This window comes from Arachis hypogaea, chromosome 8, assembly GCF_003086295.3.
Source record: "Arachis hypogaea cultivar Tifrunner chromosome 8, arahy.Tifrunner.gnm2.J5K5, whole genome shotgun sequence".
In the NCBI taxonomy this organism is placed as follows: Eukaryota; Viridiplantae; Streptophyta; class Magnoliopsida; order Fabales; family Fabaceae; genus Arachis; species Arachis hypogaea.
In genome coordinates, this window is record NC_092043.1 from 13,483,209 (window position 1) to 13,553,701 (window position 70,493).

At 35.8% G+C, this 70,493-nt stretch overlaps 6 protein-coding genes across 10 annotated transcripts; 1 reads left to right on the top strand and 5 right to left on the bottom strand.

Annotated features, from left to right (window-relative positions):
- Positions 1 to 7,897: 7,897 nt before the first annotated feature.
- LOC112706199 (uncharacterized) lies at positions 7,898 to 9,258 on the bottom strand. The gene has a single exon (XM_025757373.3). The coding sequence runs from the start codon at positions 8,736 to 8,738 to the stop codon at positions 8,157 to 8,159; it is 582 nt and encodes a 193-aa protein (XP_025613158.1). The 5' UTR covers positions 8,739 to 9,258; the 3' UTR covers positions 7,898 to 8,156.
- Positions 9,259 to 10,847: 1,589 nt separating this feature from the next.
- Positions 10,848 to 14,668, bottom strand: LOC112706201 (uncharacterized). 2 transcript variants are annotated; one of them, XM_025757375.3, is made up of 6 exons: positions 14,542 to 14,668; positions 14,098 to 14,283; positions 13,558 to 13,604; positions 13,320 to 13,475; positions 12,318 to 12,382; positions 10,848 to 11,128 (listed from the first exon to the last, which is right to left on the bottom strand). In XM_025757375.3, the coding sequence occupies exons 4-6, from the start codon at positions 13,462 to 13,464 to the stop codon at positions 11,060 to 11,062; spliced, it is 279 nt and encodes a 92-aa protein (XP_025613160.1). In that variant the 5' UTR covers positions 13,465 to 13,475; positions 13,558 to 13,604; positions 14,098 to 14,283; positions 14,542 to 14,668; the 3' UTR covers positions 10,848 to 11,059. The 2 variants fall into 2 exon arrangements, with proteins under 2 accessions (XP_025613160.1, XP_025613161.1); XM_025757376.3 differs by lacking the exon at positions 14,542 to 14,668 and having other exon boundaries at positions 13,320 to 13,469.
- Positions 14,669 to 14,723: 55 nt separating this feature from the next.
- Positions 14,724 to 27,421, top strand: LOC112706200 (isoamylase 3, chloroplastic). Of its 2 annotated transcripts, XM_029288336.2 has the most exons (25): positions 14,724 to 14,989; positions 15,080 to 15,143; positions 15,252 to 15,320; positions 16,245 to 16,402; positions 17,070 to 17,163; positions 17,312 to 17,332; positions 17,719 to 17,955; positions 18,168 to 18,272; positions 19,204 to 19,308; positions 19,632 to 19,766; positions 19,893 to 19,979; positions 20,582 to 20,633; positions 20,901 to 20,964; positions 21,714 to 21,813; positions 22,730 to 22,830; positions 23,835 to 23,886; positions 24,136 to 24,198; positions 24,588 to 24,677; positions 24,757 to 24,829; positions 25,473 to 25,552; positions 26,061 to 26,165; positions 26,246 to 26,344; positions 26,441 to 26,502; positions 26,718 to 26,826; positions 26,992 to 27,421. In XM_029288336.2, the coding sequence occupies exons 1-25, from the start codon at positions 14,853 to 14,855 to the stop codon at positions 27,136 to 27,138; spliced, it is 2,409 nt and encodes an 802-aa protein (XP_029144169.1). In that variant the 5' UTR covers positions 14,724 to 14,852; the 3' UTR covers positions 27,139 to 27,421. The 2 variants fall into 2 exon arrangements, with proteins under 2 accessions (XP_029144169.1, XP_025613159.1); XM_025757374.3 differs by lacking the exon at positions 17,312 to 17,332.
- Positions 27,422 to 27,707: 286 nt separating this feature from the next.
- LOC112706203 (blue copper protein) lies at positions 27,708 to 36,662 on the bottom strand. 2 transcript variants are annotated; one of them, XM_072200728.1, is made up of 3 exons: positions 36,324 to 36,593; positions 35,751 to 36,049; positions 27,708 to 27,858 (listed from the first exon to the last, which is right to left on the bottom strand). In XM_072200728.1, the coding sequence occupies exons 1-3, from the start codon at positions 36,487 to 36,489 to the stop codon at positions 27,745 to 27,747; spliced, it is 579 nt and encodes a 192-aa protein (XP_072056829.1). In that variant the 5' UTR covers positions 36,490 to 36,593; the 3' UTR covers positions 27,708 to 27,744. The 2 variants fall into 2 exon arrangements, with proteins under 2 accessions (XP_072056829.1, XP_025613163.1); XM_025757378.3 differs by lacking the exon at positions 27,708 to 27,858 and having other exon boundaries at positions 35,418 to 36,049; positions 36,324 to 36,662.
- Positions 36,663 to 38,481: 1,819 nt separating this feature from the next.
- LOC112706204 (28 kDa ribonucleoprotein, chloroplastic) lies at positions 38,482 to 41,099 on the bottom strand. Of its 2 annotated transcripts, none has more exons than XM_025757380.3 (5): positions 40,639 to 41,099; positions 40,462 to 40,560; positions 39,391 to 39,675; positions 39,078 to 39,237; positions 38,482 to 38,978 (listed from the first exon to the last, which is right to left on the bottom strand). In XM_025757380.3, exons 1-4 carry the CDS (start codon positions 41,083 to 41,085, stop codon positions 39,109 to 39,111), a joined length of 960 nt encoding a protein of 319 aa, XP_025613165.2. In that variant the 5' UTR covers positions 41,086 to 41,099; the 3' UTR covers positions 38,482 to 38,978; positions 39,078 to 39,108. The 2 variants fall into 2 exon arrangements, with proteins under 2 accessions (XP_025613165.2, XP_025613166.1); XM_025757381.3 differs by having other exon boundaries at positions 39,068 to 39,237; positions 40,639 to 41,073.
- A 12,827-nt stretch (positions 41,100 to 53,926) lies between these two features.
- On the bottom strand, positions 53,927 to 56,431 carry LOC140174663 (uncharacterized). Its single transcript, XM_072200151.1, has one exon. The coding sequence runs from the start codon at positions 56,429 to 56,431 to the stop codon at positions 53,927 to 53,929; it is 2,505 nt and encodes an 834-aa protein (XP_072056252.1).
- Positions 56,432 to 70,493: the final 14,062 nt, after the last annotated feature.

Sequence of the window (70,493 nt, forward strand, 5' to 3'; positions counted from 1 at the left end):
TGAAATTTGTCATTTTTTATAAATAATTTTGTTAGCATTTTAGACATTCATAGATAAAAATGATAATTTTTTTTCTTTTAAACAGATTTGAAAAGACAATCTTATCATTTGGCGCATTCTTTTATATTCATATTTTATAATTATTTGGTTGTATCCCTCTTTTGATTGTTTTTTTATGATTTAAATTTTATTATGGTTTGATTCTGGTTAAATTAGAAACTATTTGCCTTAGAGTTTGTCTTGTGGTAAAATTATTTTATTTATCTTTTGAATTTTTAAATTTTTTTAATCGGATATATCTTATATCCGATTCGGATCTGAACCTAGTACAAATATTATATTTATTATATTTGAATATCATAATTATTTTTTATATTAAAAATATTAATTTAGACTAATTTAAAATTTGGTTTATTGTAATTAAATTAATTTATCCGATCTAAATATGACAAAAATAATACGATTGAATCGATTATATATATAATTTTAATTATTAAAAAATATCTTAAAAAATATTTTAAACATCTCTATCTCTGAGTGCTTCCTATATTTTTTTTCCCTTTTTCTTAATTCTTATGTTTGTAGTCTTAACACCCAATAGCATCAAGGCTTAACATGAGGCCAGCTATGCTTCCAAGTGCAAAGCTCGGGTGATGCATTCACAAAGTGAGTTGGTAGTAGGTAAGAAACGGTGTCGTTTTCTCCTGATTTTGGGCCTAACCTATAATCATTGCCTGGGCAATTTTAGTGGCTGAAACATTTTGGTCTTGAACGAATGGAAAGGCCCTAATAAGCGATCAATACGTCTATGGTGAAGGAATTATAATGCGCACCGTAACTATAAGCAACCACTAATTAAAGGGTAAAATATTATTTAAATCTCCAATATTTGTATCCAATCTTAATTTATGTTTTAATATTTTAAACGTTTCATTTAATTTTAAAAAATTTTAAATTAATTTACAATTGACACAAATAATTAATATATTTAAGAGTTAATATAATATTTAATTTTAATATATAAATATATTCGATCTATCAATAATTATTAATATATAATTTTTTTATTAATTATTTTAGTCAAATTTAAATATAAAACGATATTAATTATATTTAAAACATTTTAAAATTTAAATAAAATATGTAAAACATTAAAAATTAAATTAAAATTTAATTTAAATATTAAAAATTAAAATAATATTGGACATATTTTATTGTAATTAGATAAGCCATCTAATGTATCATGGTACCCGTAGAAGTGACCTTAAAATGCGTGACATGGGCACATGGATCTTTTCTATTTTTTTTTTTAACATTTGAAAGAGTAAATTGTGATCTCTCACTTTTAATTCTATAAGTAGAATCACAATTAAATAGGAGAGAAAAAATAATAAAAGATAAGATCTTATATTAAACATTATCTAATTTTTTTTCATTGAAAAAGATCTACTCCTATAAACACATCAACCAATGTATTTGAATTTTGGTGCATTTTAATGCTCTTGCATGAAGAAACATAGTTACCAATTAATTAAAATATAAAATATATATTAAATATATAAAATAATAAATTAGTTAATATATACTCTAAAAACATAAATTAATATTACTAATAAAAAAAGTAATTATAAAAAATATATAAAGTTTAATTTCTAATATAAATATTGTGTATCTATTAAAATAAAATTTTAAAATCTTTTACAAATAATAATTTTAATTTATATTTTAAAGACACATGATAAATAAATCCTTTATTATATGCATAGAATATTTTTGTTAATACTCCCTGTAATCATCATGGAATTTAGCATTTGGAAATGGAAAATTAAGGATACATTATTAGGTTTTCTATTGAAATAAATAAAGAAAAAAATTATTTTTTTAAATACACATGACTGTAAATAATCTCCAAAATATGCAGTTTCATTTTAGGTTTATCATTCATGAAATAAATATACACTCCAATTTAATTTTGGTGTCCATAAAATGAGTTAAATTTTTATTTTCTGAATAGTGCCTACGAAATGGACGTTTCATGACTAGCGTCTATGAATTGGCCAGGACAATGATAGTACACACGAAATGAAAATAGAAAAATATTGGCACCTAATTTTTATTTTATAACAATAAAGATGTGTCTGCGCATTAATTTCAATGATAATACAAAATTAAATAATATAATATAGAACAATACAGTAATAATTAATTAAGGTTAATAATTAATTTAATTGATTAAGTTGTTTGAGCAGTAATTTTGACCAATTGATTAAGGTTAATAATAAACATAAGATTATTAAAAATATTTAAAAAAATACTAAAAATAAAAATATCAAGAGTACATAAAAAGATGTTATTTTATATATTATTTTTAATTTAATAAATAAATATTAAATTTTACTAAAAAAATACTTAAAAATTGTTAATTTTTATGTTATTTTAATTTTATAAATAAATATTAATTTTTATTATAATAGTAAAAAATTATAATATATTAAAAAAATACAAAAAAATAAATATACTTTAAAAGATAATATTATATTTTTTAATAATTAATTAATTATTTATTTATAAATAATTTTAACTGATATTATTCAAGTAATATTTATTTTATCAAAATTAATTTTAATAAAAATTACCAAAATTGTCTTGTCCTTTTTATTTTTGTTCTTACGATGTTATAATTTATTTATCTTCTGCAAGCACAAAAACACAAACTTTGACCTTAAACATTGACTGTATGAATATATAGAATTATAGAAATTTTATAATATAGTTTTTCTCATTGTTAAAATAAATAAATAAAATGCATTCATCTAGTTTTATTTCGTGTGCACTACTATTATTATGGTCCAATTTGTGGACGCCGGCCTTAAAACATCCATTTTGTGGATGCTGGCCTTGAAATGGAAACCTGAACCATTTCGTGACACTAAAGTTGAGTTGGAGTGTATATCATTTTGTGAATGATGGACCTAAAATGGAGCTGCGCATTTTGAAAATTATTTATAGTCGTGCGTATTTAAAGAAATAATCTTTTTTTTATTTATTTGAATAAAAAAACCTATATTATTAACGGCCGTGGACAAGTGTGTTGTGAAGTGTGAACCATGTGGTGATATTGGAGAATAAATTCTCTCAATTGTTGAAAAAAAATTGAGAGTGTAAAGTGTGATTTTTAACCTTTTATTATTCTCTCTTTTATATTTATTTTTTGTCCCACTTATAAAATTAATGGTGAGAGATCACACTTTACTTTCTCAATTGTAGAAAAAAAATCGAGAGAATCCATTCCCGTGATACTATATGGTTTGTGTCTTGTGAAACCGATTTGAACTTTTTTTGGGGTTTTTTTTATTGTCGCTGACTAATGGGTTGCTGTATGGCGGGATTCGAATTTCCATACTTGCTTAACGGACTAAATTTCCATACTTGCTTAACGGACTAACGAGCTAACTACTGGACCAATTCAACTTGATTTTTTTTTAACTTTTTTTTGTTGTTTATTGTATCTCCCAGCTCGACAGGCTAATGACTAATTCGTCGCAGATCGGAGCTCCATTTAATGGTTTAGCTAATAGATTGATACATGCACACGATAAAATTCGAATTCCTAATATTTATTTAAGTGAATGAGTAAGCTGACCACTCAAACAATCTAAGTTGGTTTTTTAATTTTTTATTTGAACCTTTCATCATTCTGAAGAAGGGCGAAGGCAAAGGGCGTTCCATTTTTTGTTTTGGTATGTGAGGAGCCCAATTAAACTAAAGTGGGCTTAAGTGTAGGACGAAAGGCGTTAGTTCTCTGGATTGTTTTGACTAAGTGGCCTTCCAACTGAGTTTTATATTGGTGCCCATGACAAAAAAAATATTGGTGCAAAAAATTTGGTTTGCACCGTAGCCATTCACGTTTCACGATTACTGTAAAAGGTGGCAAATCCAACACTAGTATTAGTATTATGCATTAATGTGTAATGCTTTCAAAATTTTGGCAAAGGAAAGATAATAATATAATATGTTAATATGTACATTGAAAATGATAAGATATTAAAAAAATAGGCGACTCTTGTTTTTAGGGATGACAATGGTGTTTTTACTTTATCTGATCCCATTCTGTCGTGCAACAACTCTTATAGAATTTACCTTACTTTTATGAGTAGTAAAACGTTAAATTTTAATCTGCTCCTGCGAGTATCTGTCTTGTCCCTATCCGCCCTATAGTTGTTAAAATCTAATAAATAAAATTAAATTTCAAAATTTATATAACCATCATCACATACATAACATAAATTAAAAAATTAAAGTAAAAATTTAAATATAATATAATATTATTAATTATTTACTAATTATTTTACATATATTATGCATATTATATATTAAAATTATATATATTATATATATAACGGAGCGGATAGGAGTGAGTATTACCTAAACTTAACTCCGTCCCATCCTTCCAAAAACTTGTCATTCTAAAAAACTTGAATGGTATTGCTATTTCTATTTGTTTTTGTCTTGTATTTTACAGTTAAAACCAATTTTTTTTACTAAAAATATTAATCCTCTAATATTTTTCAAAAAATTAAGTATTTTAACAAAAAGATTTTTTTATTATTATCATTAAGTTATTCTCTGATGACATCCAATATATGTTTATATATGACGTGGAATATTAATACAATAGTTTGTAGATGAAATATAATAAAATTATAAAAAAACTATATTATTTAAGCTTGTTGATATGATCTGATTAGTAAATCCAAGACAAATAACGCAACCTCTCATCCATCAACGATCGAGTGCCTTAATATCTTTCAAAACATTATTCCAAAACATTAGTATACAATTTTTCATTTTTCTTTAAAAAGTTAGTCCAGAAATAGAATACCAATTTTCCGTTTGTATTGGTAGAAAAGTCAAACAATATCCAGCCATAATATACATGTATATTCAATAATTTACACACAATAATCAATAGTTTAAATTTAAGTTTTAGAAGAGAACAAATTAAATTAAACGAGCTTGATGGATTTACAATAATTTATATTAATTATTCATTTTATAAACTCTATCCTGTTAATATGTGGTTATAGTTATATATGTGAAAGTGATTTCTTTTGCATAATAAAGAACAAAGAATAGAGTATTCAAACAAGAATTGTATTTGTGGTCTTGGAAACTGGCGTGAAGATTGGATCTGGGTCTTGTTTCTGCTTTCGCTGAATTTTTAATTGCTTGTTCCAGACACGAGATAGAAGACATTAACTTTCAGCTGTTTCTACTTTACAACGCATGCAAACGAAATTTCCAGGAATAACGTGTATGCCCCACGGATATCAACTATATTATGCTGTCAAGTACAACTAGGGTTATGCATTTTCTACGCAATTTTTTTTTTCATTTAATTTCATGATTTGTTTTTTTTTGTGAAAATTCAAGTGCTAAAAATTTAGTTAAATCAATTAAATTATTTAATTATTTTTTTTAGCTATAAACTTCGCATAAAATTAATTGTACTTGAATTTTTATTTATTTTTTCATATAGATACCTATTCATTGTGTCACAAAAGTACATATATTTATGAAGGATGTTTCGTTCTTCTCTTAAGTCAATTTAACAATAAAATTCTTTTCTTGTATTCTCAAATTACGTTATAATGATATTTATTTTGGGATAATCAAATTCAAATAACATTACTCCTCGTAATACCACTAAGGCACTAATCTCCGCATGTGTAAAAGACTAAAGACAAAATATAGAAATCATGTAAAATCAAATAAATGAAAACATGTTAAAAAATTATCATAATTTATTATTTTTTGTTTTTTATTTTTAATCATTAATTTAATTTATTTAATCTAATAATATATCTTAGTTTATATTTTTAATATTAATAATTAATTATTTGATAAAAATAATAAATTCTGACCATGCTTTAAGTTCTAACCTTATTCGATAAAATGTATAAGAAAATTCAAAGTCGTACCACTTCATTGAAATTTGTAACCTACCAAGAGAAATTTTCATTAAATTAGCATACTATATGTTATAAATTTATGAGACCAGCCTTAGCTGGTTGTTAGTTGTTACAGACTTACAGCCATATCTATACATACATACATACAGCCAAGGCATGCCAGTATATATATATCCCTCTGATCTGCGCCTTCTAAATAATATTCTATTATTCTTTGATGACCTCTCTCTCTTATGTATGTGTAAATATAACCGCCACAACAATATTCAATTATCACAAGCAAATAAAAATAATAGAAGAATCAAATAATCTAAATGGAATAATAATGAGTTATATTATGAAAAATACTAGAGGTTAGTATTTTTATTAATATTAATTAATATTTTTGAATAATTTTTTATTTTTATATTATTAAAATTTAAAATAATTTAATATTTAGAAATTAATATTTGTCATATATCACTATTCTTATATTATTATTAGGGAGTTACTTAGATAAAGATGCTTAAAATGTCTTTTTTTAAATATGTTTTTAAGTAGTTAAAATTTAATACATATAATTGATTAAACTATGTTATTTTTATCAAAATTAGATCAGATAAATTGATTTGACAAAAAAATCGATAAACTATACCTTAAACTGGTCTAAATTAAAATTTTTTTATAAAAAATAATTACAATATTTCTATTATAAAAAATAACTAAAATACTCTTTTATATATATATATATATATATATATATATATTAAGAATCCTACCCTTTTTTTTTGTCGTTATAGGTAGGGGTGGCAAACGGGCCTAAATCCGCCGGGCCGGCCCGCGTAACCCGCCAAAAAAGGCAGGTTGGGCTGGAAAATTGGGACCGCCAAATAGCAAAAGTCCGCCTAACCCGCACCGCTTAAATTGCGAGGTTTGGCGGGCTTTGGCGGGGCGGGACGGGCTTTCCAGTCGGGCTAAGGTTTTTTTTAGTGAGGGGGTATTTTTGTAATTTTTTGCCAAAACCTAACTTCCTCCAACCTAACTTACAAGAGTATGAAGATAAAAATTGAGTGTTTTGAATTATATTTATGTTATTTTAGAGACAATATTTATAATTATGTTTTGGATTATGTTTATTTTGCTTTGGAGAGAATATTTATACTTATATTTTGAATGAAAATTTGGTTTATAATTATATTTATTAGATATTTATAATTACAAAGACTTTAATGTTTGTTAATATAAAAATATAATTTTTTATGCCATTAGAAATTATATACATTACTTAGTAGTTAATAGTAAAAAAAAAAGAGGAGCTTTGGCGGACTTAGCCCGCCAACCCGCCAGCCCGCAGTTAGATGGGGCGGGCTAGGATTCTAGGACCGCCTCACTAGAAGGGGTGGGGCGGGTCAGCCCACCAAAGAGCGGACTTCTGGCGGGGCGGAGCGGAGCGGGGCGGGACAGGCTTCTCCGATTGTCATCCCTAGTTATAGGGTTAGAATTTAGGATATTTAAAATTAAAAAATATATAATAAAAATATTTTAGTCATTTTTTATAATAAAGTTATTATAGTTATTTTCTGTAAAAAATAATATTAATTTAAATCGATTCAAGATTTAATTTATCGATTTTTCAATCAAATCAATATGTCTGATATATTTTTGACAAAAATAATATAATTTAATCAATTATAAATATTAAATTTTAGTTAATAATAAATATTTAAAAAAAATATTTTAAACATCTTTATTATAGTATTACTTATTATTATTATTATCCTCTCCTGAATAATGACGAGCCTGGCATATTGAATATCCGTGAATCTATACGTACCTCTAATTGTACAAAACTACAAACAAATATTACATGTATATATATATATATATATATATATATATATATATATATATATATATATATATATATTGTGTATATGTACTTTCACTTTTTGTTTTCTCTTTCAAAAATGGGTGGATCGAATATATAGTTATGTACAGATCGAATATAATTATAATACACATGCTCAGCTGATTGCTTATAATGCATGCAATACAAGATCTGATCTCTATTTCCTTTTTTTTTGGAAGGAAATTAAAGAAAGAAAAGTAGAAGAAATTTGAAAACCTAAGAATAAAAAAACCAAAAATGAAAAATCTACCGAAAATTCATAAAAGAAAGAAAAAAAAAAAGAATAATAATAATGTTCATGAGGTAGCTACGGTGACCGTTGTTTCTCTCATAGAACTAGAACGAAGCACCACCACCTTGTTAGCGTCTTTTTCCTCCATTGTATTTATTCTCTTGCTCTTAGAAGGAAGCAACTTGGACCAAAATCCACTCTTCTTCTTGCTTCGACGATGATAATCATGATCAACCGCCATTGACCTACTCTTGAGAAGTCCATTATTATTGTTATGCTTGGCACCACTCAACAGAAAGATCGAAAGTGTAGAGCTTCGTTTTCCTTCAGAAGTAAGAGGAAAATGACGCGATACGGGAGAAGCACAGGAAGAAGCTGAAGAAGAAGAATAATACGAGGACAAAGAAGAAACAGAAGAAGAACAAGAAGAACCGCCGCCAATAACAGAAGCGCTAGAAGAAGAAGAAAGTTGAAGAAGCCTATCGTTCAAACAGAGAGAGCACACGCCGGGGGATTGGTGGTGTTTCGGATGCTTCTTGCAACCACCGCCACCTGGTTTGAATCTTCCAAAATCATCTCGTTCGTTATTATTGTTCTTCTTCTGCTTGTTATTGGTGAGTACTCTTTTGAGGTTGAAGCTCGCCATTTTTGCAACAAAAGCTTCATCGCTCTTCCTACATTTTTATACATGAATGAATGTGGTGGTGCTGGTGGTGGTGATGATGGTGTGTTTCACTTTCCATGATAGTTCATGGGAGCTTCCTCCAAAATGGTTCTTTTTGACAGGACTAAAAAAATGGACTTGGAATTAATTGGACGGTTTGGATCACGACACGTGTTTTAAGTGGACGGTTTTGATGCGCTGATTGTTGAGTATGTGGAAAACGCAAAAGGCTTGGGCGGCGTGGACAAAATCAAAGCAACCGTGCTGGTAAACGACTGAAACGTAGTCGTTTTGTATTTTGGTGGTGAGTGTAAATTTGTAATGTTGTTGACTATTGGGGATGAAAAGGAAAGACAATAGATTTTGGCTTCTCAGGTAATTTCTTTATTTATTTATTTTATTAATCTTTCTCTTTCTTTTAAATATAAAAAAAGAGATATTATATTTGACAGACGGTGTGAATATTTTTGTTATTGTCAGTAATTTATAAGATTATTCTGAATTTATTGATCTTTTAATATTAAAAATTTGAAATATCATATCCTAAAAATAATATATTGATCTTTAGTTAATTTTAAAAGATACAAATATAATAACAAATATCATGGTAAAGATTGTAATGAAAATTCTTTTTCCCAAGTAAAATTTTCGTTGTCTTAAAACAAATTTAAAAATAATATTTAGCAAAATTATCTTTCTTAAATAATTTTTTGTTTATTTTTTTTAGTTGTCGTTTATTTTTTTTAAATCACCAACAAAAATATAAAGAATAAGTTTGGTTGGGGCCCACTGAGACAGTGGTACTGGCTGGGAAGAGTGGTTCACTGGTTACTTTCAGTACAACCAATGGTACGTTGCCATGTCTTATACATTCTGTGATATGTGACAACTGTACTTTCCTAATTCCATGAAAAGTAATTGTATATTCTTTGATTTTTTTTAAAAATTATTAATTGATTATATTTAATTTAATACGCAATTTTAAGAATTTTAATTTGTTCTTTTACATAATTTTTTTAACACATCAAATATACTTAAAAAATGTGTTATTATTTTTCATTTTTGTTATTATGTTGAAATTTAGACGAGTTTAATAATTATTGGTGTCTCAAAATCAAAACATTCTGAAATTTATTAAACCTTCGTCAATAATGTATTTAACACCTTAATTATGAAAAGATAAGCTTTTATTGTTTATTTCTTTGTGGTAAATTGGATAAGCTTAAAAATTAAGGCGTAACTTTATTTATTAAATATATCAACCGTATTTTATTGCCAATATGATATATGATTATTCTTATTCTTTATATATTGCTTTCCACCAAAAAGCTCTTAAACAATAACAGCACTCGAATCCACCAAGCTAACCTCTAAGCAATTCTTAATTTCTTATTGTTGACCGGTCACGCTTCAAGGACTCCGTACACGAAAAATGTTAAAGATAAGTATTTTTAATTAAAAATGAGTTAAATATAAAAAATATTAATTACCTAAAATTTTTTGTGGTATATCTTTTGGTAAAATGAATTTGTTAGAGAAGTAAGATAATAATAACAGTATGACTATATTTAAATTAATAAAATACATCATAATCACGATTTCTTATGAAATACTTTATCTATAGTCTTGTTTTTCAGCTTAAAAAATCTCATTTTAAATGTGTTTTTTCTGCCCTTATTGTTACTTTTAATTTGTTTATCCATTAATTTAAAAAGCACTCAGAACTTTATCAAAACTTTTGACAAATTTAAAGATAAAGAATAACATTAAATCACTTTCAGAATACTTATGACATAACGGGATGACAAAAAAAAAAAAAAAAAAAAACCAGAAACATCCTTGTGATGTTTAGGGGGAAAAAAAGGTACTTTGCTCTAGTTGTTTTTGGAGTTTGCTTTTTAATATTTTTTATGGTCTGGTAAAATTTGCTTCTTGACCCTTTACGAGTCATTATCTCTCCATGCGTCTCAATTTTCTGGCTTTGTGGAAATTCAAATCCATATAAATGCAATATGTAAATTCATGCGTTGCCATGCTGAGTTGAGTTGATTCGCTTTTACCCAGAAGTACAGTAATACCAAAGAAACCATAGGAAAATAACAGCAAAAATTTATTAATGGTTTTGATAGTCTAAGTCGTGTAGTATCATTGTCACATAACAGATATTTTGGGCCAGTCAATACAGCAAATGTAATAATCACAAAAGCATGACCATTCAAACGAAGGGCTATTTCTACCAACTCTTCTCCAAAGAAATAGTCTGCAGTGTTACAAAGAAACCACCTTACACTACTCCATTTGGTTTACTTAGTCAATGCAGAAGCCTCTGAGGTCTTGACATCTCTAGGACATTGAGATACATATGGTTTGAGCTGCATAAAGAAAGAATGATGCTAATGAGCACTGACAGTTATGGACTAAAATTCATCAGTGAGAGATTATGGTTTTGATCATTCATAAAAGGAAATAATCAATGAAGTGATGAAACCATAGTCAGACATTTTAAGCTGGAAAAAATGTCTATGGAAGTAAAAAATGTACTACTATGATAAAAGAGATCACACAACACAATTTAACGGTATTACCACATCACAAGAATACTTATTGCCATTGTGGATCCTAATGTTGCCTATAATATTACTATTAGGCTCAACCAGCCATTGTTTGACCAACTGTTCCATGTTAGTCCCAAAACTATTAACTATTAAAGCCACTCACACAAAGCTACTATGTATCGGGATGCACCTAAGCTAAGGGCGAAGGAAGCTGAAGAAACATAAATAATGATATACTAGAGAAGCTTAAAGATAGAAGAATTAAAGAGCTTAACAAAGAAACAATGTCAAATTATCTACTAGTACTTGTTTGACTGTTTGAGAGTTATGCTTTTGAGGGGGAATGGAGAAAAGGAAGAGACTTCAAGAGCACTTATCCTTGTTTTCCGAGATTTATTAGAGTGATAACGCTAACAGGCACTTTAGAGCTTTTACTAGCCCCTTTATAAACCATACTTATATTTAAGTAGCATTTGGTTCTTGTCATAAAAACAGAGGTGATAAAAAAATATTGGGGACAAATACATGTCTTGACAAAAGCTTAATGTTGTCTCTGTGTCGAGACAAATTTTAAGATAACTTGTATACTTTAAAATAGAGACACGAGACATGTCTTGACTCGTGGGAAGTTTTTAAGCAAATTTCTGTACTACCCGAACGAATGGAAGGCAAATATGCATCTCTAGTGTTCCTTCCTTTACAGCTACCTCAGTCTCCATCCTTTTTGTCCTAAGATAAGAAACAAATGCTACTTTGGAGTTCCCCAACAATGAGGGTTTTAAACTCCCTAATCAATGAAATGAAATTCTCTAACCCCCTCCTTCCTTTACCCTTCCTTCCCCAGATATCTTCATTTTCTTTTCCCTCGTAGCCACCAGGAGAACCATCTCTTGGCACAAAATTTTCCATGGGAACTTATCTCAGCATTGCAAATTTGTAATCATGTTGAAAACAAAAGGATTAACAAAACACCAGTGAAAATGCAAACTGGGTGTACAATTCAAACCTTAAAATCTGTCAAATCAGGGACTATATAGTTTGGCAATTTTTCTTGCACCACCACATACCCACCTGCAACAAAGTGCAAATTTACATTCAACTTGACAGGCAAAAAGGAAAAAAAATGAACTATTGACAATAACTGTAGAAAGTAGCAAATATATTTATGAAAAAAGAAAACCAAAAAAGTTGATGGATACTAATAAGCATATGACTGATCTCTCCAACTAAAAGTTCAGTAATGAATCTAGAGTCATGACAGAGCCAAACTTTCTAAATGCAGTATAGGTATCACGAAAGCTTGTGATAAAGTTAGAGAACGAGAGAGAAAGCAAGCTAAGAGTGACAAGAAGGGTAAAAACGATAAAATGAATCAATGCACAGTCACTGTATTATCAGGTTATGCTAATATACATGTATGAGTTACACTTAGCTAAGTCTAAATATTCATCTAGTATAACTAACTAAACAGCTTCTAACTACTACTAATTCTAACTGACTGAGCTGGCAGCTGAGTAAACTACAATCCCTCAAACTATCACGTGAAGAATTGAGCATTATTTCATGGCAAGCAGCCATCAGCAAATCAAAGTCATAGAAACATAAAATTATGATAAAAAATGAAAAAAGGTTCCCAAGTTATACATCGATATCAAAGAAAGGAAAAAATTTCACACAAAATAAAAATTTAATTCATTCATTTCACAAGAATTAAGAAGCTTTCAAATTGTATAAACAAACAATAACAGCAAAGGGAAGGTATAGCGATTCTTATGAGACTGTAGAGAGTGAAAAGGATTAAGAAACAAAATAACACGAATCTGGGTCATCTAATTCATAAATTTTTTAAAAGAACAAACAATGACAATTGAAATGAAGGAAGAATAAATCAAAGTGGCTTCGGAGAGCAGGAACCCATATTGTCGATTCTGACATCCGTGGACGTGGACAAAAGATAACATTTATAAAGGCTAAGACGAAATTAAGAAAATTTTAAAGTAAACTGTACCTTTACGGGTATGGAAACCAGTAGGCTTGCAGTTCTTGCCCTTGTAGTAACCTCGTGGAGCACGTTTTGATGATAGAATGTCCAATGAAGAAGTCCTCTTCCTTCGAAAAGCTCTTCCTATGCCTAGAATCAGCCCTAGAGGCATCTTTTCTTCTCCTTTTCAATAATGAAGATAACACATGAAAAAGATAATTGCATACACAAGGAATAGCAGAACAAAACAGAGAAAAATACATACCTGAGATTGGGAACAATTCAAACTCTTGTTTTGTCCCTGTTGGGGAGCTGCACAATTCACATTGAGAGTTTATTTTCCCCTAGTTAAGAATTTGTATTTTTCTAAAATAACATATAAAATCATGAATAAACACACAAAAACACAAACATGCTCTCAGGTAAAAATTCAAAACCATCAACCAAGGTCATTATCACAGTAATAACATCTTTTTCACAGCAGCAGCAGCAACCATACCAAATCAATAAGCTCATAACATAACATTAACAAGAATTAACATACCAAATCAAGAATTTCATAACTCATAAGCCACAACATAGCAGCAGCAACAACCAATCAAATAACAGAACTATAGAAGCAACAGAAGCGAAGTTACAGGAGCATTAGAAGGAACGGACGATGGAAGCAAAAGTTCGCAGTGAAGAGACCAAAATTAACAGAAGCAAAGGAACAAAAGCAACTAAAAAGCAGAAAAATGGGGAAAAGAAAAAGAAAAGGTAAAAGAAAAAAACAGACAGGAACAAAAAAGAGAAGAATACGAACCAGTGAAGGGAAGGCGTAGGATAGGAAAATACACGACGGCCGGCACGAGGAAGGGAAGAACAGCGGCGGCGGCAGACTGAGACGAGAAATGCTGGAGTGAGGGAGAAGAAGTGACACTGTGGCGGGTTCCTGAATCAGGCCTTATTTTTTTTTTATTTTTTGGGGATCCAAAATGACGTTTAGATCCTTCATTTATTTTTCAAGAAAGAAAATAAATAATTACTTTTGTTTACAAATTAATCCAAGCACACGTGACGTACATGAAATTCGCAGTGCTGCTTTTTTTAATCTAAAGTTGTAGCACGAGATTCAATAAAATTTGCGAACCAAAATAAAAAAAATAATGGAGAATATACTTATCATAATTCTGGAAGAAGAGAAAGGAAAACACGCAGAAAAACATAATAATTAGTCCTAATAATGTAAGAAGAGAAGGAAAATTACATAAGAAATCTAATCAACACTTGTTGAAGCAGCCAAAAATTGCACAAAAATGAAGTTGTCCTGTGATTAATGAAAGGCTTGATTTGATGAATATGAATATATGATTGTCCCATCCCCTTGAACCAGCTGCCTCACTAACTGCTTTTAAAATATGCAGATGCAACACAGTCCCACGCTCCTCTTCCACTCTCCACTCCCAATTCCTCATCACCATTATTTTTTATAAATTTATATTTATTTCTACAATAATAAATAGAATAACACCGAAACAATTCCATTATTCCAATCACTCTCTCTCAATCATCACCTCGATGCTTCACCAGCCTTTGCTCTGCGGCTCAAGAGCTGCCACCACCGCTCACTCCACACTCTTCGCTTCCTCACTTTCTGGCGGCATCAACGCCTCCCGCACTTCATTCGCCGGAAACTCCTTCTCCGGTCACTTCGGGTACTATTGCACATCTTAATTATTCTTATGCTTTTGTTCCTGGATTTACATTTTTCTATCTACTTATTTATTGCTCGTGGATCTGATTAGATTGAAATTGAACACGCAAGCTTCGGGAAGCAAATCAAATAGCACTGGTGGAGTTTTCAACGAGGTAATGCGATCAAGTATTCCGCTGCTAATGTGTGTGTGTATTCTCAATTTCTCATCATATATAGATAGCTGTTTGTGGAATTTTGACTGGAACTTTGGCATTGGTTAGGGAAGGAACAGTGGCAAGCTTAGGACAAGTAATGCTCACGGTGCTCGTTCAACAGAGGGTGTAACTGAGGTGTGTGCGCCTTTTTGCGTTACAGGCTTTTTATAAAAGATTAAAGAGTTTCTGGTTCTTACAAAAACGAACAGAATGATTGTAATAACAATTGGATAAACATGGAATGCAAACTGATATATTAGTAGGTCATGCAACTCAATATCACTATCACTATCAAATGCTGGTTTGCTAGCATTCATTGATTTGTCTTCAATTGTGAAGTCTTGGAGCTAACCTGGATATATTTTCCCCATTTAATCTGAATCCTCATCGAATGAAACTTGAAAAAAAAAAAAAATCTATGATACCTAGAGCCATACATACAGACTACCACTTTTGGTATATGATTGGTGATCATCACCAACAGGGCTCTTTTAACATCAGATATGAGGGGAGAAAATATTAATTAAAAGAGAAAACAAAATGAAAACTTAGATGGTTAGCAATTAAGATGCTAGGTTGTGCAACTGCAAGGAATTTTATTTATTGTCTCTTCATGAACTAGTGAGCTTTTTTTATTTTCAAACAAATTATTGGATATGCAATTTATTGTCATATCTGGAGAATGAAACGGTAATGGCTTTTGAGATGAAGTTGTTTGCTATCTATTGCAACTGCAGTGCAAATAACCTGGAGTTTAGTAATATAGTTGTTTGTTGTTAAACTCAAGTCCCTTGCTGTAAAGGAGAAATCCAATGATGGGAGACATGCTGCAAAGTTGCCCTACCATGGTGCAGACGAAAAAATATCAAAAAGAAAAATCACCATCATCAACAAGATCAACAAGATTTTACGTTTTCTTACTTACTCCTCCACTCCCTAGTCCCAACCCAACCCCTACCTACCAACATAAAAAAAGAGAAATAAACTATGCCACTGTTATGGTGTAATATAGATTTACTGTGATTAATGTCATCAAAATGCTTCACTTTGCAATTTCAGGAAGAAGCCTTACAAGTGATTGAGAGCAGACCATCATGGAAAACCTTTCCAGGCCAGGCATTTCCATTGGGTGTATCAGAAGTTGACAATGGGATCAATTTTGCTATTTTTTCACAGCATGCAACTGCTGTCACACTTTGTTTAGTCCCTCCTGAGAGGTAAATTAGATTCTTTTTGCATCATTAGTTCACTCTTCCCAGTGCATGAATCAAATTTAAAAATAAAAAATGTACTTTGTTCAAATTCTCAGGAGTCTTTCTTTTCTCAAACTGCAATTTGTTTCAATGATTAGCGACTTTCTAAATCTGCTCAAAAAATAAAACGTGAAGAAAGAACCTTATTAATAAGGATTCAAGACTTGCACTGATTTTCACATCAATTTTGAAAGCTGCAAGCTCTTGAGCTGTGAATTCTAGACTGAGATATATCTTGAGAACGGTTTCACATTGTTTCTTGGGTTAGGTTTTTTTGGCATGGCCTTATGATGAGGAGCAACATAAGTGAATGTTAAAACCTAGGATATTATTCTTGTCAGAGTTTTAGGCTTCTGGATCAAGTGTATTCACAAGGTGTGATAGCTCATTGACCATTTCTGTACAATTCATTTTTTCTTGCTCTCAGTCAAATGTAGTTTTAGTTCCTTGTCTTTTGTGTCAAATTTTGACGAAGATCCCTGTCATTCAAGATCTGTAAATTTTTTACGAGTAGAGGCTGTCTTTCTCATCCTTCATACCATCTATTCAATTTACCAATCTATGCAAAAGGTTAATATAGTCATGAAACATATAGTTGTCTTACATACTTTTTTATTATTTTAATTTTTAGTGGAAGCATGGATGCACTGGATGGTGGCATGATAGAATTGGCTTTGGATCCTCATTTAAACAAAACAGGGGACGTTTGGCACATTTGCATTGAGGTATATCTTCTAGCAACTGCCTGAGAAGCTAAACTCAGCTTTGCCTTGTTTTTGGTTAAAATCGCAACCTTAAAAATATAGCAATAATGCAATAATCAAAATAGTATTCCTAATATTGTACTAATATGCAATATTTTCCCTGTTACAGTGTTTTAGTCAGAATAAACAGGTAAGTCTGAAATTTATTATAACTGCACTGTTTCCTCACAAAGTGTTGACTGTGATGTAGGGAATTAAATGGCTTTTATGTTTGGATGCTGACATCGGCTGGTTTGTGTGTGATATATGTTGGTGTTGAATGGTGATGCATTTTGGGTTTTTTTTTTTTTTTTTTTTGGCACTCATTTTGCGATAATTTCATCAAACATCCTTGGAACAAAAATGTACCTAACACTTTCTAATTTACCCGTACAAATTCTAACTAAATGAGATAAGGCCATTGGATTTTATTGGACTATTGTTGCTGCTAGCTGCGTGATATACATTTTTACTTCTTCCTTTTTACCAAAGTTCAATTTTGATTTTAATATATATTTTTTTCTTTTCAATGCTCAGGATCTGCCTCGGAGCAATGTTCTGTATGGATATCGCATAGATGGGCCTCAAGACTGGGGTAAGGGGCATCGATTTGACAGCAACATTGTGCTTGTTGATCCTTATGCAAAACTAATAGAAGGTCGGCGATATTTTGGGGACATTAGCATGAAGTTGTTTAAGTTTCTCGGCACATATGATTTTGACAGCTTACCTTTTGACTGGGGAGAAAATTGCAAGCTTCCAAATATTCCTGAGGTTTGGTCTTTTGGGTCTTTTGACTGCATAAATGTCTATTGTTGCTCCTAAACGATACTTATCACATTATTGTCCTTGTATTAAGGCTTCATATAAGCTGGTTTAAAGCTGTTGTCTAGTAGTTTAAATTTTACTGCTCATTTTGTCTTCCTGGTTGAATGATGTATAATGTTTGCTTTGATTCTCAATATGCTTCACTGATGCACTTGCAGAAAGATCTTGTTATATATGAGATGAATGTCCGTGCATTTACAAGTGATGAATCTAGTGGGCTGGAAAATAACATTCGTGGTAGCTATCTTGGCGTGATTGAGAAGGTAATATTTGTGTTATTCTTTATATTCTTAAGGTGAATTTGACGCAATGCTATGTTCATATGTTTTAAAATCTTCCATTTCTGTAAGTAAAGCCTGCCCTCAAGTTTGACCAAATGAAACCTAGTGTCAAAAAAATATAAGAAGTGTTAAGAGTTACATACTTGGAGGATCTGGGTTGAATATATTTGTAACAAGAAGCTTGGCACACATAGCATTTGCTATAGTGTAGTGTTAAAAATGGACACATATTAAACGTGTTTTTTCATATTACTAGACTCGCCCTTAATTTTAGTGCTCATTGCTTGGTTTCCAGTATACACTAACAACGTATTTATGTTGTACATAGTATGATTAAATCTGTGGGAAGTTCTCCTTTGGGTCCTCTAGAAAATGTCACCGACAATGGTGTGGATTTGAATATAGGCAACATATTAATTTTCCAATGAAATGTGGAAGTTATCTAGCACTTTAAAGTAATAGAAGGCAGACCCCTTTTAAGATTTTCAGTTGAAAGTTCCTAAAGAGTTATAATGACATCATAATAAATTCTTGTTATTTAGCCAATATTTTGTACAACCATGGTTCAACAAATATTTAAACACCATATATGAAAATGTCTGCGTATTGAAAAATGTGAATAACTTAGATCCTAGAGTTCTGTTCAGCCTTTTATTAAACGAGTGAAAAGGCAGTTGTTTTTAACACTTAAATTGCGATACAAAGAATTGTGATGAAACTAGACCTATATTATTTTCTCTGTCCAAATTTAAAATTGCTTGAAATTTAAAACAAGCTCAAATTTGAAACTAGACCTATATTGTTACCTGGTGTCTCCAAGTTTAGGAAATAATGCTGCTTATGCTTTATTATATCCTTTGTAAAAATATTTATTTCCTTGTCATTTTAACTTGATCTTTTTCTCATCTCTAAGATCCCACACCTTCTAGAGCTTGGTATCAATGCAGTGGAGTTGCTACCTGTCTTTGAGTTTGACGAAATGGAGTTCCAAAGACGACCAAACCCCAGAGATCACATGGTAATATAAAGTATCATGATCTATTATTTGCGGCATAGTTTTGTGTGGAAGCCCTTCATTATTTACAGTGTATTTTTGAGTCCCAGTAGACAAATAACACTCTTCTGTCTGGTAGTCTACCCATGAATTCTGAAGAAATATGTAATAGCATAAACACACATGTAGGTAGAATAACTATGTTTTCATTCTCATTCAGCTGGTGCAGAAATCTGAAAAGCAAATAGGGTTTGTGATATGTTAAGTGACAGTGTATATGAATTTGACATATTATGTGGCTTATACAGTTGTACTGACAGTTCATTGTTATTTTTTTGCTTTTCAAGATCAATACATGGGGTTATTCAACAATAAATTTCTTTTCCCCTATGAGTCGCTATGCTAGTGCTGGTGGAGGACCAGTTAATGCTTCCCGGGAATTCAAGTTAATGGTTAAAGCTTTACATTCTGCTGGCATAGAGGTAACTTTGAATTCCACTGACTTGAGTTTGGAGTGTAACCTACTTTATATTGTTTTGCTTTTCTACCTTATTTTATAACATCTCATATCTTATATCTCACTTGCAATAAATCTTATTCACACTTAGGTTATTTTGGATGTTGTCTATAATCATACTAATGAGGCAGATGATCCTAATCCTTACACTACTTCATTTCGTGGTATAGATAATAAGGTAATTCTATTTTTTTGGCAAAGTGTGTTATTTGTGCATTGGTATACCTGCAATACCATACATTATGGTCGGGCGTTCTTATAAATTTGGCTTTCCTTTTTTTTTAATCATCTTTTATTTTTTAGGATAAAGGAAAAGGAATTAAGGAAGTTTACTTTATAAGACTCCAAATAGCATAGCGTAATAATTGTACACAGGTTGAAAACAAGGTGTATACAAGAAAAGAAATGATCTAGAAATGTAGCATTATGTATATTAATGAAAAATGTAGTGGTGACAATAAGATCCGTGTAAGTAATAATATCAGATAATATGTTTAATACCATCCATGCGACAGAGTTAGGAGGTAAGGTATCCGGTTGATTCAAATTCTTGACATAAGCAGTACATGGATTTAGTGGCCTTTGAAATGTAGTAGTTGTGCACGATCTTAGAACTACAATTTACATTGCTACAAATTACAAAGGCATTTCCTGCTTAGTTTCCTTCTCAAGTTGTCCTTTTGTCTTTGGTATTATCTATTCACTAATCAGCCAATGTTTGTTTAGTTATATAGATTGTTGATTTGCTTTTACTCTTCTAAAATTTCTTCTTTTCTACAGGTTTACTACATGTTGGACAATGATGGTCAACTACTGAACTACTCTGGCTGTGGTAAGTTTATCTTCGTCTTACTATCAAAATTTTATATCAACAATTCAATGTATTACCTGTTCCACATTTTTCTCGAGTGTTGAGGATATTTGTTATGCAATACTTTTTCTCCTTTCACTATTTTGAGAATAAACAGCTCCCTTTGATTTAATTGCTAGCAGCTAAATTTTAGTATGCATCATTTGGTTTATGTAGGTGATCTCATCTAGTAATACTAGACCTATATCAATATAAGTACTCTCACTTGGAGTGAATATTTTTCTTCAGGAAATACATTGAATTGTAACCATCCTGTGGTCATGGAGCTCATCCTTGACAGCCTAAGACACTGGTATGGACTACTTGCATAAAATATGATATTTATACACTGGCCAGTTGTGTATATCTTGATCAATTTAGTTCATTTCATCTAAGAACAACTCCCTATTCATTTATCTCAAACAGGCTTGATACTTTAGAGTATACAATTTTTGTGGTTTCTTAATCCATTACATGTTCAGTTGCTCATGATGTTCTATAAAACATTAACATTATACTTGTTTGCCCTTATGCTTTTGCCATGATTCTTTTCTAGCCAAGCATTAATCCATAACATCAGTTTGCCTCTATGGGAATCTTGTAATGTTTACCTATCTTTAGTGCTTTAAAATTTTGTGAGCATTTTTGGTGCTTTTACTCGGATCATGAACTAATAATTGCATCCAATTCCCGAAAATTCCCAATTGTTTTGAATTTTATCTTTTTCGAATGGAATATTTACACAATGAGAGTATTTGAAATACAGGAAAGAAATACTATTCCACAATTTTTCCAAAGGAGTTGCCAATGGATCCATGTTCCCCAATCATTGATGGTCCTAAAATTGCTAAACCTACATTATAGGCAATAGTACCTATATTAACAACTCATCTTTTGTGATGCCATTAGCAGTACTAATAATTCAAAACTAGTCATAATTTTTCTTTTTAATTTTCTATTTGTGGAAGCATTATTTTCTGTTCTGTAAATTCTATTTATTCTGTTTGCTTATGTAACTAATTAGCATCATCAATTCTCTTTTTCGGTTTCACTTTATTGTAGGGTCACTGAATATCATGTGGATGGATTTCGATTTGATCTTGCAAGTGTCCTTTGTCGAGGAACTGATGGTTCCCCCCTTAACGCTCCCCCTCTGATTAGGGTAAATTTATATCCTAGAATATAGATATGATGGGCATTTTCTTGAATGCTGGTATGAAGTTCATAAATTTGGTTCAACCATTTCACTATTTCACATATTATCTGAAAAGGATGCCTGACAAGCTATGGACATTTTGTTAGACATAAAAGCAACACAAAATTCTGGACATACTAGATTTGCCAATGTTGTAGTTTTCTGTCAGGGTACATGATTCTTAGCGTTGAACCAATGTAATTAGCAAACTACAGGGCTGATGAAACTAAACTCACATGTTGTATCTAATTGAATGAATCTAAACCGTAACATTCAATTTAGATCGGTCTGGTTCAAGGGATTTTAGGCATATAAAGAGTTCCTGTAGCTTATGTAAGTATAAACAGATAACCTCTTTGGTTAATGGTTATTCAAATGATAAATTAAGACTTCAGATTTTGTCACAACACATTAATAACATTCAAAGCAATAGCAGGAAAGACTGTTAATTCAATGCCAGACGAATTTGCAGCTTTACCCGCTTAGAATCTGCTACTGGGATTTGGGTACAGGCATGAAGAGCACTATATAAAAAAGTCGGGTAAGGATTTGAGCACGATTTCACCTCTTTATCATGCTAAACTTGTAAACAGGTAGAAAAGAAGACCTCCAGATTATTTCAAAACCCGGTCTAATTGAATGAATTGTTTAGAAACCAATGGGAGCTGAGCTACCAACCGAAACTGAGAGACATAGTTGGATGTAGTTGAGTTTCAGAAGTTCTTGGTTAGTTTTGTTGGTTTGGTACTTTGGTTTTAAACACTTCTACAGTTTCTAAATTTGAAGACATCATTGAGTGCTAGTTATTCTCTATCTCGGCTAGGAAACTGGCCCAAATTTTATTTTATAATTAATTGATCCTATCAGTTTTATTCTTTTGCAGGCAATTGCTAAAGATGCAGTCTTATCGAGATGTAAAATTATTGCAGAGCCTTGGGACTGTGGAGGTCTTTATCTTGTTGGAAGTTTCCCAAATTGGGATCGGTAATTTATTTTCTTAGAACTTTTACTGTTTAAGTATGTATGATCATTCTAAGAATACTCTTTAATACAATCCACAAATCATGAAAGTTGATGAACTACATGCTTGGGTGATTTTAGACTTCCATTTATAATGCTTATGCTACAAAAAAGGGATGTGATGGAGGATTTTCGCATGAGAATAAGGAGGACATAATGTGAAAGTAACTGGAAGATTCATGCCTAAGAAGCATCATTGAATGTTGATTTCGCTAGGGATGGAACTTGGGGTGTGAAATGTGAATGTAAAAGTGGAAAGAGGAAGTGTGGAGGTAGACAACAAGTACTAAGTGAGAATTAGAGAGGGAGGCCACAGGTCTCCCATTGTCCTGTAGTATGTTTTTCATAATTACTTGTTTTGAAGAATCTCAAAGGTCGACCTCTTCTGTTGTAAGGAGGTTGGCTCTACTGTTTCATAAATAAATATCAATTTCACTCGTTTTTATAGTTGGAAGCAAACAATACACAACATTCCACATATGAAGCCTTCATGACTTTTTTTGTTTTAATCTTGACATTGTGTTTAGGTTTCTAGTTTAGTTATTGATATTGAATTCAGTGGCTTGCTATAATGATATTTGAGAATTTTTTTTTTTTTTTTTTGCTTTTCGATTCCGGCTTTCACCCCCTGACAAGTATCAACTTTGCTAGTTTTGTGACATAAAAATTAATATGATAATTGGATTATTCTGATTCTGCAATTGAATTCACCAACGGTTGCATGACATGTTAGTTGTTTTAAGTTCTACCCTTCAGCATGAAATGATCACTTCAGCATCATGTAATCTGTTCCAATGGCCAAAATCTTCATCTGAACTGCATAAATATGGTTTTGTTTAGAACACAAAAGAGTATTTCAAGGACAATATCCACATACATTCTTGGAACGGGGTTCTGCTCTAGAGAGATTCATTTATTGTTAAAATAGAAAACCTGTTTCCTCTATTGACTATTTTTCTTTGACATAGATGGGCTGAATGGAATGGGAAATACCGTGATGATTTGCGGAAATTTTTCAAGGTAATTTTTAAGAGGGAAAGAAAAAAGAAACCTAATTTAGACCCTCAAATTACCTGACCTTTAATGGTATGATTTGCAATAGGTAGTTTAGGCAAACAGAACTACCCATTCTATAATGTTATATGAGAAACAAGAAACTACGTAAATAATCAGATGGGACTACTGCTTGTCTTTGCTATATTCTATGATTTGACTTATGAACTGTTTAATTTATTGCTAATTTATTTTCTTCCTTTGAAAATGTTCTAGGGTGATGCTGGTATGAAGGGGAGTTTTGCAACTCGGGTTGCTGGATCTTCTGATCTTTATAAAGTAAGCATCACTACTATATTCCCTGTCAAAGACCAACTCTTCTAAAGCTTATGCTATTGAGAGTGTTTTGAGAATGGTATTATATCTCTGACTTATGAAGTTGAACTTATGTGGCAGAATATTAGATTAAACTAATGGGAATTACTTTTGACTCACAGTAGTTTACATTAACACATGTACCCTGAGTCCCTAAGTTGGCCATTTTTCACATGCTCATCACAAGGGTCATCAAACTTAAGGATTTTTCTTGCACTCATCAAACTGATTGCTCCATTGAACAGTCAAACTTATTAAACAGTCAAACTACCATATCCAGCACTTCAGTTTCTAAAATTGCTATATGAATAATTCTATAATAATGTTCCCATCTGCATTTGTTTGTCTTACAGGTGAACAACCGTAGACCATATCATAGTATTAACTTTGTTATTGCACACGATGGGTTTACCTTGTATGATCTTGTGTCATACAATTGCAAGGTACCAACCCTCCTAATTCTAGTCAAATATCCACTGTTTATCAAAATTTTGGCACCTTACTTGGTTGTTGGTTTCATAGCACAATGAAGCCAATGGCGAAGGTGGAATGGATGGAAGCAATGACAATTTTAGTTGGAACTGTGGTTTTGAAGGTAGCTTCTTGCACTACACTGTTTACCTTTGCTTCTTTCTTTTACAATGGCCTTTTTTCTTTTAGATTAATTATTCCAGCATATAGAATGATATAATTGTATAACATGAAACCCAAGACTAATAATAGTACTACAATCTGGATGTCTGAAGAACACTTACGAGTCACAAGTAGTGCATGCCATAATGACTGAAGTTCACCCCGTGTGATCCATGGTTCCTAGATTTTTGTTTTTCTGGGCCTTTGGCTCTCCTTGTAACTCCCCACCTAAAAAAATCAATGAAGTTTATCCAACTATGACACAACAGGCTTCATATTTTATCATCACTAGTTTGTAAAATGCAGTGTTATTTTAATTGTTTTCTGAAGCATGGATGTCCTTGATATGCAACCATGTTGCAGTCATTGGTAGCAATTGTTGGAACTTGTATTTTGTTCGTCATCACACACACATTTTGAGTACCAAACTGATTATCTCATTGATTTGTTTTGGGATTGCTTCTCTTCCCTATTTCTTTCTCATTTTGTGTAGACATTTTTGAGAAAGGAATTGAATTCTGATAAGTGAGCAATATTTGGTTTGCTGTATAAGTCTGCCTATTTAATTATTATCATTTTACTGGAAAAAACTATTTGTTTGACAGGGGAAACTGATGATGCTAGCATAAAAGCTTTACGTTCACGACAAATGAAAAACTTCCATTTGGCATTGATGATATCTCAGGTTCACATACCAACTAGTTAGTCATATTTCAGTTGTTTATTAGCAGAAAATAGTGCTTGAAATTCTGTAATCATTTTGTTTGTATATAACTCTTCTGAAGTCAGCATGTCTTTAAAGGAAGAAAGTGAATATTCTCTCACATAAGTCTTAAAGACAAACCTACTTTAGAGGAGCTCTTTCCCAAATTTCCACATCTTTCCCAGTTGCATGTCTTGATATACATATAAACTATAGAGATATAAAATGCAATAACCTGCCTTCAATTTTGTTAATTAGGACATTGTGCCAAATGTAAAAATGTTTAAAGAAGTTAATCACCAAATGTAAACCATGGGTTTCTCAGACAGTATATGTAATTCAGGATTTCAGGTCATAGCACTATATTACCTTTTCAACTTATTTTGTTTTATAAAGTAAAATTCGAGATGATGTGGTATGATTTTATTGATTTGCATTATGCTACCACTCAAGGCAAAGTAGGAATTTTAGAATTTTGTAATGACTGCAGGGCACACCTATGATGCTAATGGGAGACGAGTATGGCCACACTCGCTATGGAAATAACAATAGTTATGGGCATGATTCTTCTATTAATAATTTCTTGTGGGATCAGGCAAGTCTATAACCTGCCGATTTCACTTTTGACAGTTTCTTACTGACTATTTACTGACAGCATAATATTTTTTTCAATAGTTGGATGCGCGGAAGAATGACCACTTTAGGTTTTTCTCCAAAGTTATAGAGTACCGGCATGCACATAAAGTATTCAGTCATGAAAATTTTCTCAGCAAGGTGATCTGTTTGCTTCACGTTATGTAAACTAATGCTGCAAATCTTATGGTAGCACACACCCTCATTTGTGCTTATGGAACTCTTTTTTCTTGGCAGACTGACATCACGTGGCATGAACACAATTGGGACAACTATGAAAGCAAATTTCTTGCATTCACGTAAGAATATATGTACATCTTTGATAAGGAATTGGGATTGGTAAATCCTGGAAGAATTTTTTGTAGTGCTTTTACACAATGAATCTAAACAGTGTTGCTGGAAACTACATCTTGGTCTTGGAATGTACTTCGAATCTAATACTAAAAAAGACAATGACTGAATGACCTGACATTAATTGCTTTGCATTTTCTCTGTGCATTGCGTGTGTATACAGTCTTCATGACAACAGTGGAGGAGACATCTATTTGGCATTTAATGCTCATGACTTCTTTGTTGAGGTTATGCTTCCAACACCTCCAACTAAGAGGAGCTGGTTTCGTGTGGTAAGTTTCAATTCTCCTCCTTTTAGTACGCATCCAAATAAGATTTTAGCATGAAATTTGTGTTCAGCACTAACATCAACTTTTTTTAGAGGATGCCATTGCCAGCAAATTGTTTCCTTATAAATTTTATACTCATGTTAAGTTGAATTCTTGACGCGAATGCAGGTGGATACTAATCTTGTCTCTCCCGATGACTTTAACCTTGATGGTCTCCCCTGCAAAGGAAATACCTACAACATTGCACCATACTCCTCCATTCTTCTTGAGGCCAAGTTTTCATTGGAGAATCCCCCTCTCACAATTGTACAATAAAATGTGATTAACATAGACGTATCTCAGATACTGAAATGGTTCATAAGCTTGATCTGAGATTTATATTTTGTATTATATAAAGGCCGGATGTATAGGCACCCGAGAAAAAGAAAAAGTAAAATAGAAGAAAAGAAAAGACGAAGAATAGTAATAAGACTGCAAATCTTGAACTAATATGATTTACAGGATTTAGCATTATATAGAGTCAGGTTATAATAGAAAGTCAGGTTAAGATGTTAAGATGTTCAGATGATCGAGTTCAATAAATGTTGTTATCAATCTATATCTATTTTCTTGCGTATATTTATATTGCGATTTGCGAGATTGACTTGAGTTAATTAAATAAGATTCATTCTATTATTTAAGGTAGTCTAAGTAGTCCACGACGCTAAAGCTAAAAAATGTTCCGAACTTAATTCCTTCCTTGTTCTATTATCTATCAATTAATTCCTTTTAATGAAATACTAGAGACAATTTTAATAATTCTCTTGGCAGCAATTTAGAAATATTGGACTTCTTCTCCCTGGAGTTAGTTCAGGAGTTATATGGATTTAATTTACGAATAATTCTCCACGTACAAGTGATTTTCAATACAAGTCATACAAATCATTTATATTTACGTCGTTTCACGTTTTTTTTGTGCCTCTTTTTCTTTTTCTTCTTTCTCCGTGCTTCCTCTTCCTCTTCCTCTTCCTCTTCCTCTTCCTCTTCTTCTTCCTTCTGTTTATAAAAAATATGATAAAGCTTTATCTTTTGTTTATAAAAAATAAAATTTCAAACATAATTTACTAAATAAAAATATTTCATAAAATATAAATATCTTGGATTTGCAGATCTACGAACACCATTACTATTTTAAATAAGTAATTTAAAATTCTATCACTAAAATATAAATTAGATAGTTGTTTATTTGAATAAGCTATGGATAAATTTAATTTAATTTAAATTGATTAATAATATATTTTTTTATTGTTTTATTGTTTTATGAGTTTATCTACAAGAAGTCAGGAACAGAGTCTCACGGTGGAAAAGGAGCGCAATGATCTCCTAAATTTTAATTTTTTTTATATAAATTATATATAAAATTTAATTAATTTTTTAAAAATTTTTATTTTAGTTTTATTTTATTATAAAAATTATTTTTTATTTCTCTTTAATATTTCATTTAGTTTTACTTTTGTCTATAAATATAGTTTATAGATAGCTATAAAAATAAAATAATGTGTACAAATTTTAATTTGGTTCCGCTAAGTAGACGATAGAAAATTCAAACAGCGTGAATAATAGATTGGAAATTTGATTCAATAGAGTTAAAAAAAAATTCACCCAAATTATCTAACAAAAAAATTGCATTCAATAATTCAAAATTTTTAACCATTCATTGTATTTGAATTGGAAGAAAACCTGTTATGACGGTAAGAGAATGACAGTGTCAAAACCTTTGCAGCGACATAATGGTTTTGATGCTAATCCTAATGTTTTCAAATTTTAAAATCTGATAATAATATTCAATTAAATTAAAAATCTAATTTTTAATTTCAAATTTACCTTTTTTTTAAATCATTGTTCACTATATCCATTGTTATCCTCTATTCCATTTCCATAAATCACAGATTGACCTGATCAATGATTTGAAATTCCTTTTCAATTTTTTAAAGTTTTAAAGATAATTAATTTTAATTAATAATATACATATTTAACCACATATCATATAAATACTCATGCCATGACAACTAGTCAACTATAAATTAAAATCTTATACGTCCAACGCATTTATAAGGGATTCAATCTTTTCAATGCTTTATTTTGATTAATATTGTCAAGAGTAATAATATTTGACAAGAAAATTAAAAGCGACGAGAATCCGTTTTTCAAAATTTAAATAAATTGAAACACGAGTTTGATTTGATTAGGATTGGGAATTTGACTGGGACTTTTTTGGACTTTCAGTTAATCAAGGTTGACACGGTTAAGACTGAAGAAGAAAAATAAAATTGTAGCCACACACCAAACATAAAAAGGCAAGAGTCTTGCACTCTCTTGCTTGCTAGTGTTCCAAGTCCAAACTCCAAAGGCCATTTCTTTCACTCTCTCATCTCACATATATATACCCCCTCCCACCAACTCTCCCTTTTTCTTCTTCACGCTCTAAACCCTCAAACCTTCTTTCTCTTTCTCTCTCTCTCCATTCTTTCTTCTTATTATTGTTCTCTCAACTTACTTTAATAATGTCTCGCCTTGCTTTCTTCCTCCTTGCCGCCTTACTGGCTACCGTCTGTGTCGGTCAAGCCCCATCACAAGCACCCGCTCACGCTCCACGTGCCACCCCTAAAACCTCTCCGTCTCCCAAGGCTGCTCCTCCCACCGCCACCTCCACCGCTCCTTCACCTCAGCTCGCTTCTCCGCCGGCCTCAGCTCCTACCACCGCCACTCCCCCCGCCGCCTCTCCCACCGCCTCCCCTACCGATTCACCTCCAGCTCCTCCAAACTCTCCCTCCGCCTCTCCCGGCGCCGCCACTGTCCCCACCGCTGCTAACGGCCCCTCCATTGGCCTTCCACCTGCCGCCGGCGCCCCCGGTTCTTCCACTACTAAGAGCGCCGCTCCACTCCGCACAGTCTCCGTCGCCGGATCTGTGGTCGCCGCCGCAGTTATCATGCTTGTGATGTAGATCTGAAACCTTAGCTTCTGTGTATGGTTAGGGCATGGTTCTTGTTAGTGTTACTGTTATTCAGTTCGAGATTATGTTCAGTTCGAGTTAGATACATTATTATTGGACATTAGTTTTTTTTAAATATTTTTTTAGTATTTAATATTTTGATTATGATTTGTGTTTAGTCATGGACGTTGATGACAGTGATATGTTCGAGATCTTCTGTTGTAGGGTTTGAATGATTTGGATAGCTTCATTCACTTTAGACTATCATTATTATTATTATTATTATTAGCATTTTATTCATGGTGGATCGTCGTTATTATATATTATTTTATTATTTACATATCTAATTTAATTTGTGTTTGTTTATGCTACCGATCTGTTCCGATGGTCGCAAATAAAATCCTTCATTATCGGAAGATAGAGCGATGTATTGTTTTTAGTATATAGGAGTGAGTGCGTGCGCGAGACACAGAGGATCTGATCTGAGTAAACAAAGGAAGAGGTAGCAACTAATGAAGAAAGGAAGCAACAAATTCTTGTCGTGTTTTGTGGCTCTGTTAACACGGGCCATCCACAGCTGGCTTTACTAATTTCCTTTTTCCTTTTTCCTTTTTTTTTTAAATTCTGCTCTGCTTTTATTTTCTTATTTATTAATGCAAATTTTTTAGTGAACTTTTTTTAAAGTGTATGAGAGTGTTAATGAATTGGAAAAAAGAAGAGTTGGGCAAAAGGTGGGTCTTGAGATGCTGTTGGACGAAGGGAAAAGGTGGAACAGGTGTCACATGGAAACAACTGTCACGGACGCATGGGAAAAGGTGGAACAGGTGTCACATGGAAACAACTGTCACGGACGCATGTGCTTCGCGACTGATACTAGGATAATATAAATATGAAATGATATGACTATTTTTTGCTCTAAATGGTTATGCCTTTTTTTTTTCTCTATTTATTTGTTGAATTCCAAATGCACTTTACTCTCTTATTGTGTGGGTTGGAGATAGAAATAGCTAACTGCGCAAGTAAGTTAGACCTAGGCACTTAGCCTTGGGAGTTAAAAAAGATACAAAACCAAAGTAATTCTAAAATCAATTATATGGTTTGTCTAATATACACAATTATTATATTCTAGTGTAATTTACTTCTTATTACTTGAATGGATTGATTGGGAAAAATAGTGTATCCTATGTTTTGTAAGCCCGGGTAGAAAATTTTATGTCCCAAGTCCGTGATTAAAATTCCCTTTAAGGTTAGGCATGTACATGTGAGGGTAGTTGGAGTAGGAGAGAGATAAGAGGGGGAATCCTATGCGTGGAATTTGAAGAGCTTATATATAATATATTAGTGTTAATTATTTCGAACTACTTAGATAAATAAAAATAAACAATGCTAGATAATTTTTTTTGGTAAGTAATTAGTCAATAATATTTAAAAATAGTAATTCTTTTTTCATTGATTTAGAAGTGTTAGGTAAAAGAATCATGTTAGATTGCTAAAGTAAAGATATTGTAATGCTGGCTAAAAGTGTTAAGTCAATATAAATGGTTCTTAATTTTTTTATATATAAATTTTATTTTCCTTTTTCCTAAAGACTTTTTGACTTCTTTTTCATGATTATACTTCCGAAACAGAACCATGATCAACTTCTGCGAAATCAATCCATTAGTGGTGATGATGGGAATTGATGTTACCCAACATGAAATTGCAATATGAGCATCCCATCCCTTGGAATTTCAGCCACTTGGCTTGCTTCTTAACCTCATTTTCAAGGCTTGCATAGTTGGTGAGTGGTGACGGTTTCTTTTGTTTTCATTTCTTATTCTTTTCTATGTTGCTGCGTGACATGGTTGTGACTCGTGTTATTTGGTGGATGATTCTCTTAGAATTTCCACAGTTACAAACTCAGAAAAAGAAAAGGAAATAGAAGAGCTTCCAGTTTCTTTGCATGTTGTCTCCCAATAATACAATTTTAAATAAGTCTATCGATTTTACAAAATTTGTACTAGGTTTATCAGTTTTACAATTTAAATCTTGTTAAGATTTTCTGTTTTATATTTTTAATTTATTTTTTCAATTTCACATAAAATCTCGATTTTCTCTACCTAACTTCTAACTAAGATTTGTAGAATTTATTTTCACTTTTTTTTAGCCACACCTTTTAATTAATGGCAAAATTTCATAACTACCAAATCCATCGAAATAATACCCACTGTAAAATTATCAAATACAAATTCTGCATCAGTTAAAATTTAAATAAACTGATATTATATTTTCTTGTAACTTCATCATCCTCCAAATGAGCTGCTATTATATTTAAGAAGACTGTCATGCAAAAGCACTAAAGCTAGGTCGTTACCCGGAAGTAACGCGCCGTATGGCTCGAGTACGGTGTCAAAGCAAGAGCCGCTGCATCGGTGCCCGGATGTAGTGTTAAATGAGCAAGGGTTCTCGCGTTTTCGTGAACGGACGAGGGTAAATAAGCTAGTTCACAAAGGAAAAGGTAAAGGTCGAAGCGACAAAAGGTTGAGATTTGGGACATGGAACATAGGCACTCTAACAGGAAAGTCCATGGAGGTGGTGGACACCATGACAAGGAGGAAGATTAACATTATGTGCCTACAAGAAACGAAATGGGTTGGTGCAAAGGCTAGGGAGTTGGATTCTTCTGGTTTCAAACTTTGGTATACAGGAAAGGTGAAGAATAGGAATGGAGTGGGAATAATTGTGGATAAGCAGTGGAAGAAGGACGTAGTTGATGTCAAGAGGGTGGGAGATCGGATCATCTCTATCAAACTTGTGGTGGAGGGAGGTGCTTTCCATGTGATTAGCGCCTATGCACCGCAAGTGGGTTCGGACGAACAACACAAGATAAGGTTTTGGGAGGATCTAGAGAGTTTGGTTCAAGGCATATCTTTGGGAGATAAGATTTTCTTAGGAGGAGATTTAAATGGCCATGTTGGGAGAGAAGTGACTGGATATGGGAGTATTCACGGAGGCCATGGTTTCGAGGTGATCAATGCCGAGGGTAAAACTATTTTGGACTTTTCCTCAACTTTTGATCTTCTCATCGCAAATACATGTTTTAAAAAGAGAGACGAACATCTTATAACCTATAAGAGTGGCATGACAAGCTCTCAAATCGACTTCTTCTTGTTGAGGAGAGTCGACCGGAAATTTTGCATTAACTGTAAAATTATCCCGGGAGAGAGTTTGACAACACAACATAGGGTGCTCGTCATGGATTTTCGCGTTGAGCAAAAGTTGAGGAAAAGACATCATACGAAGAACCCAAGGACGAGGTGGTGGCGGATGAAAGGTGAGGAACAAAGAAGCTTCCTAAGACGGGTAGGAGAAGAGGCAAAGTGGAATGGGAATGGAAGCGCGGAAGAAATGTGGAGGGAGATGGCAGAAGTTATTAGAAGAACAGCAAAAGAAAGTTTTGGTGAATCTAAAGGAATAGGACCAAGAGACAAGGAGTCCTGGTGGTGGAATGCGAGTATACAAGAAAAGATAAAGATAAAAAGAGAATGCTTTAAAAAGTGGTCTTTATGCCGCAATGCAGATAACTGGAAAAAATATAAGGCGGCTAAGAAAGAGACAAAAGTGGCTGTAAGTGAAGCAAGAACAAGAGCATATGAGGGTCTCTACCAGTCTTTAGGCACGAAAGAAGGAGAAAAAGGTATATATAGAATTGCAAAGAGCCGGGAAAGAAGAACGAGAGATTTAGATCAGGTTAAGTGCATAAAGGATAAGGATGGAGAGGTGTTGGCTCAAGAGGAGAAGATTAATGAAAGGTGGAAGAGCTACTTCTACGAGTTATTTAATGAGGGACAGAAGACTCTTTCGAGCCTTGGTCGATTATGCACAAGCGAAGAAGATCAAAACTTTGACTACTATCGAAGGATTCGAGACTTCGAGGTAAAATAGGCTCTAAAGCAGATGAAAAATGGCAGGGCAGTAGGACCTGATAATATCCCGATTGAGGTTTGGAAGGGTCTTGAAGGAAAAGGCATCAACTGGTTAACCAAGCTTTTTAATGAGATTTTAAGGTCAAAGAAGATGCCTGATGAGTGGAGAAAGAGCACCTTGGTACCTATCTACAAGAATAAGGGGGATATACAAAGTTGCGGAAATTATAGAGGGATTAAGCTTATGAGTCATACTATGAAGTTATGGGAAAGGGTGATAGAACGGAGGTTGAGAAAAGAGACACAAGTAACAGAGAACCAATTTGGATTTATGCCAGGCAGATCTACCACTGAAGCGATATACCTATTAAGAAGGATGATGGAGAGGTATCGTAGTAATAAAAGGGATCTACACATGGTGTTTATTGATTTGGAAAAAGCGTATGATAGGGTACCAAGGGAGGTCTTATGGAAGGTTTTAGAAAAGAGGAGAGTAAGGATCGCATATATTCGGGCAATTAAAGACATGTATGATGGGGCCACAACTAGTGTGAAGACTCAAGGTGGTGTGACAGAGGAATTTCCTATTGGTATAGGATTACACCAGGGATCATCCTTAAGTCAATACCTTTTCACATTAGTCTTGGAAGTACTCACAGAGCACATCCAAGAGCCTGTGCCATGGTGCATGCTTTTTGCCGATGATATCGTCCTTATGGGAGAGTCAAGGGAAGACCTAAATAAGAAGTTGGAGTTATGGAGAGAAGCTCTAGAAGTGTATGGTCTGCGCATAAGCCGTAGCAAGACGGAATATATGGAATGTAAGTTCAGTCTGAGAAGGGAAAACTCCAATATAGAGGTGAAAATTGGAGAGAACACCCTACGAAAAGTTAAAAGTTTTAAGTATCTCGGGTACATCATACAGGATAATGGAGAGATTGAACATGATGTAAATCATAGGATCCAAGCAGGTTGGTCAAAATGGCGGAGTGCATCTGGTTTTATATGCGACAAAAAAGTACCTTTAAAACTTAAAGGTAAATTCTATCGCTCCGCTATAAGACCGGCGATGCTGTATGGTACGGAGTGTTGGGCGGCTAAAGGGGAGCATGAACATAAGCTGAGTGTGGCAGAGATGAAGATGTTGAGATGGATGAGTGGTCATACGCGATTGGATAAAATAAGGAATGAAGATATAAGGGAGAGAGTTGGAGTAGCACCCATTGTGGAAAAGATGGTTGAATCGCGTCTCAGGTGGTTTGGACATGTGAGAAGAAGACCGATAGAACATCCAGTCAGGAGGGTGGATGAGATGGAAGATGGACAAAGGGCGAAAGGCAGAGGAAGACCTAAGAAGACCATCCATGAGGTGGTCAGACGAGATCTACATGTAAACGGTCTCACTGTAGACATGATACATGACAGAGCACAATGGCGTCGTTTGATTCATGTAGCCGACCCCACTTAGTGGGACAAGGCTTTGTTGTTGTTGTTGTTTGTTGTCATGCAAAAGCAGGGCAATCAAGGAATCTAATTTAATTTTAACTATATAGTATAGATTAAAATTTGAGTATGCAAATAAATACACTATCAACTTATTAAGGAGGAAATCTGCATTCAAAGACAATTAGGATTATCTAATAAGTGTTTAAACTAACAGGTCAACATGAATAGCTAGATACCCAAATTGGAAAATAATGTCATCTAAAATGTTAGGTAATGCTTATAAGATAAGAATTTATATATAATAAATAATAGTACTAACTACTAAGGAGTAGTAATGTTCAATATACTAAACCAAACTATAAACAAGACTTCCTACTAACAAGAACCTGAATAGATCACAATATACTCAGAGAATTAAACCAGAATAGATCAAACAAAAAACAGAATAACAATGATAACACAAGAAAACAAGAAAGTAACCATGGAAAGCACTGCCTCTGACCTGGCTATAAATCTCTAAGCACTCACAAACTCATACCATATTCAAAACACAGCATGAGATCAAAGAAACAATCAACACAACAATTGGAGTGACCCTACTCACTGAAGAAGATGCATTGGATTTTGGTGTGGCTGTTGTTGAGGAAGGTGGTGAACCCTTTCCAGAAGAAGAAGGAGTAGTAGTGGATGATGATGATTTTCCATCCTTGACAGTAACTGCAAGCTTCATTCCACCAGAACAGTGTCCAGGAACACTACAAATGAAGTAATGTGTGCCTGAAGTCTTGAGAGGTATGGTGGTGGCGCCACTGCTATCTGTGCTAATGGAATTCCCTGTGCTGCATGATTTGTAGTCGCTTTCTTTCACCTCGTCCACCGTGTGCCCGGATCCGTAGTTAAAAACTATCCCATATCAACAAAATATTCATCAATATTATTATTAGCATTGTCTGATCATATCTTACTAATGTCGAATTCACCTAAACTTTTGTTAATTAAAAAAAAAAATTATGCTTCAATATTGAAATTAAGGGACAAATTTCTCAAAAGAAAACTATAGAGACATAAATTATACAAAAGCAAGTAAAATGTGTTTAATTATCTCTAAATAGTTGCTCAATTACAAACAAAAACAAAAGGACTTTTCTAGTTTTCTCCATAGTTCTTAGTTTCTTACCAAGGCTATCACCAACTACAAAGTTCTTGCCACTAGCCCAAGTGCTATAATCACCACCAGTGGCCCAACCTGAGGTATCTCCTACAGTGTAAACAGTTGCAATGGTTGGCAAGGCCATGTTCATTGCTAGCAAGAGTGCCAAAACCAATGCTTTAGAGAAAACCATTTTGAAGAGAAAGAAAAAATGAGAAGGGAAGGAAAAGTAAGGAAAACAGATTAAAGAGTTATGCTTTGGTTTTGATAATGCAATTTGGGAAATGGGGTTTGGCTTTATATATAATTTTGGAAAAGGAAATTGGAGTTGTTAGAGTTTGGTCCCATTTTGTTCTGTTCTTGCATGAAGATGGCTTGAGTTACACTTCATACCTAATCACCAGAAAAAAAAAGTGGGGTCTTTTCACTTTTGTGTTCTTTCCTACTCCAAATTATTTGATGAGGTGAAAAGAGTAGTGGTTGATGGAATTATTATATTGAAAATTACAATGCCGTTGACAAAATATGCCAATTAGACTTCACTTTTAATTAACAGCTTAAGTAAGAGTGTAAGACGATGGGTGCTATAATGAACTGTTAATGATGAAAACTGAAGGGAATGTCAGTTTTATATCCCTCTCATTTCGCTGCCTAATATTCAATTCTATTGTCTTTTGTTTTATGGAAACATATGAAAAAAAATTATGCTAGTACATTTTTTTAAATTCTCTTACTATTAGATTAGATAACATATGAGAAGTTTAGATTTGATGTTTGAAAATAACAAATTCTTGTATAAATATAAAATAATAAAAGTAGTATTTAAAATAGACATAAAAAAATATGCGACTTGTAAAATCTTAAACCTAGACAAAAACGAGTTTCTCTTAAATAAAGTGATAATCATGTTTTGCTATAATTACATCGAAATCATGTTTTGTTCACATATAAAAGTTACTTGGCTAAGAAAAAATAAGTCTAAATAATACAACTTAAAACACATGTTTCTAATTGTGAGACTATTCTATCCGATTATATAGTTGGAAAGGGTATGTATTGGGGTCCCTCAATATCATGCATAATTGCATAACATGAATCATGATCATGAAGAATGATTACTTAGAACCTACTCATTGTGGTGCATATAGGAAAGTAGCTCTTAATAGAAAATATTGAATCCTTTACCATGAATCAACGACTTCCCAAATAATATTTGCCGTGCCATAGTGGATTAGTGGTTTAACTCATAATTAGCTAAACATTGTCATGTGCATGAAGGATATAATTGCGTAGTTCTTCGTTATTATCCTTAAAATATGCATTAATCTTCTTTTGAACATGTACTTCCTTCCCTTGATGTGAACCATTTTGAGGAAAAGAAAAAAATCATAAAACTAGTAATCACATTATGAGTAAAATAATATATATTTACGGAACAAAATACAAATATAACAATATTTATGAGAAAGACCGAGGAAGTGCAGAGAAGGTTCGAGTCTCATTTGGCAAAAGCTTAGTCCTTTTCTAAGATCCCTTTAGAGGTAAGTAAATAGAAGACAGCAGAGAAAAAATGTGGCTAACGCGGCAATTTTCCTTGGAGTTTAGGGAAAAATGTGACATACGAAATATTTGATCCTAACTGCATACCAAACACAATAACACGATTGAAACAACCAGCCCAGGCTTCATCTTGTTCATTAAAAAGCATATATATTATATCATTCCATTTGTGTAACGGAGAATAAAGTTGATATTGTTGAGGTTGTTGGGTCCCCTGCTTTCTGGCCAACTACTACAGTGGTTCTAGAATCTAGATGTATGTCATGGGAACAGCCATCAGTCAAGGAAACAATGCTTGAATAGAAGCATAACATTTCATAGCCCCAAATTAAATTAAGCTTAGGTTAAAACCAATTTCACATATAACATGGTTTTTGCATATACTAGAGTGAAGTTGCTAGCAGATCAATGTCTTAGATTGTTTCCCAACCACCCAGAATCCCCAAAACGATTAGGCTACGACTTATGAAGGAAAAGAAGATATATTTCATCCCTTGTGTCACTTTTGCAGAGTGTATACCATGTTATTACTAATTTTGTAAATTTTAATGCATAACATATAATGGATGGTACCGGAAAGCAATCATAATTAAAGGTTAAATATAATGCACTTGCAACCAGAAAAGGTTTTAAGTAACTGAATAACATAATACTACAAATAATAGCTTTTACAACTATGCTGAAGAGCACAAAATGCACAAGAAACTTCGAGTGCGATTCTTCACGAAGAAGCAATACATAATTATTAATTAGACACATTGACATCTCAATGTAGAAGGGGATGCATTAGCAGCAAGCCACAGAACACACCTATGTACTTATTTATATATTGAGCATGTCAATCTACATTTATGTTCTGAGTTTTTGTCTTCCCCTTCTTTAAATAGTCTTCTTCTAGACGGCATTCATAACCAAAAGAATGGATGCATTGCAAAATGTATCACTAATACTGATATGTTTGTTGCTGTTTGAAGGTATATTAGCATTCCAACAAATGTTTACATCGGGCAATGAAGATATCTTGATTCGACAGAGAAGCAAATGACTCGTTCATTTACGACGATAATCCATTCTTGAATATGTTTACACCTCTTGGTTTCTTGTATCCCTTGAACCTCTAGTCTATAAAGGTGTAAGTAAACCACTTGTAAACGACTTTAAATCAATCAAGATTTAGCATGAGCTGAAAGAATGAGCAAACAAGGGAATACCAGCACTCACAATATTGATATCTAGCAGGGAAACCATGGTATCAATCAGCCTTGTCAGCTTCTTCACCATTCAACTCAGAAGCCGTATCTTCAGATGTTTCACTCTCCTTTGCTCGTTCTTTAACAAATTGCCTACCACGAGCTACCCTGATTGGTCTTCCCATAAAGATCTGCATAAGAACAAATATTTCCCACAACACTCCAATTAAAACGGGTTCAAGAATCAAGACAATAACTAAAAAAAATCACAAGAATGAGCACTACCAATATTCATGAATCCTAATTCAAGTAAATAAAGTGAAGTACAAAACCTTGAGAGTTACCTTTCCTTGGAACTCATTAAGTGCTGAATCAGCTTGTTTCTTGGATTTGAAGGCCACAAAACCATAGCCAGATGACCTTCTAGGGTTATCATGAAATATAACTGCTGCAGAAACAATGCTACCACTTCCATCATCAAAAAATTCCTTGAGATCTTTAGACCTTGCTTCATAATGCAAGTTTGCAACAAACAAGTTAAATGTCACAGGCTTTGGTTTCACGGGTGGTGGAGTTTTCTTCTTTTTTATATGAGCGTAATTGAGTTTTAATATCCGGCCATCAAACTCCTACACAGTAATCAGAGAAAATAAACGTACATCAAGTCAAGGTCTCTTAAAAGATAAAACAACAAATGCAAATTCTAAAGTAAATTCAATGACTAAACATAAACTATGTTCATTGAAGAACTCCCTGCTCATACCAAAGTGTTTGTAAGTTTTGGACATTGGTTTTAGAGGGAAAGGAAAGGGAAGGGAAGGGATTGGAGTGTAGATGAACTAGACTAAACACCTGAAGCCCTTCCAATCTCTTTCTTCCCCTCCTTCAATCTTCATAACCAACAAACACCCGCTGCAAGTCATTTAGTTATCTTATCCCACCAAAACTAAATGAGTAGTGATACCTATGAAGCACGGACATGAGACACGACACAACGGGACACACGGTCGTGCTAATGTCAATTTTTGTTAAACAGAAGGACGTGTGTGTGTATAGAATTTTTTATATAGATTATAATATGTTGATATTTTATTGATACTAAATTGCAAACCTTTTTTTAATGTTTTTAACTTTTTTTAATTATATAAAGCATTTTAGATAATTTTTTTGGCTATATGAATACTTATGTTTCTTTAACTTACCACTCCATAACCATAATAACCCTCTGATGATAAGCACAAATGAGTTTCATAATAATTAGCCACACAAACATTTCTGTATCTGAAATTGTTCATCCAAATCATAGGTTACACGAAATGAACTGTATCTAACTCTGGTTCATGGAAAAAACATTACCAAACCAAACAATAAAAATTTGAAAAGAGAAGAGTGTAAAGGGCATAGTAGCTGCTTACATACGATTCGAGATTCTGGAGAGCGGCACGAGCCTCTTCTGGTGAACTCATTTCCACAAATGCCAAACCCCTGTTCTTCGTCTTGTTATACATTGAGAGCTTAAACAACACAACGCATAAAAATAAGCATAAAACACCATCACACCCTAAATAGAGAAAAGGGAGAAGAAATCAAACCTCAACTTGGAGCACTTTTCCATATCTCTCGAACAAAGAACGAATGTCTTCAGGGGTGCTTGTCCATGGCACGTTCTGGGCGAGCAACCTAGTCTGGGAAACCTCTTGCTCTGCATGTTCGTCGGTGGAGACACTAGGTGCTGCTTCAGCCTGAGCCTGAGCCTGTTGGGAAAATCTGAGAGTGAAATTAGGGTTTTGTTTGGTTGTGAGGAGTGTTGGGGTGTGATAAGGAAGTGATAATTGCAGGGATTGAAAGGAAGAGAATGGAATGATGGTGGTGATGGAATGGTTGTGAATGTTGGAGAATGATGAGAAAGAATGGTTGTGCGTAGAGAGGTGCGTGGTTGAAGGAATGCAAAGACTAGAGAGTAGCGCCATTACTACTACTCGCTCAGCAATTCCAGGGAAACTGGAAAGATAAGGGGTTTTACAGTGCAATATATTCATATTTGATTAAATTATTTACGGTAATGTAAAAATTATTTTATTTTATTTAATATTTATAATTTTATGTATAAATGATTTTAATAACAATTACAAAATCTAAAATAAAATTTTATATTATTGAATTATTTTTTTGTTATCTTTTATTTTTTCGAATTCTTTAATACCGTATATCTTATATATCATTATTATGAATGACCTCATTTAAATATGTATGTATACATATACCAGTATGAAAATATAAATATTTTAACACGGGTATATTATTCAAAAAAAAATATTTGAAGATAAAAATAATGAAAAAGATTTTTTTGTTGTAGAATAAATAAAGAAGATATATAAAATAAAGAAGCGTAAATAGAAGACTTTAGTATTAATATAATTAGTTTAATAAAAATGATTCATATATTTATTAATATATGCAGAAACCAAGAAAGAGAGAGAAACTGTTACTAGTGTATAAAGAGAGAGAAGAGTATTTTATTACTTTTGTGTGTATATTATTTGTGACTATGCCTCCTATTTATAATTGTATAAGATTAGCTTTTTCAAACCTTGAAAAGGATGACGATCTACATTAAAAATTTGTATTATCCAAGCACTTTTAATTGGATAAAGGGTTGGTGGGGTCATCCATATTGTAACACTTCCCTTTGGATAACCATTATGAATATGTCTCATTAAAATCTTACTAAAGAAAATCCAATGAAAAAAAAAACTTTAGTGAAGGAAAAAGAGTACAATATTCTTTATGATGGAAACTGCCTCATTGAAAATCTTGTCAAGAAAAACCCAATGAAAAAAAACGTGATTAAGAAAAAAAGAGTACAGTCTCTCCTTCTTGTTGACATCATTTAATATCTCGAAATCGACGCATCCCAATATAATGTACCAGTTTTTCAACGGATAATTTTGGGAGTGACTTTGTAAACAAATCTTCCAGATTGTCACTTGAGCGAATCTGTTGGACATCAATTGTGCCTTGATTTGAAGATCATGAGTGAAGAAGAATTTGGGAGAAATATAATTTGTTCTATCACCTTTGCTGTATCCACCCTTAAGTTGGGCAATGCATGTTTTATTATCCTCAAACAAGACAGTTGGAGCTATCTTATGATCAATCAGTTCACATGATAACAAAATATATTAGATCAAACTCCTAAGCCAAAAACACTCGCAACTTGCTTCATGTATTGCTAGTATTTCAGCATGATTAGAGGAGGTTGCCGTTATCATCTGTTTCGTGGATCTCTATGATATAGCTGTACCACCATATATGAATAGGTATCCTGTTTGAGATTTCCTTTTGTGTGGATCAGACAAGTATCCAGCATCTGCTTAGCCAACTAGTGGTGACTTGGATCCATATGGATAAAACAATCCCATGTTAACCGTTCCATGAAAATATCGAAAGATTTGTTTGATTCCACTCTAATGTCTTCTGGTTAGAGAGGAACTATATCTTGCTAGTAAATTCACAGCAAATGATATATCGGGTCGTGTATTATTAGCAAGATACATTAGCGTTCCAATGACACTAAAATATGGTACTTCATGACTAAGGATATCTTCATTTTCTTTCTCAGGATGAAATTGATCATTTTCCACATCTAAAGATCTTACGATCATTGGGATACTTAAGGGATGTAACTTATTCATATAAAATCATTTCAAAATCTTTTCTGTGTATGTTGTTTGATGAATAAAGATACCTTTTTTATATGCTCGATCTGCAAGCCGAGACAAAATTTAGTCTTTCCAAGATCTTTCATCTCAAACTCTTCTTTTAGAGTTTTTATAATTGCTGGAATCTCTTCAGGAGTTCCAATGATATTTAAATCATCAACATACATAGCAATTATAATGAATCCAAATGCAGATTTCTTTATGAACACACATGAACAGATATCATCATTTTTGAATCCATTTTTTGTCAAATACTTAGTAAAACGATTATACCACATTTGTCTAGATTGCTTTAGACTATATAAAGATCTTTGCAATTTGACTGAGTATAACCCCTGCAAATATTCATTGGACGATTTAGATATTTTTAGTCCTTCAAAGACTTTCATATAGATATCACGATCTAATGAGCCGTATAAGTATACTGTTACAACATTCATTAAATGCATATGTAGTTTATGATATGTAGATAAACTGACCAAATAACGCAATGTTATTGCATCCACTACAAGAAAATATATTTCTTCATAATCTATACCGGGCCTTTGTGAAAAATCTTGTGCTACAAGTCGAGCTTTGTAGCGTACAACTTCATTTTTCTCATTTCGTTTTCTCACAAATACCCATCGGTATCCAACAGGTTTTACATCTTCTGGTGTACGGACTATAGGTCCAAAGACTTCATGTTTTGCAAGTGAGTCTAATTCAGCCTTCATGGCTTCTTTCCATTTTGGCCAATAATTCCTTTGTTGACATTCTTCGACTGATCTTGGCTCAAGATCCTTACTTTCATGCATGATATTTAATGCCACATTATATGCAAATATTTTGTTGAAAATTGTCTTATTTTGGTTCCATTTCTCTCCTGTAAAGACATAATTTATCGAGATCTCGTCATTTTCACAATTTTCAGGTACCTGAACGTCTTCTAGCGTTAAAATTATATCAGAATTTTGGACAACTACAAGTGTTTTTACTATGTCATTTTCAACAGGAATAATATTTACCTCTTTTCTTTTTCGAGAATTTTTGTCTTTGAAAGCGACAGGCCTACCATGCTTCTGGCATGAATTTGCTTCGGTGGCAATTTATCCGGCTGGGACATCAACTCAAATCGGAGAATTTTCGGCTGGTATATAGGATTTAATTATCCTCTTTGTATCAAAAAATGTATCAGGCAATTCATTTGCTATTCTTCGTAAATGCATAATCTTTTGAACTTCTAGTTCACATTGCCCTGATCGAGGATCTAAATGCATTAAGGATGATGCATTCCAATTAAGTTCCTTTTCAGGAAGCTTATTCTCTCCTTCTAATGTTTGAAATTTTGAATCAAAATGACAATTCGCAAATTAGGATTTAAATACATCTCCAGTTTGTATCTCAAGATACCTCACTATAGAGGGAGAAGGTGGTACAATGGGAAGATATATCGCACACCTAAATATTCTTAAATGGGAAACATTTGGTTGCTGGCCAAAAGCTAATTGCATAGGAGAGAACTGATGGTAACTCGTTGGCCTCAAACGAATAAGTGATGCGGCATGTAAAATAGCATGCCCTCAAACTGAGGTTGAGAGTTTTGTTCTCATAAGTAAGGGTCTAGCAATCAATTAGAGGCGTTTAATAAGTGATTCTGCTAACCCATTTTGTGTGTGAACATAATCTACTGGATGTTCAACACTTATTCCATTAGCCATACAATAAGCATCAAATGCTTGGGAAGTAAATTCACCAGCATTATCAAGACGAATTGCTTTGATTGGATTTTTTAAAAATTGTGCTTTTAATTGAATAATTTTAGCCAGTAATCTCGCAAACGCCAGGTTGCGAGAAGACAATAAGCACACATGTGACCATCTCGAAGATGCGTCTATTAGCACCATAAAATATCTAAAAGATCCACATGGTAGATGAATAGGTCCACATATATCGCCTTGAATCCTTTTTAGGAATTTAGGGGACTCAAATCCAATCTTTATTGGTGATGGCCTTAAAATTAACTTTCCCTGAAAACATGTAGCACAACAAAATTCACTAGTTTTAAGAATCTTCTGGTTCTTTAGTGAATGTCCATGGGAGTTTTCAATAATTTTTCACATCATGATAGTTTCCAAATGACCCAATCGATCATGCCAAGTTATGAATTTATTTGGGCTAGTAAACTTCTAGTTTACAATGGTATGTGATTCAATTGCACTAATCTTGGTATAATATAACTCAGATGAAAGTGAGGATTACTTTTCTAATATAACCTTTTTATTTAAATCATGAGTTGTGATACATAAGTACTCATGATTTTTCTCATTCATTGTCTCAACATGATATTTATTTTGGCGAATATCTTTGAAATTCAATAAGTTCTTCAGAGACTTCGTAGACAATAGTGCATTATTTATTATGAATTTTGTTCCTCCAAGAAACAAAATTATAGCTCTTCCGGAGCCTTCTATCATATTGCACGAGCCAATAATAGTATTAACATATTCTTCTTTTGGCACAAGATGGGTAAAATATATATTACTTTTGAGAATGGTGTGCGAACTCACACTATCCGCAAAGCAAAAATCTTCACTATATGTCCTTACCATTCTCTTCAAAGACAAATAATAATAAAATGAGTAGAAATATCTACGTAGTAAAATCATTTTTTTGATTGAAAATATTTTTATAAGAAGTATAGTATTTACTAAAAATTTTATTATTATTAGCACATTCAGTAATGTTGAAAATCAAATGCATAAAACTTAACAAGAAGTTTCTTACATTATTTAGTCACATGAACACTTACTCATATTAAATTATTCCATCATTGATCAAATGGCCAATATTTCCTTCATGATCCTCAAAGAAATCAGATACATCATAATGAGTGGTGAAATTTTCAATATCATTTGAAACAAAATTTGTTTCCTTTCCTTTGTCGTCTTTTTTCAAAGATGCTTGATTAAGATCGACTAGGTGCCTTGGTGTACGACAGGTACGCGACTAATGGCCCTTTCCATCACAATGAAAATATTTATCCTCAATTGATTTATTTTGCCCATTGTTTCTTTTCTTATCCCACTTCAGGTGAGATTCTCTATTGTGAACATAATTCTTCTTCCTTCCATAATTTTTCTTGTTACCAAAATCTTGCCATTTATGATTTGCCGCATTCGCTTTAGCAAATGGGGCGGCGCCTGTAACACCCTAAATTTTAGCACGTCATGATCGTACCAAAAGTAAGGCGTTACGGACCTTATTTCCTTTATTATAAATTTACTATTGAGCCTTTACGTTGATATCGCGTTTTAGTTTTTGAGAAAATTCCAGAAAAAAATCTTGTTTTTACTAACTAAAGTCACATATTAAGAGATCTTCAAACACTAATATTCACGTAATTACTAATAATAATAAGCGTTATACAAATAGTTCAATATAAAATTCGAAGACAATACATATCCCTCTGGACAAAATAAAAGCTAAAGTAACAGGGACGAGGAAACTCTATAAAAACAACAGAATCTTCAAACCTGAAAGGGTGGAAGATTTTGGGTGAGAACAAACCACATGTTCTCAGTAGGGAATGGGAATGCCATCAAAGTAATGAATTTAATGCAAATAATTAACTTAGTAAAACTATTTTGTTAAACCTTTGGAAATACTTTTATTTCTACTTCAGATAAATAATTACTTTTCTTTAAATTTCTAAACTCAAAACGTATTTTAATCACAAAATTAGTCATAATAACCATCTCTCAACCACATAATCATATTCCAACCACAACATCTCATCTCAATACATCCGTGAACTAACAGTACAAATAAGGGATTCAAACCAATATACAAACAAGTCAAACAGCACAATCACAGAAAAGTAATACAAGCAAACACAACCAAATACAAATGTGCAAACAACATGATGCATGTCTATTCCTAATGCAGGCCATGAGCTCATGTGTTGGTTACCTACCCGCTCCCGACATTACCTGGGCACGAGTCCTAAATATGGTTTTTCATATGCATACAGTATGACTTTAAGTCGTATGACTAGGCTGCATACAGTGTGACTTTCCAAATCAATAAGCGTACATCTGGAAAACAATTATCAGTATGTGGGCGTCCCCACTTTACATTTGGCACCAAGGCCCAAACAATGTCACATCTGCTCTCCTGTGGCAATCATTTCATTAATCATTATATTCCTTTGATCTTTGTTCTCTGCTCTCCTGTGGTAGAGATCCTTTTAGTTAATATACTCTTTAATCTTTATTCTCTGCTTTCCTGTGGCAGAGATTCTTTTAATTATCCTTCTTTCCTTTACTTTTCGTTCTTCCTCTTCTTTTCTTTCCTATCAAACCGAACTCAAAACATAACTTAAAGCAAAATTCTTTTTCAAAAGATTGAGTTTAAAACATCATACTTTTCTTAATAAATCGGTTTGAAAACAAAACTCTTTTAATAATAAATCTAAATCAAGTAATATTCTTAAATTAAATTTGCTTTTAAATAACACTTTAAATAAAGTCTTAGAGTTTTATAAAAATTTGGCAGTAATTCCTTTAAAATTCGGGTTTTGCCACCTTTCAAGGGTTCCAACCTAACCACCTTTCAAACCCTTTTCAAAATATTTTCAAGTAACAAATCATTTTCAATATTCACACCGTTCGAGATATCAAATAGAATTATATCATTTTCTTTAAAGTTAAGCCTCTTTATATTTCAATAAAATTAGCCTATTTCAAATCTTTTGCTTTTGAAATTAAAGGAAATTCATTTCTTCATTCAGAATTTACAAATCCCTCCGACCATACTTGTTTAACATTTAATACTAACCAAAATCACATTCTTGCGTATTTTTATCAGTCCTTCATCAGCACCTATTCATCATCATACTAATACCAAAATCAGTTACTATCCACTTCCATAACCATAAATTCCAGCATCAAACATAGTCTCAATTCAAATCCAATTCATAAACTCAAATCACATTTCAATTTAACAAGCAATACCAAATTGACCAACACTCATAATTACAACCAATTCTCATTAATTAGACACACAAAAAACGTGTAAATTATTTGTAATTACTCAATAAGCTTTTTGTCATTCTTAAATTAAAAACTTGTAATTTTTAAGATGAAACCTCCTACCTCCGTATGAAATCAAAATCAACAAAAATTCTGGAGAAATTTTCTAGCCGAGTTGCTGAAGAAAAAAGTGTCAGAAATCGTCTATACTTCTTAGAACTTCAGTTAGCCGAATTTAAGAAAAAAAAAGAGCTATGCCACAATCAATTTCTACTGGATAAAAATAATACCAACATGTAAAAAAGAAGGATATAAACACTTTTATCGGATTAAATTTTTTAAAAGATCAAAGAGAGTCATGGTTTTCTCCCTCACCCACGGTCTCTCTCTTTTTCTTTTCTTTCATTACGGTTCGGTGAAGAAGTAAAGGGAATGATGAATAATGGAATGAAAGGTGATCATGTGTCATTAGTGCTTTGCATATTGTTCGGTTGTCGGTTTCCGGACAAGTCGGTGGTTAGGTGAGATGGTGGGAGAGCCTTTGATCGCGCTGGAACTGGTCTTGCCGAGTAGCCGGGTACCTGTTGCGGAATGAGAATGAGGGGGGGGGGGTGCCACCTGCAAAGACACTCCGACGCTCTTGTCAGCAATGTGCAGGCGAGAAGGTGGTTAAATGAAAGGAAATGGCGTACCTCGGGGAAGGACAGGTCCTTCCCTATTTATACTGTGTCAGGGGTGGGCCCAGAGGGGGCGAGCCCACTTTCCACGAAGATTCCCCCCAGCTGTGTTGGGGGAATGGTGAGGACGCGTGTCCAGGTGTTGTGGCGAACACTGAGAGTTCGACCGCTCGGGTCGGGTTCTCGATGGGTTGGTCCGACCCGTACCTGCATGGGCCACACCGCAACAGTGCCCCCACGCGCCGATAATCAGCCGTATAGGCTGTTGGCGGCGAGTCTTCTATCATCGTTGTCGTTTAGTCGGCCGTCCGTGTGAGTGACGCGCTGCCCGCATGCGTGCCCGTTCGTGGTCCGGGGCGTTCCTTCGTCGCCTTGTTTTTCGCGCGGGGCATTAAATGTCCATAGAAGATTGAAAAATCCCGTGTGTGCAAAGACGATTCTGCCCCCAGGTCTTTCGCGCTTCCATTAGAGCGGTTTTGAACAGTTTTACGCTTCTGTTCTTCTTCCATTTATTTTGCCTTCTTGATCATACTGCCCATTCGTCCCTTCTTTGCTCTCATCACACAAAGGTTGTTTCCATTGCTCTAGTGTGCTTCGTCCCTATTTGAACTTCCTCAATTCATCCAGGTAACTACTTCTTCTTCCTTTTACTTTGATGAGTGTTTGCATGTCTGCCATAATCATTTTTCCTGTGCTTGCTCTTTTCCTGTTGTCCATAGGCACATTTTTGTGGATGCACTCTCTTTTTCTTTTGTTGATCGTGGTGTGTCATGGGGGGTTTATGTTTTTGCTTTGGTTTTGGTTTGTTTGGTCCCCCTTGTGGTCACGGCACGGGGGGTTTCTTCGGGTCTTTCCCGGATTCTGGCCTCACGGACTAACCGCGCGGTGCCCCCACTGTAGGTATGCCTCGTGTCGTTAGCCGAGCTTCAAGCTCCGCCGCGGGTTATGACCCGTACGCGTGGGTGGTTTCCGACCTCAGGAACTCTCCCAATCAGATGGGTGAGGAGGAGCTAACGGAGTTTCGTCAGGCCGAATATCTCTGTGGGGGTACTGACGAGGAGGCGAACTATGATGTCTATGTCCCCGCCCCTCACGAACGGCTTTATGAAATTAATTTTAATGCTCCCCGGGTTGCCGATTGGATCTGGTTTTATAAGGCCATGTTCACTCAGGTTGGGGTCCGCATCCCCTTTTCCCCCTTTCAAATGAACCTCCTGAACCGGATTTCCGTGGCACCGTCTCAACTGCACCCGAACAGCTGGGCATCTATTCGCTGCTTTGAGATGGTGTGCGAGTACTTAGAGCTACCGGTCTCTGTTGACGTCTTTCTGTTTTTCTTTAATCTAACCAACCCTTCGAAGGAGGGGAAGCACAAGAAAGGATTCATGTCCTTCCGGTCTGCCCAGGGCCGGAGAATTTTTGGCTTGTTCGAGGACTCCTACCATGGGTTCAAGGACAAGTACTTTAAGGTCCGCCCGGTTAAGGGCCGTCACCCTTTTTGGTTATCTTTGGAAAATGAGCACCTCATCCCGACGTATTGGAGTTTCGGGGCGGGGTCTAATCCTTTTATCAAAGTTACTTATAAAGGGATGTCGACCGTGGATCGGCGGATAGCCGACATTTTGTGGGCGGTTCTTGGGAGGAATAACGTGAACCCTCATCTCCTCATGGGTAACCGGGAGGCCGCCCGAGATTATATTCGTGAGTTCTCTCGTCGTGTAGTCGCTTGTTTGGGTTTTCCTTTGCTGCTTCCATTACTTGTTTATTTCTTTGCTGCTTCCATTAACTTGTTTATTTTCCAATTTATTCTATAGTGGGGCTTTCTGCCGAAGTGACCGGCATGGATAACTTGTACCAAACCTTTCTTCAGGATGATGAAGGCGAGGAGACCGGAGGGCAACAGGAGACGGTCCCTCCGGAAGTGCCTCCTCCTGAAGTCGACACATCTGCCAAAGTTGCTACTCCTACTTCCGAAACCCCAATTCCTGCCGAGGTTCCAATTCCCGGGCACTCGTCCTCTTCTCGTCGGGAGGGAGAAGAAGAATTGTCCGTCATCCCCACCCCCAAGAGACAGAAGTCGCAGTCTAGTCCCGAGGGGGTTTTGACTGTCATGGAAAGGAACTTTGATGCCGGGACCTTCATAGATGCCCAGCTGCTTCCGGGCACGGAGGATCATATCCATGGCACCGACCTCTCGGGGCAGGCTCGGTGGATGTACCGTACTCTTCTTCGTGGCGCGGCCATTGCCCGGAAGGCTGAGTTTGAGCTTTCTGGTATGGCCTCGCTTCGTCGGAAGCTTGAGTCTGCGGTTGATGCCAATAACAAATACAAAACCCAAGTGAAAACGCTTCAAGATCAGTTAGTTGAAGCGGGGAACAAGCTTGACGCCTCCCAAAAAAAGGTTGCTTCAGCCGAGGAGAAGTTGAAGACTGCCGACGCCTTCGTGTCCCGTTTGACGGAGCAAGAGCTGACCTTGAAGAGCCAGCTGAGCGCTGCGCAAGGTCGGGTGTCCGCTCTGGAGAAAGAGCGGGACGAGGCGGAGGCGGCCGCCAAGGCTGCTCGGGAGGAGGCCGAGCTGTTCAAGCAAAAGCACAAGGAAGTCAAGGAGCAGGGCAAGAATGTGATTTTCATGACTGAAGAGGCACTCAAAGCTCAGGTGAAGATCGTTTCTCCGGACTTCGATGTGTCGGCGATCGGAGTTTTCAAGACCATTAAAGATGGCAAAGTTGTTGATATGCCGAAAAAGTGATGTTTGTACTATTTGAACGTCTTTTTGTTAAACTTTTGTATTGCGACTTTGGTGCCCGTTAATGGGTTTGTGGGCTCGTTTGCCCGTAAGTTTAACTATTTGTTGATATGCCGATTTACTTCGCGTTTCCGTTTACCCGCGTTGGCCGTTTATGGCGCGCGTTCTTATTGTGGTCGTTCACCGTATTTTTTGAACTGAGGGGCTCCCGGGGTGATCAGTCCCGAGGCCGCATATCATCGTTCTCACAGTGGTCGCTTAAAAGTTAGAAATTAGAAAATAACATAGGCAAATATAGCATGTAGAAATTGGACAGGCTTAATCATTGTAGCAAAGACGCTGAAGTGCTATTACAAAATAGATGGCTTACGAATAGAACCTCCTTAAGTTGTCCGCATTCCATGTCCTCGGGACCTCCTTGCCATTGAGCCTTTCTAGTTTGTATGCTCCTCTTCCGATTACCTCCTTGACTCGATATGGTCCTTCCCAGTTCGCCGCTAGTTTACCTTCTCCCGGGGTAGACGAGCCGATGTCGTTACGCCTCAGGACGAGGTCATTTTCTTCGAACTTTCTTTTGAGTGCTTTGGCATTGTAGCGTAAGGCCATTCTTTGTTTTAGCGCTGCTTCTGCCAGATGGGCCATTTCCCTGGTTTCTTCTATCAGGTCTTTCTCGACGGCTTCCCCTACTCCCCCCAGGAGTAATCGTGGACTCGGCTCTCCGATCTCTACAGGTATCACTGCGTCTGACCCGTAGGTTAGTCGGAAAGGTGTCTCTCTAGTGGAGGATTGCTCGGTTGTTCGGTAGGACCAGAGGACCGAGGCTAGCTCGTCGGCCCAAGCGCCTTTCTTGCCATCCAGTCTCTTCTTGAGCCCTTGCAAGATGATCTTGTTTGCGGACTCGACCTGCTCGTTTGTCTGTGGGTGCTCTATCGAGGAGAATCTCTGCTTGATGCCTAGGCCGGTGAGGAATTTTGTGAATTTCTTGTCGGTAAATTGTGTCCCGTTGTCCGAGATGACGACTTCAGGAATACCGAATCGTGTTATGACTTGTCTCCACATGAATTTCCTGCAATTGGACGAGGATATGCTGGCCAGTGGTTCGGCCTCTATCCATTTTGTGTAGTAGTCGATAGCGACTATGAGGTACTTGACTTGTCCCGGGCCAACGGGAAAAGGTCCCAAGAGATTGACTCCCCACTGCGAGAATGGTCGAGAGGCCGTTAGCAAGCTGAGCTCAGAGGCCGGCGCGTGATGAAAGTTGGCGTTTTCTTGGCACTTGACACACTTCTTAACGAATTCCTTGGAGTCAGCCATCATCGATGGCCAGTAATATCCGGCTCGAATTAGCTTTCTCGCTAGGGCTTTGCCTCCTATATGGTGGCCGCAGCATCCTTCATGCACCTCCCTGAGGACGTAATCCGTCTGGTCGGGATGTAAACACTTCAGTAGGGGATGATTGAATCCCTTCCTGAAAAGCTGACCCTGGATGATGGCGTATCTGGCGGCTTCCCTTCTTAACTTTTTGGCATCTTTTTCGTTGTCGGGGAGCTTGCTGTTTTCTAAGAAGTCGATAATGGGATCCAACCAGGAGGGGCTTAGGTTCGAGAGGTGTAAAGTGACTGCCGGCTCCTTCAACTTCCCTTGGATTAGAGACCGGTTACCCTCTCCCGGTTTGGTGCTAGCCAACTTTGACAAGAGGTCTGCCCGTGTGTTCCTCTCTCTCGGAACGTGCTGGATCGTGACTTCTTCGAACTTTTGGCTCAAGTCTTTGACTCTTTCCAAGTACTTCTGTAGCAGTGAGTCCCTAGCTTGATAACTTCCGTTTACTTGGGAGGTGACGATTTGCGAATCGCTGCATATCTCCAACCTTGTTGCCCCGACCTCCGCTGCTAAGGTTAAGCCTCCTATAAGGGCTTCGTACTCTGCTTGATCGTTTGAAACGGGAAAATCGAACTTGATTGACTGTTCGTATACGACTCCGGCCGGGCTTTCCAGGATGATCCCGGCACCCCCGAACGTCTGGTTGGAGGCTCCGTCTACATGGAGCTTCCACCGTGTGTTCGTATCTTCGACCAGATCCCCCGCTACTTCTACCAGAAAGTCTGCCATCGCCTGCGCTTTGATGGCTTGCCGGGGTTCGTATCGTATGTCGTATTGAGAGAGTTCAATCGACCAAGTCATCATTCTCCCCGCCAAATCGGGTTTTTGGAGCACTTGCCGGATCCCCTGGTCTGTTCTTACGACGATCTGGTGACTTTGGAAGTATTGCTTCAACCTTCTCGAAGAGGTCAGGAGTGCCAGAGCTAGCTTTTCCAGTTTGTTATATCTTAGCTCTGCCCCTTGTAAGGCCCTGCTAACAAAATAGACGGGTTGTTGTGTCCGTCCTTCTTCTCGTACCAAAACTGAGGCCAAGGCTTCTCCTGTTATGGCGATATACAGGTATAACGGCTCCCCTTCTTTTGGCTTCCCGAGGACAGGTGGTGCCGCCAGGATCTCTTTGAAATGCCGGAAGGCTTCCTCGCATGCGGGTGTCCATTCGAACGCCATTCCTCTCTTCATGAGGTTGAAGAAAGGTAGGGCTTTTGTTGCCGACGCTCCGAGAAATCATGATAGTGAGGCCAGCCGACCGGCCAACCTCTGGACGTCCTTGATACTACCTGGGCTCTTCATTTGGAGTATCGCCTGGCACTTCTCCGGGTTGGCTTCTACCCCTCTTTGGGTTATCATGAACCGAGGAACTTTCCAGCTTCCACAGCGAAAGCACACTTGAGGGGATTCAGCCTCATACCGTGTTGCCTGAGGGACGCGAATACACTCGCCAGGTCGTTCAAAAGGTCGTCAGGTCGTGTTGTTTTGGCGAGGATGTCATCCACGTAGACTTCAACTGTCTTCCCTATGAGGTCGTGGAATATCCTATTCATCAGCCTCTGGTATGTTGCTCCCGCATTTTTTAGGCCGAAAGGCATCACCTTATAGCAGAAAGTTCCTCCTGGCGTTATGAACGCCGTCTTGTCCTCGTCTGGGCGGTGCATCGGTATCTGGTTGTAGCCGGAGTAAGCATCCATGAAACTTAAATACCGGTATCCCGCCGCAGCGTCGACGAGTGCATCTATGTTAGGGAGGGGGAAGCAATCCTTGGGACATGCTTTGTTAAGGTCAGAATAGTCTACGCACATTCTCCACTTGCCGTTGTGCTTTTTCACCAACACTACATTTGAGAGCCATGTAGAGTAGTCGACTTCCCGTATGAAGCCTGCTTCTAGGAGGCTGGCCGTCTGCCTGGCCACCTCCTCTGCTCTTTCCGTCGACATCTTTCTCCTTCGCTGGGCTACCGGGCGTGCTTCCGCCTTGACGGCGAGATGATGCGAGATGATATTTGGGTCTATGCCCGGCATGTCGGCAGGAGTCCAGGCAAACAAGTCCTTGTTGGCTCTTATCATTTCGACCAAAGGTTCCTTCAACTCGAGTGGGAGGTTTTTGTTAACGAACATGAATCTTTCCTCTTTATCGCCGATTCTGAACTTCTCCAGGTCCCCTTCCGGTTCCGGTCTAGGCTTGTCGTCTACTCTGGCATCCAGGTCGGCTAGGAACACACCGGACGCCTCTTTGGATTTCTTTCTAAGGGAGAGGCTGGCATTGTCACAAGCGACCGCCGTTTCAAGGTCTCCTCTTATGGACCCTATGGATCCGCCGTCGGTAACAAATTTCATGATCAGCAACTTTGTGTTGATTATGGCCTCGAAATCATTGATCGTTTTCCTTCCCAGGATGATATTATAGGCGGTGGAGTCTCGGAGGATCACGAACTCGGCCATCGCCGATCTCCTGTCCTGGGATTGTCCTACTGAGATTGGCAGGGATATTATTCCGTCTGGCTTGATGAAGTGGTCGCCTAATCCAATGACCCCGTGTTGGTGAGTCGTTAGGTCGGCATCCTTCAATCCCAGCGCATCGAACACGTTGCGAAACATGATGTTCGAGTCCGCTCCCGTGTCGACAAGGATGCGCTTGACGAGGCCGGTCCCCACTCGGGCCGTTATGACCATGGGCGGGTTCTCCGGGACGTCGTCGAACCATTGGTCTTCTGGGCCGAAAGAAATGGATGGAGGCTTTTTAGAGTTTCGCGTCGACGAGGAGGAGATCAACAATATCTTTGTGTCCTTCTTGTGTGCGGACCTAGATCTCGGTGCGGCGTTTTTGGCCGTTACTACGTTTATCACAGTGAGGCCGTGCTCTCCGCCTTCTGGCTCTTGTCGCCGTTTTGCCGAGCGGGTTTTGCCTTCTTCGTCTTGGTCGCGGTAGCGCCTTCTTGGCTCCCTGATTAGGTGGGAGAAGGTCGCTAGTTTTCCTTCCCTTATCGCTTGTTCCAGTGCATCTTTCAGGTCAAAACAATCCTGTGTTAGATGGCCATAACCCTTGTGGTAGTCACAATAAAGGTTTCTGTTCCCTCCAGTACGGTCCTTGAGTGGTCGGGGCTTCGGCAGGATTCCTTTCTCAGCTATTTGTTGGTAAACTTCCGCGACGGGGAGAGCGAGCGGAGTGTAGTTGGTGAATTTCCCGATTCGGGGGAATGTCCTCGGTGCCTTACTTAGCGCCTCTTCCCTAGCTTGTCCTTTTGGCCTTTCCCCATTGCCCTGTTGTCGGGTTTGACTATAGCTGGACTGCCGTTTGTTGGCGGCTACAACTCGGCTGACTTCCTCGTCGTTTATGTATTCTTTAGCTACCGTCTGAATCTCGTGCATTGTCCAAACTGGTTTCGTGGTGAGATGTTTTCGGAAGTTCTCGTTGAGGAGGCCGTTAGTCAGGCAAAGACTGGCCACCGAGTCGGTTAGGCCATCGATTTCCAAGCATTCATCGTTGAACCGATCTAGGTATCTCCTGGTCGGTTCTCCTTGTCTCTGGGTTACTCCTAGAAGGTTGATGGGGTGCTTTGCCTTTGCTATCCGTGTTGTGAATTGGGCCAGGAATGCACGGCTGATGTCCGAGAAGCTGTAGATGGATCCTTGCGGGAGGCCGTTAAACCACCTGATCGCTGGCCCCGCTAAGGTTACTGGAAAAGCACGGCATCTTACCTCGTCCCCCACTCCCTCCAGGTTCATCCTGGCCTCAAAGGCCGTGAGATGTTCTAAAGGGTCTTGAGTTCCGTCGTACCTCATGTCCGTCGGTTTGTCGAAGTGTTTCGGCAACCGGACCTCAAGGATAGATTGGTGGAACGGGGTGGCGCCCATTATCACAGGTTGTTGTGTTCTCTCGGATCTCCTTTCCCCGTCTTCGCGACCTCTTGTCGCGTGGCGGGTTAGCCTGCTCCGCGAGAAGATGATCGTGTCATTTCGTCTTCTCGGGATAGGAGACTCCTCCCGTGTGCTCTCCGCTTCTGTTCAGGATGCGGATGTACGCCGCGGGTGGCTCCGGTGAGAGTCTTCCTCCTCGCTCTCGGGAGACGGGGTGTAGCTGGGATCGGTAGCTCGTTCGTCCCGCTCCCAGTCGGCCAACTGCCGCTCCAAGTTCTGGACCCGGTGGCGTAGCTCTTGCATTATTATGGCGCTGTCGCCGCCTGTTCCCCCGAACGGTCGTGCCCTCGTGAGCTGTTCTGCGTGTTGACGGGGGGACCTCCGCCGCCCCCTTAGCGAGGCGACGGAGGCCGCCCCCTCTACTCCGGCTGCTCGGGCTTGGTCTCCGGGACCCAGCACGACTTCCATTTAGGCAGATTCCACATAGATGGCGCCAATGTTCGGTTGTCGGTTTCCGGACAGGTCGGTGGTTAGGTGAGATGGTGGGAGAGCCTTTGATCGCGCTGGAACTGGTCTTGCCGAGTAGCCGGGTACCCGTTGCGGAATGAGAATGAGGGGGGGTGCCACCTGCAAAGACACTCCGACGCTCTTGTCAGCAATGTGCAGGCGGGAAGGTGGTTAAATGAAAGGAAATGGCGTACCTCGGGGAAGGACAGGTCCTTCCCTATTTATACTGTGTCAGGGGTGGGCCCAGAGAGGGCGAGCCCACTTTCCACGAAGATTCCCCCCAGCTGTGTTGGGGGAATGGTGAGGACGCGTGTCCAGGTGTTGTGGCGAACACTGAGAGTTCGATCGCTCGGGTCGGGTTCTCGATGGGTCGGTCCGACCCGTACCTGCATGGGCCACACCGCAACACATATATATAAAGGAAACGTGGCATTGGTATATATATATATATATATCATTTTCTTTTCATTTGTTCCTTCAGAAGGCTTCGGCCATAATAATAATAATAATAATAATAATAATAATAATAATAATAATAAATTTAAATTTTGTCTACTAAAATAATTTTTAATAAATAATTCAAACTAATAAAATAAATAATAATCAAATTAAATTTTAATATTAATAAAATTCTATTTAATTATTTTTTGTTAACAAAAATAATTTTTTTTTAAAAAAATTTAATATAATATAATAACTTATAAATAACTAATTATTTGTTTTTTTTAAATTAGGGTTCTTACAGCGCTAGCTGGACGCACTTCATGATTCCTTAAAAGTAACTCATTGTTGTGTTCAACAACAAGAAAGCAAGAAATTAACTTAAAATACTTTTTTAAATATTTTTTCTGGATACTGCTGCTACAGGAGCACATTCGAGGCATGGAAGGTTGAGAAAGTTTTCTCTAACATATCATTATCAAATATTCTTTTCCCACATAATTTCATTCGTGAGGTAATACGAAATATTGCTGAATTATATTCATTTATGGATTTAAAATTCTGTAGACGCAAGTGTGTCCATTCATATCGGGTTTGAGGAAGTATCACCGTCTTTTGATGATTGTACATTTCTTCAAGGTCTTTTCACAGATCTGCAAGATCTTTTAACGTGAGATATTCATTTTTCAATCCTTCGTTAAGATGACAATGAAGAAAAATCATGGTCTTGACTTTATCCTTTTGGGATGCATTATTTCAGCCTTAATGGTATCTCCAAGATCCATTGAATCAAGATGGATTTTAGCATCTAATATCCATGATAAATAATTGTTTCCAAATATATTAAGAACATTAAATTCAAGATGAGAGAGCTTCGACATAATGAAAATTTGTTACTTGGAGTCTTCCTAAAATTTGATTAGAGTCTTGTGCTGATAACATGTTGTAGAATAAATAAAGAAGATATATAAAATAAAGAAGCGTAAATAGAGGACTATAATATTAATATAATTAGCTCAATAAAGATGATTCATATATTTATTAATCTATGTAGAAACGAAGAGAGAGAGAGAGAAACTATTAGTAGTGTATAAAGAGAGAAAGGTGTTTTTTGCTTCTGTATATATATTACTTGTGATTATGCCTCCTATTTATACTTGTATAAGATTAGCTTTTTCAAGCTTTGAAAAGAACCGGGCTGTGGGCCCAACCGGACCAGCCCTTTAAGTAAAAGCCACATTGTTCTTCTCCTCATTTTGGCAGCATCAAAGGGCAACAGAGGAGAGGAAAGAAAGAACGTCAAACCCTCACGTTAACTTTCGTACATCGTAACTTCTCAATCCAAGCTCCAATCGCCGCACCGTTTGCGGCCACGCGTTCACCGCATCGAGCTCTACGTTTCTACCAGAACAATTTCATAGGTAACTTGCTATTTCACCTCAGTCTCTTCTTTTTCCTAATTTTTGAATTTTGAGTGAGAAGATTGAATTTCTTTGATTTCTGATGTTTCAGGATCCAATTAACTTGAGAAAAACGTTCACTCTTTCTTATGTGAAAATTGGGTAAGGTGAGGATAAGATAATTCTATTTTAATTTCATTGAATTTGAGCTTTGAGTATTAAATTGGATATATATGTGTTATAAATGTGTATTAGGTTGTGAATAAATAATTGGAGCTTGAAATTGTGAATACTGGAACTCGGAGGAAGCTGATTAGTTGAGGTTTTGGGGGCTGTGTTCTTTAGGAAAATTGTCTTGGAATAATACTTGGGAATCGGCTAAGGTATGGTTTAGGTTTCTTGCATTTAATATATAATTTTCTGTGAAAACTTAGGCTAGATGACCATAGGATAAGTTGGATTGCATGTGTATATTTAATACTTAGTATCCTGTTGATGAACATGGTTGGTTTGGTGCTTGTTGATTAACTGGTGATTTGGTGAATTATTGATTTGAGGTATAACTATTGTGGAGGTTGTTGTGATAATAAGGTATTTTGTTTTAAAAGCCTAGGATTTGTGAACTATGATTCTTAGTTGAATTTTGGTTGTTGGATTTGAATATTGTATGAGTATAATTGTTGATCTGAGGTAGATTTATTGTGTTGTTTGTTATGATGATGAGGAAGGGTATGTTGAATTGAAAAGAATGCAAGTTTGGACTCGAAAAGGGTGGCAAAGTCAGAGTTTTAGAGGAGATGCTGTCGAAATTTTATAAAAATTAGAGATTTTGTTTATATGATTATTTAAAAAGATTTAGATTCAAAGGTTATATGGTTTGATTTTGAGTTATTAAGAAAATAAGTATGTTTTAAGTTTGATTCATTTATAAAAGAATGAATTATGTTTTGAAATGGAACTATTGATGGACGGAATGGGAGGTGTGACAATGAAGGATAAGAATTGAATATGATTGATGTATGATGATGAATGAGATGCGATTGAGAATGATGTGGATATTGATGAATTATAATTGAATTATTTATATGGCATATGAATTTGAATGATCTGAGATACGAGATTCCCTGGATTAAGTGCCGTGGCTTGCCACCACGTGTACCAGGTTGAAAACTCGATACTCTGTTGACCCTACGATGTAAGTGTGACTGGGCACTATATAAATTCCCGTGAATGTTACCCCCATTGAGCAATATTGATTATTTGAGAAAAAGCTATGCATAGACTCTTGGGGATGCACGTCGGGGGACAGTCTAAGTACAATTCAAACTTGTCGGGTTGGCTGGATAACCGACTGATGAGCCTCATCAGCCATAGGACAGGCATGCATCATATGCATATTATTTGAACTACTTGCTTGTGCTTTAATTTGGGTGTGCCTATATGTACTTTCCATGTTAAATGTGTATTTGTTACCTACAGTATCTGTAACCTTCTTGTGCTTGTCTTTATTTGTCTATTTGTCTGTGAAAATGCATGATGGAGTTGGAGGTATAGAGGAATGGCACTATGGCAGTATGGAACTTAGATTTAAGGTTAAGTTAAGTTAGGTTTAAATATTCTTAGAAAACCACCTTTTATGGCTTCTGTTTAATACTTTAACCTCTATAATCTAAGTGTCGGCGTTCTAGGATTGCCTCTGGCATTCCCAGGACCTTATATATTATGTGTGTGGCACCTTTACCATACTGAGAACCTCCAGTTCTCATTCCATACTATGTTGTTGTTTTTCAGATGCAGGTCGAGAGGCATCTCGTTAGGCATCTGGACTCTTGAAGCGAAGTGGTTACTAGGTTATTTTGTTATGCTATGGTGTATATATATATATATATATACACTTGGCTTTCTCTCCGCATAACTTGTTCTTTTTGATCCTCTTAGAGGTTTATAGAGAGACAGGATTATGTATATGTACTTTTAGGTTTTGGATATGTATGTATATATATGTAAATATTCTCCGGCTAGTCTTAACTTCGCGGGTTGAGTCAGGAGCTTGTTATTTTGTATCTTTGACACTCTATTCCTACTTCGGTTATCTTATGTTTAATAGTTATGGTTTTCTTAGCACGCAAGTAAACTCGTTCCTCGAGCGTTGCACTTTTATTTTGCGATCTTTATTTCTTTTATTCTTCAAGGCTCCTAGCATATTATAATTCTTCTGCTATTATATATACACATTTTATTTTAGAGGTCGTAATTTCACACCACCTCTGTTTTACGACTTAAGCGTAAAGCTCTGCGTGGTAGGGTGTTACAAATCCTAATTGACTTTTCTCAAATTGTAGAGATTGACGAATTAAGTTCACTCTTTTTAATTATCATGTTGTGGTTGGTGACAAGGATAGTGATCTTTAACCCACAACCCTTGCCAAGATCTTTTAAAACTTGAGAAGGAGGGTTGAATCAAGTTAGTTTCAAAACTAAAATTTTTTAAAATGTTTTCGCAAAAGTTAAAATAGCAGAAGATTATTTGTGTTTTGTCTCTAAAGCCACAACAAAAGAAAACAGGTAAAAGAGAATCACACAAGCATATATCCTGGTTTGGTTTCCAAGTGCAATGAAACCTACATCTGGTCTCCACCATAATTATGGTGGAATTTCAACTATAATCAAACTGGTTACATGAACCAATATCAATAATTATAACCTAATTCATCTAGTATCACCCACCAAACTTCTAACCCAAGCCTAATATCCACTCAAGTGCTATTCCAACTTGGCTAAGGAAACTAATCCTAATTCAACAAAAACCAAATACAGAGACTTTGACTTTTACAATCCATCTCTTTTCCCTCTTTTCGCTCATGGCTCTTTTATTTTCTCACTTCACTGTGATTAGCCTTTTCTCAATTACAAAAAAAAATAGACATAAAAAACATAACAAAGAAACCTCAATGAAGCTCAAAGTAAAAGAAAATAATACTGCACAAAGATTTTCATTCTCTCTCCAGTATTCGTAGTTCTAGTAAACTCTAACCAAGAAACCAAATTGTGCTATAATTGTTCAGGCTGTGTTGCAATCAACCCTAAGCAAGAGAAAATCTGAATTCAAGTTGTGCTGCAATTATTCAAGTAGTAGTAGTAATAGTACTTTGTTTCAAAAGAAGGAGCCAACATTGAAAGCTGAATTTAAGTTATGCTGCAGTCTTGACTACAAGAGAAAACCTAAATTCAAGTTGTGCTGCAGTTGTTCAAGTTGTGATGTACTGTAGTCAACTCTAAGTAAGAGTATCTACTAATAGTGGTAGTACTTTATTTTAAAAGAAGGATCCAATCCTAAAACCTGAATTCAAGTTGTGCTGCAGTCAACTCTGAGCAAAAGAAAACCTAAAATTCAAGTTTTGCTGTAGTTGTTCAAGGTGTGTTATGCTACAGTCAACTCTGAGCAAAAGGATTCAGTAGTAGTAGTACTTTGTTTCAAAATAAGGAACCAATACTGAAACCTGAAGTTGTGCTACAGTCAACTCGAAGTAAGAGAAAATCTAAATTCAAGTTGTGTTGTAGTTGTTCAAGTTATGTTGTTTTGCAGTCAACTCTAAGAAAGAGGATCTAGCAGTAGTAATACTTTGTTTTAAAAGAAGGAACCAACACTGAAACCTAAATTCAAGTTGTGCTACAATCAACTTTAAGCAAGAGTATCTAGTAGTAGTAGTAGACTAGTAGTACTTTGTTTCAAAAGTAGAAACTAACATTGAAACTTGAATTCAAGTTGTGCTGCTATCAACTCTAAGCAAGAGAAAACCTAAATTCAAAAGAAGGAACCAACACTAAAACCTAAATTCAACTTGTGTTGCAATCAACTCTAAATAAGAGTATCTAGTCGTAGTAGTAGTAGTAGACTAGTAGTACTTTGTTTCAAAAGTATGAACCAACATTGAAACTTAAATTCAAATTGTGCTATTGTAACCTCTAAGCAAGAGAAAATCTAAATTCAAGTTGTGCTATAGTTGTTTGTGCTGCAATCAACTCTAAGCAAGAGGATCTAGTAGTAGTTGTTGTTATTGTGCTGTTGTCAACTCTAAACAAGAGGAAACCTAAATTCAAATTGTGCTATAATTGTTCAAGTTGTACTGCAGTCAACTCTAAGGAAGAGGATCTAGTAGTTGTGCTACTGTCAACTCTAAGTAAGAGGAAACCTAAATTCAAGTTGTGTTACAGTTGTTTGTATTGCAATCAACTTTAAGCAAGAGGATCTAGTAGTAGTAATAGTTGTGCTTCTGTTAACTATAAGAAAGAGTAGTAGTTGTGCTGCTATCAACTCTAAGAAAGAGAAAATCTGAGTTCAAGTTTTGCTACAGTTGTTTGTGCTCCGGTCAACTCTAGACAAGAGGATCTAGTAGTAGTAGTAGTAGTAGTAGTAGTAGTAGTAGTAGTAGCAGTTGTGCTGCTGTCAACTCTAAACAAGAGGAAACCTAAATTTAAATTGTGCAACAGTTATTCAAATTGTACTGCAGTCAACTCTAAGCAAGATGATCTAGTAGTTGTGCTGCTATTAACTCTAAGAGGAAACCTAAATTCAAGTTGTGTTGAAGTCAACTCTAAGCAAGAAGATCTACTAGTAGTAGTAGTAGTAGTAGTGGTGCTGCTGTCAACTCTAAGCAAGAGGAAGCCTAAATTCAAGTTGTGTTACAGTCAACTCTAAGTAAGACGATCTAGTAGTAGTAGTTTTGTTGCTATCAACTCTAAGCAAGAGGGAGCCTAAATTCAAGTAGTAGTAGAGAAATCCTAAATTCAAGTAGTAGTCGTAGTAATGTGCTGTTGTGAACTCTAAGCAAGGGGATCTAGTAATTGTGCTACTGTCAACTCTAAGCAAGAAGAAACCTAAATACAAATTGTGCTACAATTGTTCAAGTTGTACTACAGTCAACTCTAAGGAAGAGGATCTAGTAGTTATGCTACTGTCAACTCTAAATAAGAGAAAATCAAAATTCAAGTTGTGTTACAATTGTTTGTGTTGCAATCAACTCTAAGCAAGAGGATCTAGTAGTAGTAATAGTTGTGCTTCTGTCAACTCTGAGGAAGAGTAGTAGTTGTGCTGTTGTTAACTCTAAGAAAGAGAAAATCTGAGTTCAAGTTTTACTATAGTTGTTTGTGCTCCAGCCAACTCTAAGTAAGAGGATCTAGTAGTAGCAATTGTGCTGCTGTCAACTCTAAGCAAGAGAAAACCTAAATTCAAATTGTGCAACAGTTGTTCAAATTGTACTGCAGCCAACTCTAAGCAAGAGGATCTAGTAATTGTGCTGCTATCAACTCTAAAAGGAAACCTAAATTTAAGTTGTGTTGCAGTCAACTCTAAGTAAGAGGATCTAGTAATTTGTGCTGCTGTCAACTCTAAACAAAAGGAAACCTAAATTCATGTTATGCTATAATCAACTCTAAGTAAGAGCAGTAGTTGTGCTGCTGTCAACTCTAAGCAAGAGGAAGTCTAAATTCAAGTTGTGCTATAATCAACTCTAAGCAAGAGGATCTAGTAGTAGTAGTTTTGCTGTTGCCAACTCTAAGCAAGAGGAAGCCTAAATTCAATTAGTAGTAGAGGAAGCCTAAATTCTAGTAGTAATAGTAGTGTGCTGCTGTGAACTCTAAGCAAGAGGATCTAGTAATTGTGCTACTGTCAACTCTAAGCAAGAGGAAATCTAAATACAAATTGTGCTATAATTGTTCAAGTTGTATTGTAGTCAACTCTAAGAAAGAGGATCATATAGTTGTGCTACTGTTAACTCTAAGCAAGAGGAAACCTAAATTCAAGTTGTGTCACAGTTGTTTGTGTTGCAATCAACTCTAAGCAAGAGGATCTAGTAATAGTAATAGTTGTGCTTCTGTCAACTCTAAAAAAGAGTAGTAGTTGTGCTGCTGTCAACTCTAAGAAAGAGAAAACATGAGTTCAAGTTTTACTACAATTGTTTGTGCTCCAGTCAACTCTAAGCAAGAGAATCTAGTAGTAATAGTACTGTCAAATCTAAGCAAGAGAAAACCTAAATTCAAATTGTGCAACAGTTGTTCAAATTGTACTGCAGTCAACTCTAAGCAAAAAGATCTAGTAGTTATGCTGCTGTCAACTCTAAGAGAAAACATAAATTTAAGTTGTGTTGCAGTCAACTCTAAGCAAGAGGATATAATAATAGTAGTAGTAATAATTATGCTGCTGTCAACTCTAAGCAAGAGGAAACCTAAATTCAAGTTATGCTACAGTCAACTCTAAGCAAGAGTAATAGTTGTGCTGCTGTCAACTCTAAGGAAGAGAAAGCCTAAATTCAAGTTGTACTACAGTCAGCTCTAAGCAAAAAAATCTAGTAGTAGTAGTTTTGCTGCTGTCAACTCTAAGCAAGAGGAAGCCTAAATTCAAGTAGTAGTAGTAGCAGTGTGTTGTTGTGAACTCTAAGCAAGAGGATCTAGTAATTGTGCTAATGTTAATTTTAAGCAAGAGGAAACCTAAATTCAAATTTTGCTACAATTGTTCAAGTTGTACTGCAGTCAACTCTAAGGAAGAGGATCTAGTAGTTGTGCTACTGTCAACTCTAAGTAAAAGGAAACCTAAATTCAAATTGTGTTACTGTAATCTCTAAGAAAGAGTAGTATTTGTGCTGCTGTCAACTCTAAGAAAGAGAAAATCTGAGTTCAAGTTTTGCTACAGTTGTTTGTGCTCCAGTCAACTCTAAACAAGAGAATTTAGTAGTAGTAATAGTTGTGCTTCTGTCAACTCTAAGAAAAAATAGTAGTTGTTGCTGCTGTCAACTCTAAGAAAGAAAAAACCTGAGTTCAAATTTTGCTACAGTTGTTTGTGCTCTAGTCAACTCTAAGCAAGAGGAAGCATAAATTCAAGTAGTAGTTGAGGAAGCCAAATTCAAGTAGTAGTAGTAGTAGTAGTAGTGTGCTATTGTGAACTCTAAGCAAGAGGATCTAGTAATTGTGCTACTATCAACTCTAAGTAAGAGGAGGGCTAAATTAAAGTTGTGCTACAGTTGAGAAGAGGATCTAGTAATTATGCTACTGTCAACTCTAAGTAAGAGGAGGCCTAAATTAAAGTTGTGCTATAATTATTTGTGTTGTAGTTAACTCTAAGCAAGAGGAGTAGTTATGCTACTATCAACTCTAAGCAAGAAAAAACCTAAATTTAAGTTATGCTACAGTTGTCGTAATAGTAGTAGTGGTAGTAGTAGTAGAATTAATATGCAACATTTTGTGGACAGGTGCAATCCAATTTGTAGGACTGTACCAAATGCTGCCTATGTTATTGAAACCATTGCAAGCATCGACTTTAATGATATGGCAACAATTGAAGCATCAAAATATGTAAGAGGGCTATGCTCAATGTCTAAACAAAGATGGATTAGGAGGAAAGAGACTAAGAATGGTGAGAGTATTCTTTGATTTTGGGAATGGTTCTTTTTGCAAAAAACTCTTAGGCTTCGTATGAGAACCTTAAGGTAATGAAAACTGCTATCTCTATTTGTGTCAGTTATTACTTTATTCCAATGAATGTTAGTAGTTCTAACATACTTCATTGAAACTCAGGCAAATAAGTGCAATTTTAGTTGACAATTTGGACATAGATAACATAAATAAAATCAGAAATTATCAAAGTAAAGGAATTATAATGGAGTTCGAATTCAAACTAACCTTGAATGCATATCTCAAAAGACTTGGTTGCTTCACCGGTAAGAAGCTTGGCCGATGTGATAGCCTTCAACAAAAAACACTAAAAACTTGGTTGCTACTTGAGACAATGTTTACATTGAGCCCACTAGATCTTTTCACCACCACAATGATTTGATAACCAATGTGTTCATTTATGGAGAAGCAAAAACACAGCATTCATGATAAAAAATAAATAGAGATTCAAGAAAAAGATTCAAGATTAAGACAAAAACAATTAAATAATGGTAACTACCTTCAGTAGTTCAGCCAGTTTTTCAGTATTTAGGACCCAATCCTCTGTGCATATCCACTTGGTAACACACTATTTTGTTATTTTGGTTTTTCTCATGCCACAATTGCACGAAATATGGCATCAAGGTCAACAACCTAAACAACTTTCCATTACTGTGTAGTAGATAGGTCTAATAAAAAAGAGGAACAATTTTTAAGGCAAGCAATGCATTCATATCATTAAGAATGTGCAAGTATTCTATCTTTTCCCATGCAACAAATATGAAATTTAGCAAGAAAATTGCAGAAAATATTAGCTTTATAAGAGGCAGTAGCATGATTAAAAATTTTCTACCCTCATGTAATAGATAGTATAGACTCTTATATGCTAGTTTGTACTTTTAACCCATCTAAGACAGATTTAGAATCATCCAATAATGTATTTACATGATAAAAGGAATTGAATACCTTCACAATATCACAATGTATCTGTAACAAATCAGGAGAGACAAAATCGAGATTTAACTCCTTTTAAAATTACTTATAGAAGGAGGAAAAAATACGTAACTGATTGAAACTTCAAATTATTGTTATTCCACATGTTTAGGGAAGTAGTTAGGATATGGATATTATAAATAAGAAAGCTGAAAAGCTTTTAGGTAGGGAATTAGTGGAGTGACTTTTTAGTGGAGAGTTTGGCCTCTTGAATGCCAAGTGAATCTTCTTTCAAGACTCATTTTTCATCTTTTTTTCTAAATAATATTTCTTAAAAGTATCACATTGATACCACAACCTTTCTCTACCCTATTTTCTATCTCTCACCTCTTATTACTCTAATTGTTAATTACTATGCTACTTTACCTCTTGATATTCTGAAATTAGTGAGGAAATCCTTAACAATTGGTATCATCACGCAATCTGGGATTATTACCTGTAGATGGTCTCTACTCGCACCACCGCTGCCATGGAAGAATGTGTGGACGATTTGAAAAAATAAGTCGCTGAACAAATCCAATTATTGGAAATAATGATGAAACAAATGGAAGAACTGGTGCTACGTTCACAGCAACTAACCCCCGAAACCGATGGTGGACACTCATGCAACGATGATCCTGGAGGCGGATATCGACGACAGCCCGTTCCGAACAGGGGCGAAGGCAACCGCTCTGTGGAAATCCCTTCCTTTGATGAGTCGGACCCAAGCGGATGGCTAGTGCGAATGGATCGCTATTTTCGCATCTCGGAAATTCTGGTGGGGGACAAGCTTGAATATGTGGTACTTGCACTTCATGGAAAAGCTTTGACGTGGTTCGAATGGTGGGAATCCCAGTCCACTTTCTACACGTGGATCTGCTTCAAACAAGACTTGCTAAAGCACTTTGAACCTGGCGCGTCGGCAAACCCACTAGCTCCATATTGCGGGTGAAGCAAACAGGTTCAATAATGGCATACCGCCGAGATTTCGAACTAGCAGCGCGTTCTCACCGACAATTGGGAGGTGACACCTTATTGTGTATGTTTCATGAAGGTCTCAAATCAACCATCAAATCGGAGTTGATAGTGGAGGATTTTGAGAACCTCCAGGAGTTAATGGATCGAGCAATGGTTCTTGAAGCTAGAAATTTAGCATAGGAAGACGAAGGAATGCACCCAGGGGGTAGAAAGCAAGATACAGCATCACGTTCAGGATGGGGGTTTCTAAAAACTCTAATTGGGCCAGGCCTAATGCTCACTCTCCTCTAGTAGACCAAGGTAAGCCCACCATTGTTACTACTTCCAAATCAGAATCAAAGAATGACACTGGTCCCTCTATTGCTTCTAATTCTATTGGATCCAAGCCTACTTCCCGTTGGATTTCCAATGAAGAATGGAGTGAGCGACAACGACGAGGATTATATTTTCGATGTGGTGACAAGTGGAATCCTAGTCATACATGCAAATTCCGCCACCAATAGCTGATCCTTTTGGGTGAGGATGATGACGAACTACAATACCTTGAGGAAGCTCCTGCCAAGGCAGAACCTAATGTAGCTCTTCACACACTGTCTCTGCACCTCTCGTCCCTTAGCTACTGAGGTCTCACATCCCATCAAACTCTTAAAGTTCGTGGGGCCATCAATGGTAGGGAGATGGTTGTTTTGGTAGACCCAGGTGCCGAGGCTAATTTCATTTCTTCTACTCTAGTCTTCACTTTGGGTTTGCCACTAATGCGTCTACCTCCGTTCCACATGGAGGTGGGTAATGGCACAATTGAGCAGGGGTTAGGTGGATACGAGAATGTCAAAATTCTGGTGTAAGAAATTTCCATCATTGCAAACTTTTTGGTTATGGACTTAGGACGATCCGAAATAGTTTTTGGAGCTGGGTGGGTCGCCAGTCTTAGAAAATTTGAAGGTGACTACAACACTTTATCACTTAGCTGGGTACAAGATGGTTCGAAGGTTACATTACAGGGTGATCCAACCTTGGAAAGGATTCAGGCCAGTAGTAAGGTAACTCTACAAGCCTTGCGAAATGCTGAAGAGGAATTTTTGGTTACTCCGTTATTTTGCCCTGATGCTGATGAAGATTCTGCAGCCATCTGTTTCAGTCCCCATCTGGTCTCCCTCCTCAGAGATCACATGACCATGCCATAGTATTAAAGGAGAATTCAGATATTCCCAACATACGGCCTTATTGGTATCCTCACTATCAGAAGGAGGAAATGGAGAAGATAACTGAGGAAATGCTTCAAATAGGAATTATCAGACCTAGTTCTAGTCCATTCTCTAGTCCAGTAATTCTTGTGAAAAAAAGGATGACGGATGAAGATTTTATGTTGATTATCGGGCGCTCAACAACATCACCATTCTAGACAAATTTCTGATTCCTATCATTGAAGAGTTGTTGGACGAATTAGAGGGGGCTGCGGTTTTCTCCAAACTCGATTTAAAATCCAGATACCATCAGATTTGGATGAAAGAGGAGGATATCCACAAGACCGCTTTCCGCACGCACGAAGGTCATTACAAATTCCTAGTAATGCCTTTTGGGCTTTCAAACACACCTTCTACTTTTCAGGCACTAATGAACAAAATCCTCAAACCCTTTCTGTGCAAGTTTACATTGGTTTTTTTATGACATCCTACTTTACAGCAAGGATGTGGACAGCCATTGCAGACACCTGCTGCAAGTGTTGGAATTGTTATGAAAAAATCAATTGTTGGTCAACAAAAAAAAAGTTACATTGAAAGATCTTGCATTGAGTATCTGGGCCATATCATATCATCAAAATGTGTGGCAGCCGATCCCAAAAAACTCCAGGTTATGTTAAATTGGCCGCGACCCAAGGACCTTAAAGGTTTATGTGGTTTTCTTGGCCTCACGGGATATTATCAAAGATTCGTAAGAGGATATGGTGGCATTGCTCGGCCACTGACCCAGCTACTAAAGAAAGATTGTTTTCACTAGACTGATGAGGCAGAAGGTGCATTTCAACAGCTTAAACAAGCAATGGTCTCAGTACCTGTGTTTGCACTCCCGTGCTTCTCCAAAGCTTTCCAGATTAAGACAGATGCATTGGGAAAGGGAGTTGGTGCAGTTCTGATGCAAGAAGGGCGCCTCGTTGCCTTCATGAGCCAAAAACTTTCTCCAACAGCTCAAAACAAATCCGTGTATAAAAGAGAATTAATGGCTACTGTGTTGGCAATCCAAAAATGGAGGCATTATCTTCTCGGATAGCATTTCACAGTATTCACATACAAAAAATCTTTAAAATACCTCCTTGACCAGGAAGTTGCAAATGAAGG

Coding starts and splice junctions, on each gene's coding strand:
- LOC112706199 (XM_025757373.3), bottom strand. CDS start 8,738: ATGGCGAGCTTCAACCTCAAAAGAGTACTCACCAATAACAAGCAGAAG.
- LOC112706201 (XM_025757375.3), bottom strand. CDS start 13,464: ATGCCTCTAGGGCTGATTCTAGGCATAGGAAGAGCTTTTCGAAGGAAG. Junction 12,383..13,319: donor TGGTTTCCATACCCGTAAAG/GTACAGTTTACT, acceptor ACTTTGTTGCAG/GTGGGTATGTGGTGGTGCAA. Junction 11,129..12,317: donor CTGATTTGACAGATTTTAAG/GTTTGAATTGTA, acceptor TTCTTTATGCAG/CTCAAACCATATGTATCTCA.
- LOC112706200 (XM_029288336.2), top strand. CDS start 14,853: ATGCTTCACCAGCCTTTGCTCTGCGGCTCAAGAGCTGCCACCACCGCT. Junction 19,309..19,631: donor CAAACCCCAGAGATCACATG/GTAATATAAAGT, acceptor TTGCTTTTCAAG/ATCAATACATGGGGTTATTC. Junction 19,767..19,892: donor TACATTCTGCTGGCATAGAG/GTAACTTTGAAT, acceptor ATTCACACTTAG/GTTATTTTGGATGTTGTCTA.
- LOC112706203 (XM_072200728.1), bottom strand. CDS start 36,489: ATGGTTTTCTCTAAAGCATTGGTTTTGGCACTCTTGCTAGCAATGAAC. Junction 36,050..36,323: donor TGTAGTTGGTGATAGCCTTG/GTAAGAAACTAA, acceptor GATATGGGATAG/TTTTTAACTACGGATCCGGG. Junction 27,859..35,750: donor AATCCAATGCATCTTCTTCA/GTGAGTAGGGTC, acceptor TTTTATAAACAG/AAGGAAGAAGAAGAGGAAGA.
- LOC112706204 (XM_025757380.3), bottom strand. CDS start 41,085: ATGAATATATTGCACTGTAAAACCCCTTATCTTTCCAGTTTCCCTGGA. Junction 40,561..40,638: donor GAAAAGTGCTCCAAGTTGAG/GTTTGATTTCTT, acceptor GTGTTGTTTAAG/CTCTCAATGTATAACAAGAC. Junction 39,238..39,390: donor TTAATGAGTTCCAAGGAAAG/GTAACTCTCAAG, acceptor GTTCTTATGCAG/ATCTTTATGGGAAGACCAAT.
- LOC140174663 (XM_072200151.1), bottom strand. CDS start 56,431: ATGGGCGCCACCCCGTTCCACCAATCTATCCTTGAGGTCCGGTTGCCG.